The following is a 72,089-nucleotide window of genomic DNA, read 5'->3' on the forward strand; positions in this document are numbered from 1 at the left end:
GCCTTGATAGTACATTCTCCTTTTAAATTAGCTACAATAACAACATTTTACCCTATATTATTAGTATTTTCAAGGGTTTTGGTAGCCTTGATGGAGCATTTTCCTGCTAAACTAGCTACAATAGCAACATTTTACCCTATATTCTCAGTATTTACAAGGGTTTTTGGTACCCTTGATGGAGCAGTCTCCTTCTAAACTAGCTACAATTGCAACATTTAACCCTATACTATTAGTATTTTCAAGGGTTTTGCTAGCCTTCCTTCTAAACTAGCTACAATAGCAAAATTTAAACCCTATATTATTAGTATTTTTAATGGTTTTGGTAGCCCTGATGGAGCATCCTCCCTCTAAACTAGCTATAATAGCAACACTTTACTCTATATTATTAGTATTTTCAAGGTTTTTTTGTAGCCTTGATGGAGCATTCTTTTTCTAAACTAGCTGCAATAACAAAATTTTACCCCATATTATTAGTATTTTCAAGGGTTTTGGTAGCCTTGATGGAGCAGTTTCCTTCTAAACTAGCTACAATAGCAACATTTTACAATATATCAATAGTATTTTCAAGGGTTTTGGTAGCCTTGATGGAGCATTTTCCTTCTAAACTAGCTACAATAGCAACATTTTACCCTATACTATTAGAATAAAGGGTTTTGGTACCCTTCCTTCTAAACTAGCTACAATAGCAACATTTGACCCTATATTATTCGTATTTTCGAGGGTTCTGGTAGCCTTTTTGGAACATTCTTATTCTAAACTAGCTACAATAGCAACATTCTGATTAGTAATTTCAATGGTTTTGGTAGCCTTGATGGAGCATTTTCCTTCTAAACTAGCTACAATAGCAACATTTTACCCTATATCATTAGTATTTTCAAGAGTTTTCGGTAGCCTTGATGGAGCATTCTCCTTCTAAACTAGCTAATATAGCATTATGTTACCCTATACTATTATTATTTTCAAGGGTTTTGGTAGCCTTTTTTCTAAACTAGCTACAATAGTAACAGTTTACCCTGTATTATTAATATTTTCAAGGGTTTTTGGTAGCCTTGATGGAGCATTTTCCTTCTAAACTAGCTAAAATAGCAACATTTTACCCTGTTGTATTAGTATTTTCCTCGGTTTTTGTAGCCTTCCATCTAAACTAGCTACAATAGCAACATTTTACCCTATATTAATAGTATTTACAAGGGGTTTGGTATCAATGATGGGGCGTTTTCCTTCTAAACTAGCTACAATAGCAACATTTTACCCTATACCATTAACATTTTCAAGGGTTTTGGTAGTCTTGATGGAGCATTTTCCTTCTAAACTAGCTACAATAGCAACATTTTACCCTACATTATTAGTATTTTCAAGGGTTTTTGGTAGCCTTGATGGAGCATTCTCCTTCTAAACTAGCTACAATAGCATTATGTTACCCTATACTATTAGTATTTTCAAAGGTTTTGGTAGCCTTTTTTCTAAACTAGCTACAATAGTAACATTTTACCCTTTATTATTAATATTTTCAAGGGTTTTTGGTAGCCTTGATGGATCATTTTCCTTCTAAACTAGCTACAATAACTACATTTTACCCTATACTATTAGTATTTTTAACGGTTTTGGTTGCTTTGATGGAGCATTCTCCTTCTAAACTAGCTACAATAGCAGTATTTTACCCTATATTATTAGTATTTTCAAGGGTTTTTGGTAGCCTTGATAGTACATTCTCCTTCTAAATTAGCTACAATAACAACATTTTACCCTATATTATTAGTATTTTCAAGGGTTTTGGTAGCCTTGATGGAGCATTTTCCTGCTAAACTAGCTACAATAGCAACATTTTACCCTATATTCTTAGTATTTACAAGGGATTTTGGTACCCTTGATAGAGCATTCTCCTTCTAAACTAGCTACAATTGCAACATTTAACCCTATACTATTAGTATTTTCAAGAGTTTTGTTAGCCTTCCTTCTAAACTAGCTACAATAGCAAAATTTAAACCCTATATTATTAGTATTTTTAATGGTTTTGGTAGCCCTGATGGAGCATCCTCCCTCTAAACTAGCTATAATAGCAACACTTTACTGTATATTATTAGTATTTTCAAGGTTTTTTTTTGTAGCCTTGATGGAGCATTCTTTTTCTAAACTAGCTGCAATAACAAAATTTTACCCCATATTATTAGTATTTTCAAGGGTTTTGGTAGCCTTGATGGAGCAGTTTCCTTCTAAGCTATCTACAATAGCAACATTTTACAATATATTATTAGTATTTTCAAGGGTTTTGGTAGCCTTCCTTCTAAACTAGTTACAATTGTAACATTTTACTCTTTATTATTAGTACTTTCAATGGTTTTGGTAGCCCTGATGGAGCATCCTCCCTCTAAACTAGCTATAATAGCAACACTTTACTCTATATTATTAGTATTTTCAAGTTTTTTTTTTGTAGCCTTGATGGAGCATTCTTTTTCTAAACTAGCTGCAATAACAAAATTTTACCCCATATTATTAGTATTTTCAATACTAATAATTATTTTTATACTAATAATAATTATATACTAATTTTAATTTTCAATACTAATTTTGGTAGCCTTGATGGAACATTCTCATTCTAAACTAGCTACAATAGCAACATTGTACCCTATACTATTAGTAATTTCAATGGTTTCGGTAGCCTTGATGGAAGATTCTACTTATAAGCTACGTACAATAACAATATTTTAACCTATATATTTATTTGCTTTAAGGGTTTTGATAGCCCTGATGGAGCATTCTCCTTTTAAGTCGTCTACAGTAAAAACATTTTAACGTGTATTATTATTATTTTCAAGGGTTTTTGGTAGCATTGATGGAGCATTTTCCTCATAAAATATGTAAAATAGCAATACTTTACCCCATACTGTTAGTATTTTCAAGGGTTTTGGTAGCCTTTTTTCTAAACTAGCTACAATAGTAACATTTTACCCTGTATTATTAATATTTTCAAGGGTTTTTGGTAGCCTTGATGGAGCATTTTCCTTCTAAACTAGCTACAACAACGACATTTTACCCTATACTATTAGTATTTTTAACGGTTTTTGGTTGCTTTGATGGAGCATTCTCCTTCTAAACTAGCTTCAATAGCAGCATCTTACCCTATATTATTAGTATTTTCAAGGGTTTTTGGTAGCCTTGATAGTACATTCTCCTTCTAAATTAGCTACAATAACAACATTTTACCCTATATTTTTAGTATTTTCAAGGGTTTTTGTAGCCTTGATGGAGCATTTTCCTGCTAAACTAGCTACAATAGCAACATTTTACCCTATATTCTTAGTTTTTTCAAGGGTTTTTGGTAGCCTTGATGGAGCATTCTCCTTCTAAACTAGCTACAATTGCAACATTTAACCCTATATTATTAGTATTTTTAATGGTTTTGGTAGCCCTGATGGAGCATCCTCCCTCTAAACTAGCTATAATAGCAACACTTTACTCTATATTATTAGTATTTTCAAGGTTTTTTTTTGTAGCCTTGATGGAGCATTCTTTTTCTAAACTAGCTGCAATAACAAAATTTTACCCCATATTATTAGTATTTTTAAGGGTTTTGGTAGCCTTGATGGAGCAGTTTCCTTCTAAGCTATCTACAATAGCAACATTTTACAATATATTATTAGTATTTTCAAGGGTTTTGGTAGCCTTGATGGAGCATTTTCCTTCTAAGCTAGCTACAATAGCAACATTTTACCCTATATTATTAGTATTTTCAAGGGTTTTTGGTAGCCTTGATGGAGCATTCTCCTTCTAAACTAGCTACAATAGCATTATGTTACCCTATACTATTAGTATTTTCAAAGGTTTTGGTAGCCTTTTTTCTAAACTAGCTACAATAGTAACATTTTACCCTGTATTATTAATATTTTCAAGGGTTTTTGGTAGCCTTGAGGGAGCATTTTCCTTCTAAACTAGCTACAATAACGACATTTTACCCTATACTATTAGTATTTTTAACGGTTTTTGGTTGCCTTGATGGAGCATTCTCCTTCTAAACTAGCCACAATAGCAGCAATTTACCCTATATTATTAGTATTTTCAAGGGTTTTTGGTAGCCTTGATAGTACATTCTCCTTTTAAATTAGCTACAATAACAACATTTTACCCTATATTATTAGTATTTTCAAGGGTTTTGGTAGCCTTGATGGAGCATTTTCCTGCTAAACTAGCTACAATAGCAACATTTTACCCTATATTCTCAGTATTTAGAAGGGTTTTTGGTACCCTTGATGGAGCAGTCTCCTTCTAAACTAGCTACAATTGCAACATTTAACCCTATACTATTAGTATTTTCAAGGGTTTTGCTAGCCTTCCTTCTAAACTATCTACAATAGCAAAATTTAAACCCTATATTATTAGTATTTTTAATGGTTTTGGTAGCCCTGATGGAGCATCCTCCCTCTAAACTAGCTATAATAGCAACACTTTACTCTATATTATTAGTATTTTCAAGGTTTTTTTTTAAGCCTTGATGGAGCATTCTTTTTCTAAACTAGCTGCAATAACAAAATTTTACCCCATATTATTAGTATTTTCAAGGGTTTTGGTAGCCTTGATGGAGCAGTTTTCTTCTAAGCTATCTACAATAGCAACATTTTACAATATATCAATAGTATTTTCAAGTGTTTTGGTAGCCTTGATGGAGCATTTTCCTTCTAAACTAGCTACAATAGCAACATTTTACCCTATACTATTAGAATAAAGGGTTTTGGTACCCTTCCTTCTAAACTAGCTACAATAGCAACATTTTACCCTATATTATTCGTATTTTCGAGGGTTCTGGTAGCCTTTTTGGAACATTCTTATTCTAAACTAGCTACAATAGCAACATTCTGATTAGTAATTTCAATGGTTTTGGTAGCCTTGATGGAGCATTTTCCTTCTAAACTAGCTACAATAGCAACATTTTACCCTATATCATTAGTATTTTCAAGAGTTTTCGGTAGCCTTGATGGAGCATTCTCCTTCTAAACTAGCTAATATAGCATTATGTTACCCTATACTATTATTATTTTCAAGGGTTTTGGTAGCCTTTTTTCTAAACTAGCTACAATAGTAACAGTTTACCCTGTATTATTAATATTTTCAAGGGTTTTTGGTAGCCTTGATGGAGCATTTTCCTTCTAAACTAGCTACAATAGCAACATTTTACCCTGTACTATTAGTATTTTCCTGGGTTTTGGTAGCCTTCCTTCTAAACTAGCTACAATAGCAACATTTTACCCTGTATTATTATTATTTTCAAGGGGTTTTGTAGCAATGATGGGGCGTTTTCCTTCTAAACTAGCTACATTAGCAACATTTTACCCTATACTATTAGTATTTTCAAGGGTTTTGGTAGTCTTGATGGAGCATTTTCCTTCTAAACTAGCTACAATAGCAACATTTTACCCTATATTATTAGTATTTTCAAGGGTTTTTGGTAGCCTTGATGGAGCATTCTCCATCTAAACTAGCTACAATAGCATTATGTTACCCTATACTATTAGTATTTTCAAAGGTTTTGTTAGCCTTTTTTCTAAACTAGCTACAATAGTAACATTTTACCCTGTATTATTAATAATTTCAAGGGTTTATGGTAGCCTTGATGGAGCATTTTCCTTCTAAACTAGCTACAATAACGACATTTTACCCTATACTATTAGTATTTTTAACGGTTTTGGTTGCTTTGATGGAGCATTCTCCTTCTAAACTAGCTACAATAGCAGTATTTTACCCTATATTATTAGTATTTTCAAGGGTTTTTGGTAGCCTTGATAGTACATTCTCCTTCTAAATTAGCTACAATAACAACATTTTACCCTATATTATTAGTATTTTCAAGGGTTTTGGTAGCCTTGATGGAGCATTTTCCTGCTAAACTAGCTACAATAGCAACATTTTACCCTATATTCTTAGTATTTACAAGGGATTTTGGTACCCTTGATAGAGCATTCTCCTTCTAAACTAGCTACAATTGCAACATTTAACCCTATACTATTAGTATTTTCAAGGGTTTTGTTAGCCTTCCTTCTAAACTAGCTACAATAGCAAAATTTAAACCCTATATTATTAGTATTTTTAATGGTTTTGGTAGCCCTGATGGAGCATCCTCCCTCTAAACTAGCTATAATAGCAACACTTTACTCTATATTATTAGTATTTTCAAGGTTTTTTTTGTAGCCTTGATGGAGCATTCTTTTTCTAAACTAGCTGCAATAACAAAATTTTACCCCATATTATTAGTATTTTCAAGGGTTTTGGTAGCCTTGATGGAGCAGTTTCCTTCTAAGCTATCTACAATAGCAACATTTTACAATATATTATTAGTATTTTCAAGGGTTTTGTTAGCCTTCCTTCTAAACTAGTTACAATAGCAACATTTTACCCTATATTATTAGTATTTTCAATGGTTTTGGTAGCCCTGATGGAGCATCCTCCCTCTAAACTAGCTATAATAGCAACACTTTACTCTATATTATTAGTATTTTCAAGTTTTTTTTTTGTAGCCTTGATGGAGCATTCTTTTTCTAAACTAGCTGCAATAACAATATTTTACCCCATATTATTAGTATTTTCAATACTAATAATTATTTTTATACTAATAATAATTATATACTAATTTTAATTTTCAATACTAATTTTGGTAGCCTTGATGGAACATTCTCATTCTAAACTAGCTACAATAGCAACATTGTACCCTATACTATTAGTAATTTCAATGGTTTCGGTAGCCTTGATGGAGCATTTTCCTTCTAAACTAGCTACAATAGCAACATTTTACCCTATATTATTAGTATTTTCAAGGGTTTTTGGTAGCCTTGATGGAGCATTCTCCTTCTAAACTAGCTACAATAGCATTATGTTACCCTATACTATTAGTATTTTCAAAGGTTTTGGTAGCCTTTTTTCTAAACTAGCTACAATAGTAACATTTTACCCTGTATTATTAATAATTTCAAGGGTTTTTGGTAGCCTTGATGGAGCATTTTCCTTCTAAACTAGCTACAATAACGACATTTTACCCTATACTATTAGTATTTTTAACGGTTTTTGGTAGCCTTGATGGAGCATTCTCCTTCTAAACTAGCTACAATAGCAACATTTTACCCTATATTATTAGTATTTTCAAGGGTTTTTGGTAGCCTTGATGGAGCATTTTCCTGCTAAACTAGCTACAATAGCAACATTTTACCCTATATTATCAGTATTTTCAAGGGTTTTTGATAGCCTTGGTGGAGCATTCTCCTTCTAAACTAGCTACAATTGCAACATTTAACCCTATACTATTAGTATTTTCAAGGGTGTTGTTAGCCTTCCTTCTAAACTAGCTACAATAGCAAAATTTAAACCCTATATTATTAGTATTTTTAATGGTTTTGGTAGCCCTGATGGAGCATCCTCCCTCTAAACTAGCTATAATAGCAACACTTTACTCTATATTATTAGTATTTTCAAGGTTTTTTTTGTAGCCTTGATGGAGCATTCTTTTTCTAAACTAGCTGCAATAACAAAATTTTACCCCATATTATTAGTATTTTCAAGGGTATTGGTAGCCTTGATGGAGCAGTTTCCTTCTAAGCTATCTACAATAGCAACATTTTACAATATATTATTAGTATTTTCAAGGGTTTTGGTAGCCTTCCTTCTAAACTAGTTACAATAGCAACATTTTACCCTATATTATTAGTACTTTCAATGGTTTTGGTAGCCCTGATGGAGCATCCTCCCTCTAAACTAGCTATAATAGCAACACTTTACTCTATATTATTAGTATTTTCAAGGGTTTTTTTTTAGCCTTGATGGAGCATTCTTTTTCTAAACTAGCTGCAATAACAAAATTTTACCCCATATTATTAGTATTTTCAATAGTAATAATTATTTTTATACTAATAATAATTATATACTAATAATAATTTTCAATACTAATTTTGGTAGCCTTGATGGAATATTCTCATTCTAAACTAGCTACAATAGCAACATTGTACCCTATACTATTAGTAATTTCAATGGTTTCGGTAGCCTTGATGGAGCATTTTCCTTCTAAACTAGTTACAATAGCAACATTTTGCCCTATAGTATTAGTATTTTCAAGGGTTTTTGGTAGCCTTGATGGAGCATTCTCCTTCTAAACTAGCTACAATAGCATTATGTTACCCTATACTATTAGTATTTTCAAAGGTTTCGGTAGCCTTTTTTCTAAACTAGCTATAATCGTAACATTTTACCCTGTATTATTAATATTTTCAAGGGTTTTTGGTAGCCTTGATGGAGCATTTTCCTTCTAAACTAGCTACAATAACGACATTTTACCATATACTATTAGTATTTTTAACGGTTTTTGGTTGCCTTGATGGAGCATTCTCCTTCTAAACTAGCTACAATAGCAGCATTTTACCCTATATTATTAGTATTTTCAAGGGTTTTTGGTAGCCTTGATAGTACATTCTCCTTCTAAATTAGCTACAATAACAACATTTTACCTTATATTCTTAGTATTTACAAAGGTTTTTGGTACCCTTGATGGAGCATTCTCCTTCTAAACTAGCTACAATTGCAAAATTTTAGCCTATACTATTAGTATTTTCAAGAGTTTTGTTAGCCTTCCTTCTAAACTAGTTACAATAGCAACATTTTACCCTATATTATTAGTAGTTTCAATGGTTTTGGTAGCCCTGATGGAGCATCCTCCCTCTAAACTAGCTATAATAGCAACACTTTACTGTATATTATTAGTATTTTCAAGGTTTTTTTTGAAGCCTTGATGGAGCATTCTTTTTCTAAACTAGCTGCAATAACAAAATTTTACCCCATATTATTAGTATTTTCAAGGGTTTTGGTAGCCTTGATGGAGCAGTTTCCTTCTAAGCTATCTACAATAGCAACATTTTACAATATATTATTAGTATTTTCAAGGGTTTTGGTAGCCTTGATGGAGTTTTTTCCTTCTAAACTAGCTACAATAGCAACGTTTTACCCTATACTATTAGTTTCAAGGGCTTTGGTAGCCTTCCTTCTAAACTAGTTACAGTATCAACATTTTACCCTATATTAATCGTATTTACAATGGTTTTGGTAGCCTTGATGGAACATTCTTATTCTAAACTAGCTACAATAGCAACATTCTGATTAGTAATTTCAATGGTTTTGGTAGCCTTGATGGAGCATTTTCCTTCTAAACTAGCTACAATAGCAACATTTTACCCTATATAATTAGTATTTTCAAGAGTTTTCGGTAGCCTTGATGGAGCATTCTCCTTATAAACTAGCTACAATAACATTATGTTACCCTACACTATTAGTATTTTCAAGGGTTTTGGTAGCCTTTTTTCTAAACTAGCTACAATAGTAACAGTTTACCCTTTATTATTAGTACTTTCAAGGGTTTTTGGTAGCCTTGATAGAGCATTTTCCTTCTAAACTAGCTACAATAGCAACATTTTACCCTATACTATTAGTATTTTCCTGGGTTTTGGTAGCCTTCCTTCTAAACTAGCTACAGTACCAGCATTTTACCCTGTATTATTATTATTTTCAAGGGTTTTAGTAGCAATGATGGGGCGTTTTCCTTCTAAACTAGCTACATTAGCAACATTTTACCCTATACTATTAGTATTTTCAAGGGTTTTGGTAGTCTTGATGGAGCATTCTCCTTCTAAACTAGGTGCAATAGCACCTAAATTTACCCTAAATTATTATTCCTTTCAAGGGTTTTTGGTAGCCTTGATGGAGCATTTTCCTTCTAAACTAGTTACATTTGTAACATTTTCCTATATTATTAGTATTTTCAAGGGTTTTTGGCAGCCTTGATGGAGCATTCTCCTTCTAAACTAGCTACAATAGCATAATGTTACCCTATACTATTAGTATTTTCAAAGGTTTTGGTAGCCTTTTTTCTAAACTAGCTACAATAGTAACATTTTACCCTGTATTATTAATATTTTCAAGGGTTTATGGTAGCCTTGATGGAGCATTTTCCTTCTAAACTAGCTACAATAACGACATTTTACCCTATACTATTAGTATTTTTAACGGTTTTTGGTTGCCTCGATGGAGCATTCTCCTTCTAAACTAGCTACAAAAGCAGCATTTTACCCTATATTATTAGTATTTTCAAGGGTTTTTGGTAGCCTTGATGGTACATTCTCCTTCTAAACTAGCTACAATTACAACATTTTACCCTATATTATTAGTATTTTCAAGGGTTTTGGTAGCCTTGATGGAGCATTTTCCGGCTAAACTAGCTACAATAGCAACATTTTACCCTATACTATTAGTATTTTCAAGGGCTTTTGGTAGCCTTGATGGAGTATTTTCCTTCTAAACTAGCTACAATTGCATTATGTTACCCTATACTATTAGTATTTTTAAAGATTTTGGTAGCCTTTTTTCTAAACTAGCTACAATAGTAACATTTTACCCTTTATTATTAATATTTTCAAGGGGTTTTGGTAGCCTTGATGGAGCATTTTCCTTCTAAACTAGCTACAATAACGACATTTTACCCTATACTATTAGTATTTTTAACGGTTTTTGGTTGCCTCGATGGAGCATTCTCCTTCTAAACTAGCTACAATAGCAGCATTTTACCCTATATTATTAGTATTTTCAAGGGTTTTTGGTAGCCTTTATAGTACATTCTCTTTCTAAATTAGCTACCATAACAACATTTTACCCTATATTATTAGTATTTTCAAGGGTTTTGGTAGCCTTGATGGAGCATTTTCCTGCTAAACTAGCTACAATAGCAACATTTTACCCTATATTCTTAGTATTTTCAAGGGTTTTTGGTAGCCTTGATGGAGCATTCTCCTTCTAAACTAGCTACAATTGCAACATTTAACCCTATACTATTAGTATTTTCAAGGGTTTCGTTAGCCTTCCTTCTAAACTAGCTACAATAGCAAAATTTAAACCCTATATTATTAGTATTTTTAATGGTTTTGGTAGCCCTGACGGAGCATCCTCCCTCTAAACTAGCTATAATAGCAACACTTTACTCTATATTATTAGTATTTTCAAGGTTTTTTTGTAGCCTTGATGGAGCATTCTTTTTCTAAACTAGCTGCAATAACAAAATTTTACCCCATATTATTAGTATTTTCAAGGGTTTTTGTAGCCTTGATGGAGCATTTTCCTTCTAAACTAGCTACAATAGCAACATTTTACCCTATATTATTAGTATTTTCAAGGGTTTTTGGTAGCCTTGATGGAGCATTCTCCTTCTAAACTAGCTACAATAGCATTATGTTACCCTATACTATTAGTATTTTCAAAGGTTTTGGTAGCCTTTTTTCTAAACTAGCTACAATAGTAACATTTTACCCTGTATTATTAATATTTTCAAGGGCTTTTGGTAGCCTTGATAGTGCATTCTCCTTCTAAATTAGCTACCATAACAACATTTTACCCTATATTATTATTATTTTCAAGGGTTTTGGTAGCCTTGATGGAGCATTTTCCTTCTAAACAAGCTACAATAGCAACATTTTACCCTATATTATTAGTTTTTTCAAGGGTTTTTGGCAGCCTTGATGGAGCATTCTCCATCTAAACTAGCTATAATAACATCATTTTACCCTATACTATTAGTATTTTCAAGGATTTTGGTAGCCTTTTTTCTAAACTAGCTACAATAGTAACATTTTACCCTGTATTATTAATATTTTCAAGGGTTTTTGGTAGCCTTGATGGAATATTTTCCTTCTAAACTAGCTACAATAACGACATTTTACCCTATACTATTAGTATTTTAACGGTTTTTGGTTGCCTTGATGGAGCATTCTCCTTCTAAACTAGCTACAATAGCAGTATTTTCCCTATATTATTAGTATTTTCAAGGGTTTTTGGTAGCCTTGATAGTACATTCTCCTTCTAAATTAGCTACAATAACAACATTTTACCCTATATTATTAGTATTTACAAGGGATTTTGGTACCCTTGATAGAGCATTCTCCTTCTAAACTAGCTAGAATTGCAACATTTAACCCTATAATATTAGTATTTTCAAGGGTTTTGTTAGCCTTCCTTCTAAACTAGCTACAATAGAAAAATTTAAACCCTATATTATTAGTATTTTTAATGGTTTTGGTAGCCCTGACGGAGCATCCTCCCTCTAAACTAGCTATAATAGCAACATTTTACTCTATATTATTAGTATTTTCAAGGTTTTTTTTGTAGCCTTGATGGATCATTCTTTTTCTAAACTAGCTGCAATAACAAAATTTTACCCCATATTATTAGTATTTTCAAGGGTTTTGGTAGCCTTGATGGAGCAGTTTCCTTCTAAACTATCTACAATAGCAACATTTTACAATATATTATTAGTATTTTCAAGGGTTTTGGTAGCCTTGATGGAGCATTTTCCTTCTAAACTAGCTACAATAGCAACATTTTACCCTACACTATTATTTTCAAGGGTTTTGGTAGCCTTCATTCTAAACTAGCGACAATAGCAACATTTTACCCTATATTATTAGTATTTTCAAGGGTTTTTGGTAGCATTGATGGAGCATTCTCCTTCTAAACTAGCTACAATAGCATTATGTTACCCTATACTATTAGTATTTTCAAAGGTTTTGGTAGCCTTTTTTCTAAACTAGCTACAATAGTAACATTTTACCCTGTATTATTAATATTTTCAAGGGTTTTTGGTAGCCTTGATGGAGCATTTTCCTTCTAAACTAGCTACAATAACAACATTTTACCCTATACTATTAGTATTTTTAACGGTTTTTGGTTGCCTTGATGGAGCATTCTCCTTCTAAACTAGCTACAATAGCAGCATTTTACCCTATATTATTAGTATTTTCAAGGGTTTTTGGTAGCCTTGATAGTACATTCTCCTTTTAAATTAGCTACAATAACAACATTTTACCCTATATTATTAGTATTTTCAAGGGTTTTGGTAGCCTTGATGGAGCATTTTCCTGCTAAACTAGCTACAATAGCAACATTTTACCCTATATTCTCAGTATTTACAAGGGTTTTTGGTACCCTTGATGGAGCATTCTCCTTCTAAACTAGCTACAATTGCAACATTTAACCCTATACTATTAGTATTTTCAAGGGTTTTGTTAGCCTTCCTTCTAAACTAGCTACAATAGCAAAATTTAAACCCTATATTATTAGTATTTTTAATGGTATTGGTAGCCCTGATGGAGCATCCTCCCTCTAAACTAGCTATAATAGCAACACTTTACTCTATATTATTAGTATTTTCAAGGGTTTTGGTAGCCTTGATGGAACATTCTTATTCTAAACTAGCTACAATAGCAACATTCTGATTAGTAATTTCAATGGTTTTGGTAGCCTTGATGGAGCATTTTCCTTCTAAACTAGCTACAATAGCAACATTTTACGCTATATCATTAGTATTTTCAAGAGTTTTCGGTAGCCTTGATGGAGCATTCTCCTTCTAAACTAGCTACAATAGCATTAAGTTACCCTATACTATTAGTATTTTCAAAGGTTTTGGTAGCCTTTTTTCTAAACTAGCTACAATAGTAACATTTTACCCTGTATTATTAATATTTTCAAGGGTTTTTGGTAGCCTTGATGGAGCATTTTCCTTCTAAACTAGCTACAATAACGACATTTTACCCTATACTATTAGTATTTTTAACGGTTTTTGGTTGCCTTGATGGAGCATTCTCCTTCTAAACTAGCTACAATAGCAGCATTTTACCCTATATTATTAGTATTTTCAAGGGTTTTCGGTAGCCTTGATAGTACATTCTCCTTTTAAATTAGCTACAATAACAACATTTTACCCTATATTATTAGTATTTTCAAGGGTTTTGGTAGCCTTGATGGAGCATTTTCCTGCTAAACTAGCTACAATAGCAACATTTTACCCTATATTCTCAGTATTTACAAGGGTTTTTGGTACCCTTGATGGAGCATTCTCCTTCTAAACTAGCTACAATTGCAACATTTTACCCTATACTATTAGTATTTTCAAGGGTTTTGTTAGCCTTCCTTCTAAACTAGCTACAATAGCAAAATTTAAACCCTATATTATTAGTATTTTTAATGGTTTTGGTAGCCCTGATGGAGCATCCTCCCTCTAAACTAGCTATAATAGCAACATTTTACTCTATATTATTAGTATTTTCAAGGTTTTTTTTGAAGCCTTGATGGAGCATTCTTTTTCTAAACTAGCTGCAATAACAAAATTTTACCCCATATTATTAGTATTTTCAAGGGTTTTGGTAGCCTTGATGGAGCAGTTTTCTTCTAAGCTATCTACAATAGCAACATTTTACAATATATTATTAGTATTTTCAAGGGTTTTGGTAGCCTTGATGGAGCATTTTCCTTCTAAACTAGCTACAATAGCAACATTTTACCCTATACTATTAGTATAAAGGGTTTTGGTAGCCTTCCTTCTATACTAGCTACAATAGCAACATTTTACCCTATATTATTAGTATTTTCAAGGGTTTTGGTAGCCTTGATGGAACATTCTTATTCTAAACTAGCTACAATAGCAACATTCTGATTAGTAATTTCAATGGTTTTGGTAGCCTTGATGGAGCATTTTCCTTCTAAACTAGCTACAATAGCAACATTTTACCCTATATCATTAGTATTTTCAAGCGTTTTCGGTAGCCTCGATGGAGCATTCTCCTTCTAAACTAGCTACAATAGCATTAAGTTACCCTATACTATTAGAATTTTCAAGGGTTTTGGTTGCCTTTTTTCTAAACTAGCTACGATAGTAACAGTTTACCCTGTATTATTAATATTTTCAAGGGTTTTTGGTAGCCTTGATAGAGCATTTTCCTTTTAAACTAGCTAAAATAGCAAAATTTTACCCTATACTATTAGTATTTTCCTGGGTTTTGGTAGCCTTCCTTCTAAACTAGCTACAATAGCACCATTTTACCCTGTACTATTAGTATTTTCAAGGGTTTTGGTAGCAATGATGGGGCGTTTTCCTTCTAAACTAGCTACATTAGCAACATTTTACCCTATACTATTAGTATTTTCAAGGGTTTTGGTAGTCTTGATGGAGCATTCTCCTTCTAAACTAGGTGCAATAGCACCTAAATTTACCCTAAATTATTATTCCTTTCAAGGGTTTTTGGTAGCCTTGATGGAGCATTTTCCTTCTAAACTAGTTACATTTGTAACATTTTACCCTATATTATTAGTATTTTCAAGGGTTTTTGGTAATCTTTTTTCACTCCCAACATTACTTTACGACTTTTTACATACCCCAACACCAAGCAATACTTTACAATGGCTTTATTATATTATTTCAGAACATGTCCTTTTCTTAATATTCCTCCTAAAGCTGTTTTACAAGTTGTAGTACTCATCTTTTTTTTACCTCAACAATACTTTTCGACTTTTTGCATACCCCAACACCAAGAAATACTTCTCAAAAGGCTTTATTATATTATTTCAGATCAAGTTCTTTTCTTAATATTCCTTCTAAACCTTTTTTACAAGTTAAATTACTCATTTTTTTTCACTCCCAACATTATTTTACAACTGTTTTTTTTAATAAAGTTGAGTTTTAATTTTCAGAAATAAGAACGTCCACGTTTAAAATACATCTGGTTTTATTAATAATTTTTTATTTTCTAATAAAGCTGGGTTTTAGTTTTCAGAAATAAGAACAATCATGTTAAAAATAAATCTGATTTTATTAATAATATTTGATTTTTTAATATAAAGTTGAGTTTTAATTTTCAGACATACGAATATCCCTGTTTAAAATAAATCTAATTTTATTAAAAATATTTGATTTTGTATAATAAATTGGGGTTTTAGTTTTCAGAAATATGAACAACCACGTTTAAAATACATGTTATTTTATTAATCTCTTCTGAATTTTCGCAATGAAAAGAAATAAGAACAGATCAATTCTTAATTTTCTCAAAGACATAAAAAATTAAAGTTCTGTTCTAAATGTTTCCATATAAGATAGAACAAAAATTATGCTTTGATTGTGAATATTCGCCATAAAGATGAAAAGTTCCACTTTAATTCTAAGTTTTCTCAACGAAGTGAAGAAAAGTTCAAGTTCTCTTCTGATTTTTTTTTCAATGAAAAGAAATAAGTTACAGATCAATTCAATTTTTTCCAGAGAAAATAAAACCATTCCACTTCAGTTCTGATTTTTCTCAAAGAGATGAAAAAAAATTTTAAGTTCTGTTCTAAATTTCTTATTAAAGTTAGAAAAAAGTTATACTATGATTGTGAATATTCACCATGTAGATAAAGAGTTCCCCTTTAATTCTGAGTTTTTTTTAAAGAAGTGAAGAAAATTTCAAGTTCTTTTCTTAAGATAAAAAGTTCCACTTTAGTTCTGAGTTTTCTCAGTAAAGTGAAGAAAAGTTCAAGTTCTCTTCTGTATTTTCTCAAAGAAAAAAAAGAAAAAAAGTTATACTAGGATTGTGAATAATCACCATGAAGATAAAGAGTTCCACTTTAATTCTGAGTTTTCTCAATGAAGAGAAGAAAAGTTCAAGTTTTCTTCTGAAGATAATATGATCAAGTTTAATTCTGAGGTTCATCAATAAAGGGAAAGTAACTTTAAACTAACTTTTAATATCTTTCCATGAAAAAAATAAGTGAATGACTGAGGCTATTTTTTTCCAGAGAAAACCAGAAGGTTCCGATCCTGTTTTCTTTGTCCTAAAATCAGTGACGCAATTTTAAAGTTCTGCTCTAAATTTATTGCAACAATAGAGAAAAGTTATACTATGATTGTAAACAATGACCAGGAAGATAAAAAGTTCCACTTAAATTCAGAGTTTTTCTCAAAGAAGTTAATAAATGTTCAACTTCTCTTCTGAATATTTCTCAATAAAAAGAAATAAGTTACAGATCAATTCTAATTTTCTCCGAAGAAAATAAAAAAGCTTCTAATTCAGTTCTGATTTCTCTCAGAGGTGAAAAAAATTTCAAGTTATGTTCTAAATTTTTCTTTTGAAGATAGAAAAAAGTCATATTTTGATTGTGAATATTCTCCATCAAGATAAAAAGTTCCACTTTAAATCTGAGTTTTCTCAATGAAGGAAAGAAAATTTCAAGTTCTTATCTGAAAATTTCTCAATGAAAACAGTTACCGATCAATTCTAAATTTTTCCAATAAAAATAAAAATGTTCCACTTCAGTTGTGATTTATCTCAAAGAGGAGAAAAAAATTTAAAGGTCTGTTCTAAATTTCTCGTAAAAGATAGAAAAAAGTTAAAAAAAAGTTACAGTTCAATTCTAATTTTTTCCAAAGAAAATAAACAAGGTTCTACTTCAGTTCTTAATTTTTTCAAGAACATAAAAAATTTTAAGTTCTGTTCTAAATTTTTCCAAGAAAATAGAAAAAAGTTATACTTTGATTGTGAATATTCTCCTTGAAGATAAAAAGTTCCACTTTAATTCTAAGTTTTCTCAAAGAAGTGAAGAAAAGTTCAAGTTTTCTTCTGAATTTTCTAAAGGAAAAGAAATAAGTTACAGATCAATTCTATTTTTCCAAAGAAAATAAAAAGATTTTACTTCAGTTCTGTTTTTTCTCAAAGAGGTGAAAAAAAATGTAAAGTTCTTTTCTAAATTTATTACTAAAATTAGAAAAAGTAATACTATGATTGAGAATATTCGCCATGAAGATAACGAGTTCCAGTTTAACTCTGAGTTTTCTCAAAAAAGTGAAGAAAAATTCAACTTCTCTTCCAAAGATAAAATGTTTCACTTTAATTATGAGTTTTTTCGATAAAGTGAAGAAAAGTTCAAGTTCTATTCTGTATTTTATCAAATAAAAGAAAAAGTTACAGTTCGATTCTAAATTTTTATAAAGAAAATTAAAAGATTCCACTTTAGTTCTTAATTTTCTCGAAGACATAAAAAATTTAAAGTTCTGTTCTAAGTTTTTCCATAGAAGATAGAAAAAAGTTATACTTTAATTGTGAATATTTGCCATGAAGATAAAAAGTTCCATTTTAATTCTAAGTTTTCTCAACAAAGTGAAGAAAAGTTCAAGTTCTTTTCTGAATTTTCTCAATGAAAAGAAATAAGTTACAGATCCATCCTATTTTTCTCCAGAGAAAATAAAAAGATTCCACTTCAATTACGATTGTTTCTCACAGAGGTGAAAAAAAATTTCAAGTTCTATTCCAAATTTCTTATTAAAGACAGAAAGCAGTTATACTATGATTGTGAATATTCGCAATGAAGATAAAGAGTTCCACTTTAAAACTGAGTTTTCTCAAAGAAATGAAGAAAAGTTCAAGTTCTCTTCTGAAGATAAAAAATTCCACTTTAATTCTGGGTTTTCTCAATAAAGTGAAGAAAAGTTCAAGTTCTCTTCTTAATTTTCTCAAAGAAAAAAAAAGTATTTTCAAGGATTTTTGGTAGCCTTGATGGAGCATTAGAAAATAAAAAGTGTGAGAGAGATATGCAAAAAGTTAGGTTAATTTAAGTTTACTTAGAGTAGGGCGCCACTCTAAGTGAACCTAAATTAATCTAACTTTTTGCATGTCTCTCTCACACTTTTTATTTTCTATTACTCTTTCAAGGATATCAAAAACCCTTGAAAATAATAATAATAATGTAGGGTAAAATGTTGGTATTGTTGCTAGTTTAGAAGGAGAATGTTCCATCAAGGCTACCAAAAACCCGTGAAAATACTAATAATATAGGGTAAAATGTTGCTATTGTAGCTAGTTCACTTATAGTGGCGCACCACTATAAGTAAACCTAAATCAACCTAACTTTTTGCATGTCTCTCTCAACCTTTTTATTTTCTTTGTAAAAAATAGAATTGATTTTTAACTTATTTCTTTTCATTGAGAAAATTCAGAAGAGAACTTGAACTTTTCTTCGCTTTGTTGAGAAAACTTATAATTAAAGTGGAACTTCTTATCTACAAGGAAAAATATTCACAATCAAAACTTAGATCAAACTTTTATCAATCAAAACTTAGAAGGCTTAGAATTAAAGTGGGACTTTTTATCTTCAAGGAGAATATTCACATTCAAAGTATAACCTTTTCCCATCTTCTATCGAAAATTTTAGAATAGAACTTGGAATTTTTTATCTCTTTGTGAAAAATCAGAACTTAATTGGATAATCTTTATTTCCATTGGAACGAATTATAATTGAACAGAAACTTCTTTTTTGAGAAAATTTAGGAATTAAAAAAGGAACCCTTTTATTTTTCAAAAAATTAAAACTGATACTTAACTTTTTTCGTTGGGAAATTTTCAGAAAAGAACTTCAAATTTTCCCCCCTTCATTGAGAAAACTAAGATTTCAAGTGGAACGTTTTATGCTGAGGGAGAATATTCACAATCATAGTATGACTTTTTTCTATCTTCAATAGAAAAAATTAGAACAAAACTTGAAATTTTTTTTACCTCTGAAAAAAAAACAGAACTGAAGTGGAAGTTTTTTTTCTTTTTTTTCTTTGGAGGAAATTAGAATTGAACTGTAACTTTTTTCTTTTCATTGAGAAATTTCCAGAAGAGAACTTGAACTTTTATTCTCTTCTTTGAGAATACTCTGAATTAAAGGGGAACTCTTTATCCTCATGGCGAATATTTGCAATCAAAGTATAACTTTCTTCTTTCTTTTACGAGAAATTTAGAACAGAACTTTAAATTTTTTCACCTCTTTGAGAAAAATCAGACTGAATTGGAACCTTTTTATTTCACCTCTTTTTCACATTTTTTCACCTCTTTGAGAATAATCATACTGAATTGGAACCTTTTTATTTTCTCTAGAAAATAATAGAAATGATCTGTAACTTGTTTTTTTCTTTGAGAAAATTCAGAAGAGAACTTGAACTTTTCTTCACTTAATTGAGAAATCTCAGAATTAAAGTGGAACTTTTTATCTTCAGGAGAGAACTTGAACTTTTCTTCACTTTCTTTAGAAAACTCAGAATTAAAGTGGAACTCCATATCTTCATGGCGAATATTCACAATCATAGTAAAACTTTTTTATATCTTTAATAAGAAATTCAGAACAGAACTTAAAATTCTTTTTTCACCTCTTTGAAAAAAAATCAGAACTGAAGTGGAATCTCTTATTTTCTCTGGAAAAAATATAATTTATCGGTAAATTCTTTCTTTTCATTGAGAAAATTCAGAAGAGAACTTGAAATTTTCTACACTTTGTTGAGAAAACTTAGAATCATAGTGGAACTTTTTATCTTCATGGCTAATATTAACAATCAAAGTAAAACTTTTTCTATCTTCTATGAAAAAATTTAGAACATAACTTTAAATTTTTTATGTCTTCGAGGAAATTAAGACCTGAAGCTGAATCTTTTTTATTTTTTTTGGAAAAATTTAGGATTGAAATTTAACTTTTTTCTTTTCTTTGGGAAAATTCAGAAGAGAACTAGCTTTTCTTTATTTCTTTGAGAAAACACAGAATTAAAGTGGAACTCTTTGTTTTCATGGTGAATATTACAATCGTAGTATAAGTTTTTTTATCTTCAATAAGAAATTTAGAACAGAACTTTAAATTTGTTCACTTCTTTGAGAAAAAACAGAACTGAAGTTGAATCTTTTTATTTTCTTTGTAAAAATAAAATTGATCTGTAACTTATTTTTTTCATTGAGAAAATTCAGAAGAGAACTTGAACTTTATTTCAATTCCTTGAGAAAACTTAGAATTAAAGTGGAACTTTTTATCTTCAATGAGAATATTCACAATAAAAGTATAACTTTTTTCTATCTTCTAAGGAAAAAGTTAGAACAGAACTTTAAATTTCTTATGTCTTTGAGAATATTAAGAACTGAAGTGGAACCTTTTTATTTTCTTTAGAAAAATTGGAATTGAACTGTAACTTTGTTATTTTCTTTGAGAAATCTTAGAATTAAAGTGGAACTCTTTATCTTCATGGCGAATATTCACAATCAAAGTATAACTTTTTTCTATCTTTTACGAGAAACTTAGAACACAATTTTGTATTTTTCCTCCTGTTTGAGAAAAATCAGAACTGAAGTGGAACTTTTTTATTTTCATTGGAAAATATTAGAATTGATCTGTAACATTTTTTTAGAAAATTCAGAAATGAAAAGAGGAATCCCTTTATTTTTGAAAAAATTAGAATTGATCCGTAACTTTTTTTATTGAGAGATTTTCAGAAGAGAACTTGAGCTTTTCTTTCCTTCATTGAGAAAATCAGATTTAAAGAAGAAGTGGAACTTTTTATCTTGATGGAGAATATTCACAATCAAAGTATGACTTAGAATTGAATTGAAAGTATGACTTAGAATTAGAATTGAAATTGAAAAAATAGAATTGATCCGTAACTTTTTTTCATTGAGAAATTTTCAGAAGAGAACTTGAACTTTTCCTCCCCTTATTGAGAAAACTAAGATTTCAAGTGGAATGTTTTATGCTGAGGGAGAATATTCACAATCATAGTATGACTTTTTTCTATCTTCAACAGCAAAATTTATAACAAAACTTAAAATTCTTTTCACCTCTGAAAAAAAAATCAGAACTGAAGTGGAAGTTTTTTTTTATTTTCTTTGGAGAAAATTAGAATTGAACTGTAAATTTTTTATTTTCATTGAGAAATTTTAGAGGAGAACTTGAGCTCTTCTTCACTTCTTTGAGGATACTCTGAATTAAAGTGGAACTCTTTATCTTCATGGCAATTATTCGCAATCAAAGAATTACTTTTTTCTATCTTTTACGAGAAATTTAGAACGAAACTTTAAATTTTTTCACCTCTTTGAGAAAAATCAGATTGAATTGGAACCTTTTTTATTTCTCTAGAAAAAAATTAGAATTGATCTGTAACTTATGTTTTTTCTTTTAGAAAATTCAGAAGAGAACTTGAACTTTTCTTCACTTTATTGAGAAAACTCAGAATTAAAGTGAAACTTCTTATAAACTTCTTATGTCTTTGAGAATATTAAGAACTGAAGTGGAACCTTTTTATTTTCTTTGGAAAAATTGAAATTGAAATGTGACTTTTTTTCTTTTCTTTGAGACATCTTAGAATTAAAGTGGAATTCTTTATCTTCATGGCGAATATTCGCAATCAAAGTATAACTTTTTTCTATCTTTTACGAGAAACTTAGAACACAATTTTGTATTTTTCCTCCTGTTTGAGAAAAATCAGAACTGAAGTGGAACATTTTTATTTTCATTGGAAAATATTAGAATTGATCTGTAACATTTTTTTAGAAAATTCAGAAATGAAAAGAGGAATCCCTTTATTTTTGAAAAAATTAGAATTGATCCGTAACTTTTTTCATTGAGAAATTTTCAGAAGAGAACTTGAGCTTTTCTTTCCTTCATTGAGAAAATCAGATTTAAAGAAGAAGTGGAACTTTTTATCTTGATGGAGAATATTCACAATCAAAGTATGACTTTCTTCTATCTTCAACAGAAAAATTTAGAATAGAGCTTCTAATTTTTTTCACCTCTGAGAAATATCAGAACAGAAGTGGAAGCTTTTTTTTTATTTTCTTTGGAGAAAATTAGAATTGAATTTTCCTTACTTCTTTTCATAGAGAAAATTCAGAAGAGAACTTGAACTTTTCTTCGCTTTGTTGAGAAAACTTAGAATTAAAGTGGGACTTTTTACCTTCAAGGAGAATATTCACAATCAAAACTTAGATCAAACTTAGATCAATCAAAACTTAGAAAACTTAGAATTAAAGTGGGACTTTTTATCTTCAAGGAGAATATTCACATTCAAAGTATAACCTTTTTCCATCTAATATGGAAAATTTTAGAATAGAACTTTGAATTTTTTATGTCTTTGAGAAAATTAAGAACTGAAGTGGAACATTTTTATTTTCATTGAAAAAATTAGAATTGATCTGTAACTTTTTTTTTGAGAAAATTCAGAAATTAAAAGAGGAACCCTTTTATTTTTGAAAAAATTAGAATTGGTCCGTAACTTTTTTCGTTGAGAAATTTTTCAGAAGAGAACTTGAACTTTTCTTTCCCTCATTGAGAAAACTGGGATTTAAAGTGGAACTTTTTATCCTGAGGGAGAATATTCACAATCATAATATGATTTTTTTCTATCTTCAATAGAAAAATTTAGAACAAAACTTGAAATTTTTTTTACCTCTGAAAAAAAATCAGAACTGAAGTGGAAGCTTTTTTTTATTTTCTTTCGAGGAAATTAGAATTGAACTGTAAAAATTTTCTTTTCATTGAGAAATTTCAGAAGAGAACTTGAACTTTTTTTTACTTCTTTGAGGATAATCTGAATTAAAATGAAAGTCTTTATCTTTATAGCGTATATTCGCCACGAAAGTATGATTTCTTTTATTTGTCATAAGACATTTAGAACATAACTTTAAATTTTTTCCCTTCTTTGAGAAAACTCAGAACTGAATTGGAACCTTTTTATTTCACCTCTTTTTCACATTTTTTCACCTCTTTGAGAAAAATCAGACTGAATGGGAACCTTGTTATCTTCTCTAGAAAAAATTAGAATTGATCTGTAACTTATTTTTTTTCTTTGAGAAAATTCAGAACAGAACTTGAACTTTTCTTCACTTTTTTGAGAAAACCCAGAATTAAAGTGGAACTTTTTATCTTCAGAAGAGAACTTGAACTTTTTTTCACTTTTTTGAGAAAACTCAGAATTAAAGTGGAACTCCATATCTTCATGGCGAATATTCACAATCATAGTAAAACTTTTTTATATCTTTAATAAGAAATTCAGAACAGAACTTAAAATTCTTTTTTCACCTCTTTGAAAAAAAATCAGAACTGAAGTGGAATCTCTTATTTTCTCTGGAAAATATAGAATTTATCGGTAAATTCTTTCTTTTCATTGGGAAAATTCAGAAGAGAACTTGAAATTTTCTTCACTTTGTTGAGAAAACTTAGAATCAAAGTGGAACTTTTTATCTTCATGGCTAATATTAACAATCAAAGTAACCCTTTTTTCTATCTTCTATGAAAAAATTTAGAACAGAACTTTAAATTTTTTATGTCTTTGAGGAAATTAAGACCTGAAGCTGAAGCTTTTTTATTTTCTTTGGAAAAAATTAGAATTGAACTGTTACTTTTTTCTCTTCTTTAAGAAAATTCAAAAGAGAATTTGAACTTTTCTTTACTTTATTGAGAAAACTCAGAATTAAAGTGGGAGTTTTTATCTTCAGAAGAGAAATTGAACTTTTCTTCACTTCTTTGAGAAAACACAGAATTAAAGTGGAACTCTTTGTCTTCATGGTGATTATTACAATCATAGTATAATTTTTTTTATCTTCAATAAAAAATTTAGAACAGAACTTTAAATTTTTTTCACCTCTTTGAGAAAAAACAGAACTGAGGTGGAATCTCTTTATTTTCTTTGGAAAAATAAAATTGATCTGTAACTTATTTTTTTTCATTGAGAAAATTCAGAAGAGAACTTGAACTTTTTTTCAATTCCTTGAGAAAACTTAGAATTAAAGTGGAACTTTTTATCTTCAATGAGAATATTCACAATAAAAGTATAACTTATTTCTATCTTTTAAGGAAAAAGTTAGAACAGAACTTTAAATTTTTTATGTCTTTGAGAATATTAAGAACTGAAGTGGAACCTTTTTATTTTCTTTAGAAAAATTGGAATTGAACTGTGACTTTGTTATTTTCTTTGAGACATCTTAGAATTAAAGTGGAACTCTTTATCTTCATGGCAAATATTCACAATCAAATTATAACTTTTTTCTATCTTTTACGATAAACTTAGCACACAATTTTTTTATTTTTCCACCTCTTTGAGAAAAAACAGAACTGAAGTGCAACCTTTTCATTTTCATTGGAAAAAATTAGAATTGATCAGTAACTTTTTTTAGAAAATTCAAAAATGAAAACAGAAACCCTTTATTTTTGAAAAAATTAGAATTGATCCTTAACTTTTTTCATTGAGAAATTTTCAGAAGAGAACTTGAGCTTTTCTTTCCTTCATTGAGAAAACTCAGATTTAAAGAAGAATTGGAACTTTTTATCTTGATGGAGAATATTCACAATCAAAGTATGACTTTTTTCTATCTCCAACAGAAAAATTTAGAATAGAGCTTCAAATTTTTTTCACCTCTGAGAAATATCAGAACTGAAGTGGAAGCTTTTTTTTATTTTCTTTGCAGAAAATTAGAACTGAATTTTCCTTACTTCTTTTCATTGAGAAAATTCAGAAGAGAACTTGAACTTTTCTTCGCTTTGTTGGGAAAACTTAGAATTAAAGTGGGACTTTTTATCTTCAAGGAGAATATTCACAATCAAAACTTAGATCAAACTTAGATCAATCAAAACTTAGAAAACTTAGAATTAAAGTGGGACTTTTTATCTTCAAGGAGAATATTCACAATCAAAGTATAACCTTTTTCCATCTTCTATCGAAAATTTTAGAATAGAACTTGGAATTTTTTATGTCTTTGAGAAAATTAAGAACTGAAGTGGAACATTTTTATTTTCATTGGAAAAAATTATAATTGATCTGTAGCTTTTTTTTGTGAAAATTCAGAAATGAAAAGAGGAACCCTTTTATTTTTGAACAAATTAGAATCGATCCGTAACTTTTTCATTGAGAAATTTTCAGAAGAGAAGAGACTTGAACTTTTCTTCCCCTTATTGAGAAAACTCGGATTTAAAGTGGAATTTTTTATGCTGATGGAGAATATTCACAATCAAAGTATGACTTTTTTCTATCTTCAACAGAAAAATTTAGAACAGAACTTTAAATTTTTTTAACCTCTGAAAAAAATTAGAGCTGAAGTGGAGGTTTTTTTTCTTTTTTTTTCTTTGAAAAAAATTAGAATTTTACTGTAACTTTTTTATTATAATTGAGAAATTTTCAGACGAGAACTTGAGCTCTTCTTCACTTCTTTGAGGATACTCTGAATTAAAGTGGAACTCTTTATCTTCATGGCGAATATTCGCAATCAAAGTATAACTTTTTTCTGTCTTTTACGAGAAATTTAGAACATAACTTTCAATTTTTTCACCTCTTTGAGAAAAATCAGATTGAATTGGAACCTTTTTTATTTCTCTACAAAAAAATTAGAATTGATCAGTAACTTATGTTTTTTCTTTGAGAAAATTCAGAAGAGAACTTGAACTTTTCTTCACTTTTTTGAGAAAACTCAGAATTAAAGTGAAACTTTTTATCTTTAGAAGAGAACTTGAACTTTTCTTCACTTATTTGAGAAAACTCAGAATTAAAGTGGAACTCCATATCTTCATGGCGAATATTCACAATCATAGTAAAACTTTTTTATATCTTTAATAAGAAATTCAGAACAGAACTTAAAATTCTTTTTTCACCTCTTTGAAAAAAAATCAGAACTGAAGTGGAATCTCTTATTTTCTCTGGAAAATATAGAATTTATCGGTAAATTCTTTCTTTTCATTGGGAAAATTCAGAAGAGAACTTGAAATTTTCTTCACTTTGTTGAGAAAACTTAGAATTAAAGTGGAACTTTTTATCTTCATGGCTAATATTAACAATCAAAGTAAAACTTTTTCTATCTTCTATGAAAAAATTTAGAACAGAACTTTAAATTTTTTATGTCTTTGAGGAAATTAAGACCTGAAGCTGAAGCTTTTTTATTTTCTTTGGAAAACATTAAAATTGAACTGTAACTTTTTTCTTTTCTTTGAGAAAATTCAGAATAGAACTTGAACTTTTATTTACTTTATTGAGAAAACTCTGAATGAAAGTGGGAGTTTTTATCTTCAGAAGAGAAATTGAACTTTTCTTCACTTCTTTGAGAAAGCACAGAATTAAAGTGGAACTCTTTGTCTTCATGGTGAATATTACAATCATAGTATAAATTTTTTTTTTATCTTCAATAAGAAATTTAGAAAAGAACTTTAAATTTTTTTTCACCTCTTTGAGGAAAATCAGAACTTAAGTGGAATCTTTTTATTTTCTCTGGAAAAATAGAATTTATCTGTAGCTTTTTCCTTTTCATTGAGAAAATTCAGAAGAGAACTTGAATTTTTCTCCACTTTGTTGAAAAATCTTAGAATTAAAGTAAAACTATTTATCTTCATGGCTAATATTCACAATCAAAGCACTTTGATTCTATCTTTTTTCTATCTTCTAAGGAAAAAGTTAGAACAGAACTTTAAATTTTGTATGTCTTTGAGAATATTAAGAACTGAAGTGGAACCTTTTTATTTTCTTTGGAAAAATTGGAATTGAAATGTGACTTTTTTATTTTCTTTGAGAAATCTTAGAATTAAAGTGGAATTCTTTATCTTCATTGCAAATATTCGCAATCGAAGTATAACTAGCCCATAATTTTTTTTATTTTTCCTCCTCTTTGAGAAAAATCAGAACTGAAGTGGAACATTTTTATTTTCATTGGAAAATATTAGAATTGATCTGTAACATTTTTTTTTAGAAAATTCAGAAATTAAAAGAGGAACCACTTTATTTTTGAAAAAACTAGAATTGATCCGTAACTTTTTTCATTGGGAAATTTTCAGAAGAGAACTTGAACTTTTCTTACCTTCATTGAGAAAACTCAGATTTAAAGAAAAAGTGGAACTTTTTACCTAGATGGAGAATATTCACAATCAAAGCATGACTTTTTTTCTATCTTCAACAGAAAAATTTAGAACGGAGCTTTAAATTTTTTTCACGTCTGAGAAAAATCAGAACTGAAGTGGAAGTTTTTTTTTATTTTCTTCAGAGAAATTTAGAATTGAATTTTCCTTGCTTCTTTTCATTGAGAAAATTCAGAAGAGAACTTGCACTTTTCTTCACTTCGTTGAGAAAACTTAGAATTAAAGTGGAACTTTTCATCTTCATGGCGAATATTCACAATCAAAGTAAAATATTTTTCTATCTTCTATGGAAAAATTTAGAACAGAACTTTAATTTTTTATGTCTTTGAGAAAATTAAGAATTGATCTGTCACTTATTTCTTTTCATTGAGAAAACTCAGAATAAATTAATTAAATCACATGTATTTTAAACCTGGTTGTTCATATTTTTTGAAACCTAAAACCCAACTTTATTAAAAAAAATCATATATTATTAATAAAATCAGATGTTTTTTAAACGGGGATGTTCGTATTTATGAAGATTAAAACCCAACTTTATTAAAAAAATTAAATATTATTAAGACAATCAGATATATTTTTAACATGATTGTTTTTATTTCTGAAAACTAAAACCCAGCTTTATTAGAAAATCAAATACTATTAATTAAATACTAGAAAATCAAATACTATGTACTTTAAATGCATACGTTCTTATTTCTGAAAAATAAAACCCAACTTTATTTAAACAAATTCGTAAAGTAATGTTGGGAGTGAAAAAAGATGAATACTTTAACTTGTAAAACAGGTTTAGGAGGAATATTAAGAAAAGAACTTGATCTGAAATAATATAATAAGGCCTTTTGAAAAGTATTTCTTGGTGTTGGGGTATGCAAACAGTCGTAGAGTAATGTTGGGGTAAAAAAGATGAGTACTTCAACTTGTAAAACAGGTTTAGGAAGAATATTAAGAAAATAACTTATTCTGAAATTATATAATAAAGCCATGAAAAAGTATTCCTTGGTGTTGGGGTATGTAAAAAGTCGTAAATTAATGTTGGGAGTGAAAAAAGATTACCAAAAACCCTTGAAAATACTAATAGTATAGGGTAAAATGTTGCTATTGTAGCTAGTTTAGAAGGAATATGTTCCATCAGGGCTACCAAAACCCTTGAAAATACTAATAATATAGGGTAAAATGTTGCTATTGCAGCTAGTTTAGAAGAAAGGCTACCAAAACCCTTGAAAATACTAATAGTATAAGGTAAAATTTTGCTATTGTAGCTAGTTTAGAAGGAGAATATTCCATCAAGGCTACCAAAAACCCTTGAAAATACTAATAATATAGGGTAAATTATTGCTATTGTAGCTAATTTAGAAGGAAAATGCTCCATCAAGGCTACCAAAACCCTAGAAAATACTAATAATATAGGGTAAAATGTTGCTATTGCAGCTAGTTTAGAAGAAAGCTCCATCAAGGCTACCAAAACCCTTGAAAATAGCAATAGTATAGGGTAAAGTGTTGCTATTGTAGCTAGTTTAGAAGGAAGGCTACTAAAACCCTTGAAAATACTAATAATACAGGATAAAATGTTGGTACTGTAGCTAGTTTAGAAGGAAGGCTACCGAAACCCTTGAAAATACTAGTAACATAGGATAAAATGTTGCTATTATAGCTAGTTTAAAAGAAATATGTTCCATCAGGTCTACCAAAACCCATGAAAGCACTAATAGTAAATAGTAAAATGTTGCTATTGTAGCTAGGTTAGAAGGAAGGCTACCAAACCCCTTGAAAATAATAATAATACATTATAAAATGTTGCTATTCTCACTAGTTTAGAAGGAATATGCACCATCAAGGCTACAAAAACCCTTGAAAATACTAATAATATACGGTAAAATGTTGCTATTGTAGCTAGTTTAGAAGGAAAATGCTCAAAAAAGTATAAAAAAGGGGAGATGGAACCCAAAAATTGGAGGGAGGGTCAGACTTACCTTAACTGTTATGCGCTTTTAACTCTTTTATCCCTTTCATACAATCCAATTGAAAAATTTGAATAATATCTAGCTTTGTTTCACCCCATATGATAGTTCTACTTCAACAATTTTCGATAATCACATAAGAGGATTTTATAAGCAATAACCCTTTGACAAATTATGTCAGCAGATAATACGCAGTTTCGACACCATCCTGTTCTATTAATTCATGGTAAATTCACTCGAGATCAAGTGATGTAATCTTTTTCGTCCTGTATTCTAACCGTTGATTGACCTAGAAATAGGCACGTTATCTTGTTCGCTTCGTATTCTAGCTCATTGGAGGTCAATGATCTTGTCCCGGTTGTATTCAATGAGCGTGTTGCGTCACTCCTGTTAGTATTTCTAGCTCTTTGATTGACTGTGATCGTGTACTGGTCGTATTCTAGCTCATTGGAGGTCAATGATCTTGTATTGGTAGGGCCCCCTCCCCTACTTATACAGAAGTTTCATGGGGGATTTTTTTTGTATGGGGGAAATCTTCAAATCTTTTTTTTTGTATGGGGGAAAGTTTCATGGGGGATATTTTTTTGGGTGGGGGTGGGTCGGGTTTTAAGGGGGAAATCTTCCAGTGGATGAAGTTTTCATGGGAAAAAGGACATTGCTATGAAGGGGGTGCCGAATTTCCCAGCATTATTTAAAAAAAAATTAGAAACTAAATAATAAAAAAACAGTTTTTTCAACTGAAAGTAAGTAGCAACATCAAAATTTAAAACGAAAAGACATTAATACTTATGTGATTGGGTTCGCCCCCACTCATTATTTTGCTGTTTACGCTTAAGTTTTTTTTGTACTTTCATCAGAGCTATTTATTCTAATTAACGGCCTTTGTGATTAAGGGGTCATTCTTAAAAAATTGGAACAAAATTTGAACTTAGAGTAAAGAGTGAGGTATTGACTAGGGGTCGAACCCCCTAATATACATAATAAAAATATACGAATATAGAAGTTCGTTACGTAAGTTAATTCGTAAGTTACGTCAGAGAAAATTTTTAGAAAGTCATTTAGCCAAAAAAGTAAAATTAATATGTAAATTTTGTTTTTAATTATTCATGTACGGTGAGCCAAAATAAAAACTTCACTAACTCAAAAACGTTCAGAAATTAAATAAATTTTTTTTTTAACTGAAAGTAAGGAGCGACGTTAAAATTTAAAACCAACAGAAATTATTTCGTATATGAAAGGAGATGCCCCGTCCTCAACCCCTCGCTCTTTACGCTGAAGTTTGACTCTGTCTCACAACTTTGTTTTTATAGACCTTTAGCGTAAAGAGCGAGGTGTTGAGGAGGGGGAATCCCCTTTCATATACGGAATAATTTCCGTTAAGTCACCCAGTTAAAACTTTGAGATAGCCGTTTTGTTCAGCATAATCAAAAATCCCATAAATATCTCTTTGAGGATGACTTAATCCCCCGCAGTTCCCGCAGGGTAAGCGCTGCAAGTTATGAACTTTGCCCATTGTTTACATATAGTATTGATTATTGGGAAGTATACAGACGTTTTAAGGAAGGGTTTTTTCTGGTGGTGGGGGACGGTGGGATGGAGGAGGAGGTTACGTTAGAGATTCTTTCAGTGGAGGATGTTTACTTAGGGTAAGGGAAATTTCTATGAAGGGGGGCCAGATTTCCCAGCATTATTTAAAAAAACGATCAGAAATTAAATTAAAAAAAAAACAATTTTTTTTCAACTGAAAGTAAGAAACAACATTAAAACTTAAAACGAACAGATATTGTTACGTATATGAGGGGATTCGGCCCCAAGTCAATACCAATACCCTTGGGGGGTTCACCCCCAAGTCAATGGGTCGGGGGATATGTGGAAGGATCTTTCCATGGAGGAAGTTTTCATGGGAGAAGGGATATTGCTATGAATGTCTATGACGCCCGGTCGGATTTTCCAGCATTGTTTAAATAAACGAATAAAAATTAAATAGTTTTGTTTTAACTGAAAGTAAGGAGCGACATTAAAACTTAAAAAGAACAGAAATTATTCCGTATATGAAAGGGGCTGCCCCCTCCTCAACCCCTCGCTCTTTACGCTAAAGTTAAAATTGTTTTAAAAGACAAAGTTGTGAGACAGAGTGAAAATTTAGCGTAAAGAGATGGGACAACAGGCCCTAAAAACCTTTTACTCTATCCTGTAAAGGCCGTACCCAGAGGAGGGTTAGAGGGGTTTGAGCCCCCCCCTCCTAAATATTTGTCTGACTCGTAAAAACGTAACAAAAATGAACATAAACAAATTTTGTATGAGTTTTTGATTTTTTTTTGTGTACCCTCCCCCTCCCCAAAATTTTAGTAAAACCCTTTCCGAAAAAAAAAATCCTGGGTACGACCTTCTATCCTGTCCTCCAATATTTTTTCGCTCCAAGATTTTTGATTCTGTCTCTGATCCGGTGACGGGCGTTTCATCCCCTGGCGATTACCCTCCCCCTCCCGGAAAATACCCCCCTCGAAAAAAACTCTCCCCGCGGAAAATAGCCTCTCCGAAAATATCCCCCCGTAAAATACCCCCCCCCCCCCCCCGGAAAATCCTCCCCCCCGTGGAAAATAAGGCTTTCCAAATTTGAAAATTTTATTTGAGTTTCATTTTTTTAATTTCCATAGGAAGTAATTTTGGTACTTGTGTATTATGTGCCCCTCACTCAAGTTTACGCTCTGTAAAACTTGAGAACAAACCGGGTTCTTTGTTAGTTTTTTCAGCTTATTGCAAAGACTAAGACAAGTGACAGAATGTATGCGTAATATATATATTGGGCTATATATTTGCAAATAAGGGGGGGGGGGGCTAAAGTATTTAGAGAGTTTGAAGTCAGAAAACAATTCTATCTAGGTATATGGCCACTAAAAAATTACAAAAGAATAGCGAGGTATCTGGGAATATTTTTAACTAAAAAAAAAAAAAATCTTCTTCTAAAAAAAAAAAAAAAAAAAAAAAAAAAAAAACCTGTATAAAGTAAATGTAACTTTTTATTTAAGGGTTTGTTCCAAGTATTAAGTATTTTTTTTTTCACTGACAGTTTGTCCAAGTATTAAATATTATTATTAGGTTAATGTAGTGTTTCATTTACCTGTTTTATGGTGATCATTGATCAAATTTTATGCTATTTTTGCCTTTCATTTATGTTATTCGTGGAAATTGTTGCGTGTTGATTTATTGTTGGTTAAACTTGATGCATGTTGATTTTTTCCTCCTCGTAAAACTTGTAGCTTGATTTTTCTCCTCGTAAAACTGATTTTGGTCAAGAAACTTTTTGCGTGCTGACTTTTGTTCGTAGAGCTTGTTGTGTGTTACTCATTGATCGTGAAACTTGTTGTATGTTGATTTTTCCCTTCGGGAAACCTGAAAATTAGTAGTAATGGTACAATATAAGATAGCGGGGTGTCTCCCCATATAGCTATAATATAAGGTAGCGGGGTGTTTCCCTATATAGCTATAACGATAAGTAGCGGGGTGTCTCCCCATATAGATATAAAGATAGAGAGCGGACAGTCCCCCCATATAGCTACAATGCTTACAAGCAGACCAGGTAGCCAATGAAGCTATAATATAAGGTAGCAGAGTGTCTCCCATCATACAAGCAGACAGTGCAATGACCGGATTCAACTACCGTGAAAAATTCGTGCTGATCTCTGTTAAAAGTCGTGCGTGTTTTCATGGTAGTGATTCGTTTCCTTTGTATGAAGTTGTGAAATTCTTTCTGTAATTTAATTTGTTAGGTGTGGTTGACTTATGTTTAACCTTGAACACGAATATAAAAAACTCTGACAATTTGTTATTTTCTCAGTTCAGAATTGGCATTTGAAATATAATGATGTATTCAAATAAAAGGAATATTGACGAAAGCTACACTCAAGAAGTAAGTTATTCTTTTATATTCTTAGTGGGTAAAGAAATTAATTCTACTAAAATTTATACAGACCCTATTATAGTTAACAGATTGTTAAAGATTTTTTGAACCTGGATCTCCAGGGGTCGGTAAAGAGCAATATCAAAACATGAAAAAAAGTATGTAAACACTGCATGTAAATGGCTTGCGAGCTTAGCACATGAGGTAAATCATACCTATTTTTTATTCCGGCCCAAAGTTCCCCACCCCCCACTATGCCACAATCTTCCACCCCACAACTCCACCACCACCCCCTCCCTCCAACCCCCTACCTCCAACCCCTCCCCCTCCATCCAACCCCCCCCCCCAAATTTTTTTTAACTTTTTTTACATCTCTTAGAATGTCATGAAACACACTTAAAACACAAAAAATTCATATATAATATTTTCATACTTCAAAATGGGAATGATATAGATATGTGTGTCACAACTTTTACTATTAGAAAAATAATGTTTGTAGTGACCATTTTTTTTTACTTTTTTTTAACTTTTTTTACATCTCTTAGAGTGTCATGAAACACACTTAAAATATATAAAATTCACATTTAATATTGTCAAACTTCAAAATGGGAATGATATAGATATATGTGTTGCAACTTTCACTATTAGAAAAATAATGTTTGTAGTGACTATTTTTTTTTTCTGACAGTTTTTTTTTAACTTTTTTTTTACAGTTTTTTTTTAATTTTTCTGTTTTTTTTACATCTCTAAATCATATCAGAAAAATAGAATGACACTTTTAATTTAAATTTTAAAAAACTTATTCTTGTGCATGCTATTGATGAGGACTGATGATTCTCTTTCAAGATTTTTTTTTCATGAAAAACAAACTTTTCTTTTTAGGATTTTTCAGAGCTCCCCCTACCCATTAAGAAGATAAGAAGGGGTGAAGCGACTCCAGTGGTCATTTCAAACAGACCGACGGTTATACAACATGGTCGTAGGTCGAATCCATTAATACCATCAACTAAGAAAGTATGTTCGCATGATAGTGTTATTTTAGCATTGAATGCTGACAAGGAGAAGTAATTAAACTATGAAATAAGTAAAAGTGGTAGCACCATCGGAAATGTATGCGTGCATTGTCATGACAGTAAGGAATTATATTTCTTTGAAGTATCCAAAAAATTCAACTCTTTTGGTGGTGGATATACAAGTTTGAAATCTCTGGAGATGATTGCACTCAAAGAGAATGCCAACATAAAAATAATAGTTGATGAAGAGGGGTATCTTCTTGATAGTGCTTGTGGCAACATGTTACCCAGTGTTAAACCATATCGTCAGCTTTAGGGTATGAGCATTCAAATGAAAGCAAAGACGAAAAGAAAGGCCTACTTTTCTGCTAATACCATAAACCATATCTTGTCTACGTGCCGGAACTGTTACCTGTGTAAAAATAGTGTGATAATAGAGAGTGAAGTTGACTAGAAAAATAAAAAAGGTATTGGCAGGAAATATCACTAAGGAATATAAAGATGAATCAATGAAAAAAAAGTACCAGCAAACGTTACTGCCATTGATCAAACAGTCAATGAACCAAATACTACTAAAGACGAAAAGCATATTGAGCCTGTCGATGACACCCCTGTAAAAATTGTGCATGACTCAAAATGGAATAATGATTATTCTACTGATTACGAACTAAGAGAAGACAACAGCTATAGTATCAAGATAGAACATGGTGAACCATTTTATAGAACAGATTCAAAATGACCAAAGTTGTTCATTGATATTAATAATGTATAATAATAATATATTTTTTGTATTAATATTCTGCATGACATTATTTCATTAAAAATATGTTATGCATTACATTGTTATGTGTTCATTATTTTTAGAGTTAACCAGCATATCAAACGTTTATAATGTCTATTAAAACATCGGAGATGTAAGAAAAGGAATTTGCATACACCATATGTCGGATAGATAGGTTAACATAGAGAAAATCTAAGTATAAGAATGAATAAATTCTCTATCAACATCTATTGACAGATACTTGGGATAGCTTTGACGGAATCTAAGTATTAGAGTGAGTAAATTCTTTATCAATGTCTTTTGACAGATACGTTTGATAACACTGACATAGTTTAAGTATCAAATTGAACAAATTCTTTATTAAAATTCGTTATCGATATCATTTGTCGGTTACGTCAGATAACATTGACAAAATCTATCTATTAGAATGAATAAATTCTTTATCATCAGCCGTTGTTGGATTTGTCATTATGAAAAATTGTAAGTAAGTAACAAACTCTTTCTTGAATTCACCTCTTGCATACACAATACAGAAATTATAAAAAAAAATAATTAGGCATTGAGATAGGCAAACATCCGCCCAGACACATAAGCAGAGGACGTGAGACAGCCAAAAACACGTATAAATGTAAGGATTCAAGCATATAAACCGACAATCACAGGTACTGAGATAAGCAAACACCCGCCCAGACACATAAGCAGAGGAAGTGAAAGAGACGAAAATACATATAAATATATAGATTCTGACATACAAATCGACAAAACAGTCACTGAGATAGGCAAAAATCCGCCCAGACACATAGGCAAGGAGCGTGAGAGAGACAAAAACACATGCAAACATATTGATTCAGACATACAAACCGACAGAGACAGGCATTGAGATAGGCAAACACCCACCCAGGCACATAAAAAGAGGAAGTGAGGGAGACAAAGACACATATAAATATATGGATTCAGGCATACAAACCGAAAGAGACAGGTACTGAGATAAGCAAACACCCGCCCAGACACATAAGCAGAGGAAGTGAGACAGACAAAAACACATATAAATGTAAGGATTCTGACATACAAAGCAACAATCACAGGCATTGAGATTGACAAACATCCGCCCAGACATATTGGCAAGGAGAGTGAGAGAGACAAAAACACATATAAATATATGGATTCAGGCATACAAACCGACAGAGACAGGCACTGAGATAAGCAAACACCCGCCTAGACACATAAGCAGAGGAAGTGAGACAGACAAAAACACGTATAAATGTAAGGATTCAAGCATACAAACCAACAGAGACAGGTACAGAGATAAGCAAACACCTGCCCAGACACATAAGCCAAGAGAGTGAAAGAGACAAAAAAACATATAAATATATAGATTCTGACCTACAAATTGACAAAAGAGTCACTGAGATAGGCAAACATCCACCCCAGATACATAGGCAAGGAGAGTGCGAGAGACAAAAAAACATGCAAATATATTGATTCAGACATACAAACCGACAGAGACAGGCATTGAGATAGGCAAACACCCACCCAGGCACTTAAAAAGAGGAAGTGAGGGAGACAAAAACACATATAAATATATGGATTCAGGCATACAAACTGACAGAGACAGGTACTGAGATAAGCAAACACCCGCCCAGACACATAAGCAGAGTAAGTGAGAGAGACAAAAACACATATAAATGTAAGGATTCTGACATACAAAGCAACAATCACAGGCATTGAGATAGGCAAACATCCGCCCAGACACATTGGCAAGGAGAGTGAGAGAGAAAAAAACACATATAAATATATGGATTCAGGCATATAAAACGACAGAGACAGGCACTGTGATAAGCAAACACCCGCCCAGACACATAAGCAGAGGAAGTGAGAGAGACAAAAACACATATAAATGTAAGGATTCTGACATACAAAGCAACTATTACAGGCATTGAGATAGACAAACATCCGCCCAGACAAATAGGCAAGGAGAGCAAGAGTGACAAAAACACATATAAATATATAGATTCAGACATACAAAGGAACAATCATAGGCAATAAGATAGGCGAACACCCGTCCAGACACATAAGCAGAGGAAGTGAAAGAGAGAAAAACACATAAATATATAGATTCTGACATACAAATCAACAAAGACAGTCACTGAGATAAGCAAACATCTGCCCAGATACATAGGCAAGGAGAATAAGAGAGACAAAAACACATGCAAATATATTGATCCAGGCATACAAACCGACAGAGACAGGTATTGAGATAGGCAAACACCCGCCCAGACACATAAGCAGAGGAAGTGAGGGAGACAAAAAACACATATAAATATATGGATTCTGACACGCAAACCGACAAAAACAGGCATTGAGATAGACAAACATCCGCCCAGACACATAAGCAAAGGAAGTGAGAGAGACAAAAACACCTATTAATATATAGATTCTGACATACAAATTGACAAAGACAGGCATTGAGATAAGCAAACATCCGCCCAGACACATAAGCAGCGAGAGTAAGAGAGACAGAAACACATGCAAATATATTGATTCTGACATAGAAACCGACAAAGACAGGCATTGATATAGGCAAACATCCGCCCAGAAACATAAGCAGAGGAAGTGAGAGAGACAAAAACACATATAAATGTAAGGATTCTGACACACAAACCAACAAAGACATGCATTGAGATAGGCAAACACCTGCCCAGATACATAACCAGAGGAAGTGAGGGAGACAAAAACACATATAAATATATGGATTCAGGCATACAAACCAACAGAGTCAGGTACTGAGATAAGCAAACACCCACCCAGACACATAAGCAGAGGAAGTGAGAGAGACAAAAACACATATAAATGTAAGGATTCTGACATACAAAGCATCAATCACAGGCATTGAGATAGGCAAACATCCGCCCAGACACATAGGCAAGGAGAGTGAGAGAGACAAAAACACATATAAATATATGTATTCAGGCATACAAACCTACAGAGACAGGCAGTGAGATAAGCAAACACCCTCCCAGACACATAAGCAGAGGAAGTGAGAGAGACAAAAACACATATAAATGTAAGGATTCTGACATACAAAGCAACAATCACCATCATTGAGATAGACAAACATCCGCCTAGACACACAGGCAAGGAGAGCGAGAGTGACAAAAACACATATAAATATATAGATTCAGACATACAAAGGAACAATCACAGGCATTGAGATAAGCAAACACCCGCCCAGACACATAAGTAGAGGAAGTGAAAGAGACAAAAACACATATAAATATATAGATTCTGACATACAAACCAACAAAGACAGACACTGAGATAAGCAAACAACCGCCCAGACACATAGGCAAGGAGAGTGAGAGAGACAAAAACACATGCAAATATATTGATTCAGGCATACAAACCGACAGAGACAGGCATTGAGATAGGCAAAAACCCACCCAGACACATAAGCAGAGGAAGTGAGGGAGACGAAAAACACATATAAATATATGGATTCTGACATACAAAGCAAGAAAGACAAGCATTGAGATAGTCAAACATCCGCCCCCACCCAAATATGCAGAGGAAGTGAGAGAGACAAAAACACCTATAAATATATATAGATTGTGAAAATCAAAACGATAGAGACAGGCTTTGAGATAAGCAAACATCCGCCCAGACACATAGGCAGGGAGAATGAGAGATACAAAAACACATGCAAATATATTGATTCTGGCATACAAACCGACAGAGACAGGCATTGAGATAGGCAAACACCCGCCCAGACACATAAGCAGATGAAGTGAGGGAGACAAAAACACGTACAAATATAAAAATTCTGACATACAAACCGACATTGAGATAGGCAAACATCCGCCCAATCACATAAGCAGAGGAAATGGGAGAGACAACAACACATATAAATGTTAGGATTCCGACCCACAAACCAGCAAAGACAGGCATTGAGATAGGCAAACGCCCACCAAGACACATAAGCAGAGGAAGTGAGGGAGACAAAAACACATATAAATATATGGATTCAGGCATACAAACCGACAGAGCAAGGCACTGAGATAAGCAAACACCCACCCAGACACATAAGCAGAGGAAGTGAGAGAGACAAAACACATATAAATGTAAGGATTCTGACATACAAAACAACAATCACATGCATTGAGATAGGCAAACATCCACCCAGACAAATAAGCAGAGGAAGTGAGAGATACAAAAACACTAATAAATAAATGGATTCTCACATACAAACCAACAAACACTTACACTGAGATAAGCAAACATCCGCCCAGACGCATAGGCCCAGAGAGTGAGAGAGACGAAAACCCATGCAAGTATATAGATTCAGACACACAAAGCAACAATGACAGGCTTGTTGTCTCAATTAGAGTGGCGCGCCACTCTAAGTGAACCTAGATCAACCCAACTTTTTGGATATCTCTCTCCTTATGACTGTGTGTCTGAGCGAGAGTTTGCCTATCTCAATGCCTGTCATTGTTGGTTTGTATGTCAGAATCCATTAATTTATATGTGTTTTTTTGTCTCTCTCTCTCACTTCCTCCACTTATGTGTCTGGATGACTGTTCGCCAATGTCTAAGCCCGCCATTGCTCTGTATGTCTGACCATCTATATTTTATTTGGTTTTTGTGCCTCTTAATCTCTGGACCTATGAGTCTGGGCGGTTTTTTTCTTATCTCAGTGTCTGTCTTTCTTGGTTTGTATGTGAGAATCCATTTATTTATTAGTGTTTTTGTCTCTCTCACTTCCTCGGTTTATGTGTCTGGGTGTAATTTTGGCTATCTCAACGATTCTGATTGTTGCTTAGTATGTCAGAATCCTTACATTTATTTTTGTTTCTTTTTCTCTCACTTCCTATGCTTATATGTCTTGATGGATATTTACTTATCTCAGTGCCTGTCTCTGTCGGTTTTTATGGCTGAATCCATATATTTATATGTGTTTTTGTCTCCCTCACTTCCTCTGCTTGTTTGTCTGGGCGGATGTTTGCCTATCTCAATGCCTGTCTTTGTTGGTTTGTGTGTCAGAATCCTTACATTTATGTGTGTTTTTGTCTCTCCCAATTCCTCTGCTTATGTGATTGGGCAGATGTTTGCCTATCTCAATGTCGGTTTGTATGTCAGAATCCATATATTTATACGTGTTTTTGTCTCCCTCACTTCCTCTGCTTATGTGTCTGGGCGGATGTTTGCCTATCTCAATGCCCGTATGTGTCGGTTTGTATGCCTGAATCAATATTTGCATGTGTTTTTGTCTCTCTCACTCTCCCTGCCTATGTATCTGGGCGGATGTTTGCATATCTCAGGGCCTGTATTTGTCGATTTGTATGTCAGAATCTATAGATTTATAGGTTTTTTTGTCTCTCTCACTTCATCTACTTATGTGTCTGGGTGGGTGTTTGCCTATCTCAATGCCTGTTTTTGTCGGTTTGTATGTCAGAATCCATATATTTATATGTGTTTTTTGTCTCCCTCAATTCCTCTGCATATGTGTTTGGGTGGGCTTTTGCCTATCTCAATGCCTGTCTCTGTCGGTTTGTATGCCTGAATAAATATATTTGCATGTGTTTTTGTCTCTCTCACTCTCTTTGCCAATATGTCTGGGTGGATGTTTGCTTATCTCAGTGACTGTCTTTGTCGATTTGTATGTCAGAATCTATATATTTATATAGGTTTTTTGTCTCTTTCACTTCCTCTACTTATGTGTCTGGGCGGATGTTTGCCTATCTCAATGCCTGTGATTGATGCTTTGTATGTCAGAATCCTTACATTTATATGTGTTTTTATCTCTCTCACTTCCTCTGCTTATGCGTCTGGGTGGGTGTTTGCTTATCTCAGTACCTGTCTCTGTCGGTTTGTATGCCTGAATCCATATATTTGTATGTGTTTTTGTCTCCCTCACTTCCTCTAGTTATGTGTCTGGGCAGGTGTTTGCCTATCTCAATGCCTGTTTTTGTTGGTTTGTGTGTCAGAATCCTTACATTTATATGTTTTTTTGTCTCTCTCACTTTCTCTGCTTATGTGTCTGGGCGGATGTTTGCCTATCTCAATGCCTGTCTTTGTCGGTTTGTATGTCAGAATCAATATATTTGCATGTGTTTCTGTCTCTCTCACTCTCGGTGCTTATGTGTCTGGGCGGATGTTTGCTTATCTCAACGCCTGTCTTTGTCGATTTGTATGACAGAATCTATATATTAATAGGTGTTTTTGTCTCTCTCACTTCCTCTGCTTATGTGTCTGGGCGGATGTTTGCGTATCTCAATACTGGTTTTTGTCGGTTTGTATGTCAGAATCCATATATTTATATGTGTTTTTTGTCTCCCTCACTTCCTCTGCTTATGTGTCTGGGCGGGTTCTTGCCTATCTCAATGCCTGTTTTTGTCGGTTTGTATGCCTGAATCAATATATTTGCATGTGTTTTTGTCTCTCTTACTCTCCTTGCCTATGTGTCTGGGCAGATGTTTGCTTATCTCAGTGACTGTCTTTGTCGATTTGTATGTCAGAATCTATATATTTATGTGTTTTTGTCTCTTTCACTTTCTCTAATTATGTGTTTCTCTTATGTGTCTCACTTTCTCGACATGTGTTTTTGTCTCTCTTACTCTCCTTGCCTGTGTGTCTGGGCAGATGTTTGCTTATCTCAGTGACTGTCTTTGTCGATTTGTATGTCAGAATCTATATATTTATATGTGTTTTTGTCACTCTCGCTCTCCTTGCCTATGTGTCTGGGTGGATGTTTGTCTATTTCAATGCCTGTGATTGTTGCTTTGTATGTCAGAATCCTTACATTTATATGTGTTTTTGTCTCTCTCACTTCCTCTGCTTATGTGTCTGGGCGGGTGTTTGCTGATCTCAGTACCTGTCTCTGTCGGTTTGTATGCCTGAATCCATATATTTATATGTGTTTGTGTCTCTCTCACTCTCCTTGCCTATGTGTCTGGGCGGATATTTCCCTATCTCAATGCCTGTGATTGTTGCTTTGTATGTCAGAATCCTTACATTTATATGTGTTTTTGTCTCTCTCACTTCCTCTGCTTATGCGTCTGGGCGGGTGTTTGCTTATCTCAGTACCTGTCTCTGTCGGTTTGTATGCCTGAATCCATGTATTTATATGTGTTTGTGTCTCTCTCACTCTCCTTGCCTATGTGTCTGGGCGGATGTTTGCCTATCTCAATGCCTGTGATTGTTGCTTTGTATGTCAGAATCCTTACATTTATATGTGTTTTTATCTACCTCACTTCCTCTGCTTATGTGTCTGGGAAGGTGTTTGCCTATCTCAATGTCAGTCTTTGTTGGTTTTTGTGTCAGAATCCTTACATTTATATGTGTTTTTGTCTCACTCACTTCCTCTTTTTATGTGCCTTGGTGGGTGTTTGCCTATCTCAATGCCTGTCTCTGTCGGTTTGTGTGTCTGAATCAATATATTTGCATGTGTTTTTGTCTCTCTCACTCTCCTTGCCTATGTGTCTGGGCGGATGTTTGCCTATCTCAGTGACTGTTTTGTCGATTTGTATGTCAGAATCTATATATTTATATGTGTTTTTGTCTCTTTCACTTCCTCTGCTTATGTGTCTGGGCAGGTGTTTGCTTATCTCAGTACCTGTCTCTGTCGGTTTGCATGCTTGAATCCTTACATTTATACGTGTTTTTGTCTCTCTCACTTCCTCTGCTTATGTGTCTGGGCGGATGTTTGCCTATCTCAATGCCTAATTATTTTTTTTTTATAATTTCTGTATTGTGTATGCAAGAGGTGAATTCAAGAAAGAGTTTGTTACTTACTTACAATTTTTTCATAATGACAAATCCGACAACGGCTGATGATAAAGAATTTATTCATTCTAATAGATAGATTTTGTCAATGTTATCTGATGTAGCCGACAAATGATATCGATAACGAATTTTAATAAAGAATTTGTTCAATTTGATACTTAAATTATGTCAGTGTTATCAAACGTATCTGGCAAAAGACATTGATAAAGAATTTACTCACTCTAACCGTCGGTATAACCGTCGGTCTGTTTGAAATGACCACTGGAGTCGCTTCACCCCTTCTTATCTTCTTAATGGGTAGGGGGAGCTCTGGAAAATCCTAAGAAAAAAGTTTGTTTTTCATGAAAAAAATCTTGAAAGAGAACCATCAGTCCTCATCAATAGTATGCACAAGAATAAGTTTTTTTAAAAATAAATTAAAAGTTTCATTCTATTTTTCTTATATAATTAAGAGATGTAAAAAAAAATTGAAAAAAAAGTTTAAAAAAAAGACAGAAAAAGAATGATTCGTACAAAAATTATTTTTCCAAGAGAAAAAGGTGTGAAGTACATATATATATCACTTCCACACTGAAGTTGAAAAAAAGACAATGTAATTTTAACACTTAATGAGTATGTTTCTTTACATTACAAGAGATTTAAAAAAAAGTTAAAAAAAAGTTAAAAAAAAGTAAAAAAAAAAGTTAAAAAAAATAAAAAAAATGGGTCACTACAAACATTATATTTCTAATAGTAAAAGTTGCGACACACATATCTATATCATTCCCGTTTTGAAGTTGAAAAATATTAAATATGAATTTTTTGTGTTTTAATTGTGTTTCATGACATTCTAAGAGATGTAAAAAAAGTTAAAAAAAAAACAAAAAAAATGTTGGGGGGGTTGGAGGGAGGGGGAGGAGGGTTGGAGGGAGGGTTCGGAGGGAGGGGGTTGGAGGGAGGGGGTGGTGGTGGAGTTATGGGGGGGGATGGACGATTGTGGCATAGTGGGGGTTGGGGAACTTTGGGCCGGAATAAAAAATGTAAGAATTTAGCTTTCGTCAATATTCCTTTTTTTGAATGTATCATTATATTTCAAATGCCAATTCTGAACTGAGAAAATAACAAACTGTCAGAGTTTTTATATCCGTGTTCAAGGTTAAATATAAGTCAACCACACCTAGCAAATTAAATTACAGAAAGAATTTCACAACTTCATACAAAGGAAACGAATCACTACCATGAAAACACGCACGACTTTTAACAGAGATTAGCACGAATTTTTCATGGTAGTTGAATCCGGTCATTGCACTGTCTGCTTGTATGATGGGAGACACTCTGCTACCTTATATTATAGCTTCATTGGCTACCTGTCTGCTTGTAAGCATTGTAGCTATATGGGGGGACTGTCCGCTCTCTATCGTTATAGCTATATGGGGAGACATCCCACTACTTATCGTTATAGCTGTATGGGGAGACACCCCGCTACTTATCGTTATAGCTACATGGGGAGACACCCCGCTACCTTATATTATAGCTATATGGGGAGACACCCCGCTACCTTATATTGTACCATTACTACTAACATTGATTTTTTCTCCTCGTGAATCTGATTTTATTCATGGATCTTTTTGCTCACTGATTTCTGTTCGTGGGACTTGTTGCAGGCTGATTTTTGTTCGTGAAACATGTCGCCTGTTAACTTTTTTCTCTTCGCGAAACTTTTACATTGTTTTTTTTTTCTCCTCGTGAAACTGATTATGTTCATGGATTTTGCAGCATGTTGATTTTTTGCGTAGAACTTGTTGCCTGATGATTTATGTTAACATGTTGATTTGCTTAAAGTCTTGTGATATCTACTTTAGATTTCTAGGTTAGTTTAAGTTAGGTTACATTAAGTTAACTGCTTTAAGTTACGTTTGTTTAGGTTAGGTTAGCGTGGCCGGCCACACTAACATAACCTAAACAAACCTAAATTGAAAGAAGTGTGATAATACACACCAGAGGGTGCCACAAGCTAGCCGTTGAGTGCCATTGACTGGGAATTGCCATGGAGCATTGCTATATAACAACCAATTGACAAGTTTCCGCTGTTCAAATAAAATGGCAAGTTTCCGCTGTTCATATAAATTATGCACTAGAGGGATGCCATTTGCCAGCCATATATTACCACTAAGGCAGCCGCATACATAATCTTGGAATTGGTAGAATTTAGAGAGGAATTGTAATTGTGGAATCAAAATTGTAGAGTCGTGAGTAGAAGTGGGGAATCAGGAATTGACGCAACCAGAGCCATATTTAAAGTTGGGATTAGAGTGGAATAGTGGGAGCTGGATTTGGTTGACTCGGGTTGGAAGCCAGTAGAATCGGAGGTGAAAACTTTTTAACCAGGAGGGGGGGGGGGGTTGAGGGTGTGAAAAGCGGGTTCAGCGGAATTGGTTATCACTTTATTAGAAAAAAAAATCTAGAAATGGCTTAGGAATTATGAAGGAGTGTCAGAGGATGCCATAAGGCCAGCAATAGTTTGGCACGGTGGTGTGAACCGATGTGATGCATTATAAAGGGTTTGCTTGCTAAAAACATGAATATACGGATTTAATGCATGAGTTTTAACAATAAAATATCTCAAATAGTTTAGATACGATAAGGTGGGTCTAGAGGGTGCTAGGGGGCCAGTAATAGTCTAGGATGTTGGTGTGAATTGAAATGTTGTATTTCGGAGGGTTGGCTTGCAAAAAACATGAATCAACGGATTTAATGCATGATTTTTGAAAAAAAAGTCCGAAATGGTTTATATATGATGAGGTGGTGATAGAGGCTGCCAGAGGGGCAGTAATAGTGTAGCACGTTGGTGTGAATTGACATGGTGTATTACGGAGGGTTGGGTTGCGAAAACACCAACCAATGGATTTAAGAGGTGATTTTTCCCAGTTCTTTAAGAACGAGTCTTGAAAAACAAGGACCGTTTAATTAGGATCAGAAACTTTCTAAAAGTACTAAAACACTTCACAGTGAAAAAAGGGATCATGTTGGGTAACATGAGACATCGAGACGAAATTTTTTTCTTGAAAACTTGGCTTCTATAAATTCAAACATTTAAGTTGTTAGTGTTTTTGTGGTTGACACCTTTACATAAAGTCATACTACAATAATGACATGAATTTACTTAACTTTATACTTATTCTGAATCCCAAAGTTACAGTAATGAAGTAGCTAAGAACTTTAGGGATTCGAATTTGCATAAATCTTTACATTCCTGCACATCCCGAGCCATAACTTATGCTATAGAAGTTTAGATAGGTTGAACCATTTGAGAGAAAAAGAAAGAGAGGGAGAGAGAGAGAGAGAGAGAGAGAGAGAGAGAGAGAGAGAGAGAGAGAGAGAGAGAGAGAGAGAGAGAGAGAGAGAGAGAGAGAGAGAGAGAGAGGAGAGAGAAAAAGAGAAAGATAGAGTAACCTATCAAACAATTGGTAACCTCTCTTCCCATTGGTAACCTTACTTACCATTTAAGACGTTTAAATTTACAGATGCCGAGCCAGTATTGTCCGGCTTGCAGGTATAGTTTCCGGAATCACTCGTCTTCGCATTTTGAATGATTAAAGAGCTACTTGACTGAGTTTCTTTTTCAACATTAACGCTTTTGCCACCTTGTGGTGAGTCATAACTTATGATCTGATAAGAGAAAACATGAGAAGATTGAATATCACTAATCGTAGTTGCTAACCGAGTAGTTGCAGCAAAGTAGTTGCTTTGTAATATGCTTAAGCTAAGATATAACCGTTGTGTAGTCATTCTCTGTTATTGTTTCCAGTTGATGGAATTTTAGTGTTTACCAATAAAAATGAAAATTTTGGTATATGATTTATCAGTATTTTTCTTTTTTGGTTGATTTAGAGTCTGAGTTGGATACCCAAAGCAATCCGTCGGCAATTTCTCCGGAAACAGGTAGCAAATCTTCCTCCGTTTTTCAGAGTACCCATGCTTCAGAACCTTACTTCACTACTGTAATCACTATGGCTTCTAACATTCTAATCTTGGGTAGCTAACTCATCTTCCTATTCATCAAAACTTTTTTCAACTGTGAAAAAACACCCTGGGATTTGGCTATATTATTTTACATGAGTCTGATAACCAATGCGTTCTGTAGGCAATTTCTCTGGAGACATGGAGCGAATCTTCCTCCATTTTTCGGAGCGCCCATGCTTCAGAATCCTATTTTTCTACTGTCATCACTGTAGCTTCTGATATTCTAATCCTGGGTAGCTAATTTATCTTCCTATTCTTCCAAACTTTTTTTCAACCGTCAAAAACACCATGGGCTTTGGCTATATTACTTTTAACATCTTCACTGCATCCACCAACCTTACTAATAATTATACCTATATAAGTGAAGCTGTCCACTTGATCGATCTTCCCGTTACCCAAGATCACATCTTCAGCTTCACTTAATCCAAGCCTTAATGACTTAGTCTTCCCAACATCAATTTTCAAACCTATTCGCGCACCCTGAACTCGCTTGAAATAAAAAATTCATTCATTTAATAATACCTTCATCTAGGATACTTAAAACATCAGCAGAATCAAAGTCCATCAGAGTTTTACTTCTCTATTAGATTCAGTGTTTTCCCATTGCCTTTGATGTGTTCCTTAAAGCAAAGCCCATCCAAATGATCTATATAAACGGGGATAGAACACAATGCATAGAACATAAAAAGCCACTAAATGTATCCAGATTATCCAAATAGCGTACATGTAATTCAGGAAGGGCTAAGAGTATTAAGTTGAAAGTACAGGGTCTATTTAAATGAAACTACGTGGGCATATGAACAATGCCCCAGATTCAAGGTGTGTCATTGAAATGGAGAATCAAAGTTCCATTGCCCTTCATAAGAGTCAAAATTGTTTGGAGGGAATCCAGATACTTCTCTGCCCTCTTCTCCTACCTGCCCTTTCATAACAACAAAGATTTTAACCAATAAGGCTCAAGGGAAGATACGATCACCACTGGCCCTTGGACTAGGGTCGAAATTTATGCAATTTTCTCGTTGTGTACGCATATATTTTATAACGTAAAATGGTAGCATGTTTTATCTTGGATGTCTGATTTTCTCGAAACATTTGGGATGATTCTTTTAGCCAAGAAAATAATACGTTCTGTAGGGAGTAAAACGATGGGGTTAAAGTGGGCCAAAAACTCTTTGTTCATAATTAGTTGTATTTTGAGTCATATCTTGTGAATCTTTCTTTAGACTAAGCTTGCCAGAGTTTCCCAAACTGTGGGGACAAGACGTGCATCTCATTATTAAATTGAATGACACTATATGCATTACAATGTTCAAAATAATATGTCTGTTATTTTTTAATTTCTTTTGGAAGGGAACGACATTCAAGAACGAAGCGTTTTTCTAAGTGAAATTGAGAAAGGTTTAAAAATCAAACGATTTATACCACGATGGAGTATTAAAGTATATTTTTCATTTTTGGTGTTAGGGTGGGAGGAATGTCTGTCCTTGCATACTAAACACCATGGAAGATCATAAAATTTTCATACTTTATGAGTCTTTTTGTGAGCAATTCAGGAAGTAAGTCAACGACTCGACTAAGATGATGATCAGACATTCACGTAATTACGCTTTCAAAATGAGACCTTGACCAAGTGTAAATAACATAAAATCTGGATGATCCCAACAAATAGCATAGTCGGTATTTCTTGAGTTTGTGCTGAGTCCTTTGACAAAATACCAGGCCCTTAGACAGCATAATCCTTGCCAAATCAGCCTATCCCATTGTTACTTTCTCAAGCAATTTCTTTTATAAACTCAAAGGAAAGACAGATTAATTTTACCCCAGTAGTGTATACCATGTATACAATAACATTGCAATGACAGCAATCAAAAATAGAAAGATGCGTTTGAAGAAAGTTTCTAGTGAATATCTTCATTGATACTTATTTAGAAACATTAACCCTTGCACAAATTAATTTTTCTTTTATTTTAAGAGAGGTTTTAAATCATTTGGAAACTGGAAAAACGAAAACTCTAAAATTGGTGACAAAATGAAAAGAAAAGGAAAAATGGAAATCACAATCGTAGAGTCACAATGATTGAAAACCTAAGACCAGGATCTTACAACTTCTTATCTCGAAATCTCAAAAAATCTTATTTGAACGTGAAAGTATTATTTTTTTTTTTATCAATGGAGACAAATATTTCCTAAAACAAAGTCTTAGAAAGAAAAATAAAAAGCAATATTAAACCTTTAAACTCTTTAACAAGCAGAAATATAGTAATATAACATTGGTAAAGCTATAGTTAGTTCTTCGGTGGGCAAGTCAGGCCCCTATGGACCTTAAGCTTGGGCAGCAGCTTGCTGTTGGTACCAAAGAAATTTAAAGGTATCTAATAACGGGACGTCAATCGTTAATTTTTTAGCTAAAAAAAATCAATAAAATAATTTCCATCGTAAAGATACCCTAAGATTGGTGACCTTTGTGGCAATTCTCTTCAAGGAATGAACTAAGAGTTGAGAGTGCTGAGATTTTGTTGAAGTTTGTTAGATAGGTGCCTTCATCCAAAAGACTTTGCCCTTAAAAATTGTCAGACCATTAACTTTTTCCATCCAGATGCTAGCAGACTTCAAACTTTATAGTACGAGGAGTGACTATATTTTGGGAGTTTGAAGGGAAACGTTTTAGCAACCAGACAGAAAAAGTCCGTGGTTTAAAATATAAACATCATTATAATATATCTAGTGGATACTGCTGGGATAATTACTTAAATTAATTTATTTTGCTGAAAACATAAATCAATAACAACTTTAAGAAAATTTGGAACAATTTTTTGCTGATGTAGTACGCTTCGTAAGGCCCTGCTAACCAACCATACCAATGCTAGGAGCATACAGTCATGAAAGCAAGATTGTTACGCTTGCTACAAAATATAAATGGTTGTTGTAACCAGGAAAAAACACCAGGCAAAATTTCCCTGAGGACCCACCCATCGCAACCAAATTTATAGAATTGTCAGAAATTAAAAATTATTTAAGTAGTATAGTGTCCAAAGAGCAAAGGGAGCCCCTTATATAAAGGGAAACCTCGTGTATTTAGTATAATAGATTTTATGTGGCAAAGGCCTGTTACACCGTGGTCTAAATACTGTGGTATATACTGGTCGTAGCTGTGGCCCCACCGAAGCACAAATAGTGGTATATGCCGTTCTCATAGAATCAGTGGCCCGTCACAGATGGACCGCAAGGGACCAGAGCTTTGTGGAACTCATACTGGTGCCAGGGTTGGTCCTGTACTACTTACAACCCTACATTAGGCAAATATGCCTTCTCTTTTCTCAAGTTTTTTCCCTGTTTTTATAAAATTCAGTACTGACTTGGCTGAATAACAGTCAATTTGAGTGTTCGATTTTTTTTAACGCCCCCAAAAAGCAAACTTGTAATATCAAAATAGTGGAAACGCTCATAGAGAAAGGGATTCGTAAGCTCAGGCTATCCTAATTTCTTATACTCTACCAATATGGGTAATACATAAACTATTTGTTGATCAGCAGACTGTAGACTGTAGCAGAGTAGGCTACCACGTTCTATTATACTTCTTTTTATATTACAGCATTTCCTAGTTTATTTTTTGAACATTCATATAATTGAAGTAATCTGGAAGTATTGAAAATGAATAGTTTGTATTGGAACATCATCTGCATACAAATATTAAAATCACCTTAAATTATCTTGAAAAAATCTTGTTTTCAAATAGCAGAAAAGAAAATATCTAAATCTTAAACGAGAAGAAACTAGTTATTTTCATTAAAATACAATTAATATTTTCTTCTACAAATGGGGTGCTGGTGGGGGGGGGTTTGCAGTTTATTTACAAAAACTGTAAATAAAAAAAAGTATGAAAGTCAATGTCTGACTAATTATTTGAGAAAAAATGCTTATTGACATTGTCTGGAACGTCATAGCCAGGCTCGTTACTTGCCAAAATGTTTGGGGGGGGGGGTACCGACTGGCTGGTCATTTTTACTGACTGTTTTTGTAAGAAATTATCATAATGTCTGTTTCGACTACAATACGTAAAATCACTGCACGAGTCGGTAAAACCGATGCATTTACCACCCGAGATTCAGATTTCGGTACATACCATGTCACTATTTTAATACTGTTTATTTAAACAAATGGAAAATTGTGGCTCCATCCGTAGAATTACGGCAGAAGTCGGTAAAACTGCTGCATTTACCGTCCAATTTCGAAATTTCTGTTGATGACATGTCAGTATTTTCCCGGTTTTTATTGAACCGAGCAAAGAATTTTAGCGGCGTTGGAAAAACCGTGCCACGAAGTGCCACGATTTTACCAACCTTTTTTTTCCGAGTGACCAAAAAGTGGGGGAGGGTCTCCACCACCATATGTGATGGCCCTAGTCATAGCTATCATGGCAATAATTCGTAAAAGATTAGCTTTCACTATTCTGTCCGAAACATTGGCTAAATCAATTTTTTTTTATCAGCCGGACTTAGTTTAGCCTTAACTCACTTGTCCGAAATCACAACACATCCCCCTAAAAATTCTTAATTTATCTATTACAGCTTGAATTTGAAATATGGTTTTCCTGGAAAATTATAATCATAGGCAGTGCAATCGCGCTGCCTAAGTAAAGAACGATGTTGACACAAGGTATTATGACATATATCTTCTTCTTCTTCCATACCAGGGCACTTCGTATCGCAGGAATTGTCGTAAAAACTTCAAAAAGGGCTCATTCGATTGGAAATTAGAGTGGCTTGTGCCCTTTTTAATAGTCGAAAGTGATTGAAGGGCAACTAACACCCCTTCCACGCCCACCATTTCCCAAACACATCCAATAGAATTTTGAGATAGCAATTTTCTTCAATGTAGTTGAAAGTTCCAGAATTAGAACTTTGAGGATGACACCCCCCAGCCCACAGGGCAAGGGTTGTAAGTTACGCCCTGGGTTCATATAAGGTTTTTATTGAAAGCATTGTCGTAGAAACTTCAGAAGGGCTCATTCGATTGGAAATTGAAAGGGCTATGAAAATATTTCTGATAAAAAACATATTATTGAGGAGGACACTCCCCCACAACCCTCAGGGCAAGGGTTTTAAGTTATGCCCTGGGGGCATATAAGAACGATGTTGGCACAATGTATTATTTATTATTTTTTTCCTTTAGACCAGGGCACTTCGTACCGCAGTAGTTGTCGTAGAAACTTCGAAAAGGGCTCATTCAATTGGAAATTGGAGTGGCTTGTGCCCTTTTTAATAGTCGAAAGTGATTGTAAGGCAACTAACACCCCTTCGACGCCCACCGTTTCACGAAACACATCCAATCAAAGGTTTAATATAGCCATTTTGTTCAGTGTAATTGATTTCCAGATATTAATTATGTTTTTAAGGAGGACACTCCCCCAAAGCCCTCAGGGCAAGGGTTGTAAGTTATGCCCTGGGGACATATAAGGTTTTTTTTATAGAAAGTGTTGTCGTGGAAACTTCAAAAAAGGCTCATTCGATTGAAAATTCAAAGAGCTAGTGCTCTTTTTAATAGTCGAAAGCGATTGGAGGGCAACTAACCCCTCCTCTCACGCCCACCTTTTCCCCAAACACATCCAATCAAAATTTTGAAATAACAATTTTGTTCAACATAGTTTTAAGTTATAGAAATTAGGTCTTTAAGGATGACATCCCACCCACAGCCCTCTGGGCAAGGGTTGTAAGTTATGCCCTTGGGGAATGTAAGGTTTTTATAGAACACGTTGTCGTAAAAACTTCAAAGAAGGGCTTATTTGATCGGAAATTGAATTTTGAATAGTCAAAAGTGATTGGACGGCAACTAACACCTCTTCCACGCCCACCATTTCCCAAACACAACCAATCAAAATTTGAAGATAGTCTTTTTTGTTGCACGCAGTTTAAAGTTCAGGAAATTAGACCTTGAGCAGGACACTCCCCCCACTGTCTTCAGGGCAAGGGTTGTAAATTATGCCCTGGGGGCATATAAGGTTTTTATTGAAATCTGTCGTAGAAATTTAAAAAAAGGCTCATTCGATTGGAAATTCAAAGGGCTAGTACCACTTTTATTAGTCAAAAGTGATTTGAGGGCAATTAACCCCCCCCTCTCACGCCCACCTTTTCAAAAACACATCCGATCAAAATTTTTAGATAGCCATTTTGTTCAACGGAGTTGAAAGTTTTGGAAATTAGATCTTTAAGGATGACAACCCCCCCCTCCCACAGCCCTCAGGGCAAGGGTTGTAAGTTATGCCCTGGGGGCGTATAAGGTTTTCTTATAGAAAGCGATTTTGTAGAAACTTCAAAAAGGGTTCATTCAATTGGAAATTGAAAGGGCTAATGCCCTTTTTAATAGTCGAAAGTGATTGGAGGGCAACTAACCCCCCTCTCACGCCCACCATTTCCCCAAACACATCCAATCAAAATTCCGAGATATCCATTTTGTTCAACGTAGTTGAAAGTTCTGGAAATTAGGTCTTTTAGGATGATAACCCCCTCTGAGCCCTCAGTGAAGGGTTGTAAGTTATGCCCTAATATAAGGTTTGTATAGAAATTTGTTGTAGAAATTTCAAAAAGGGCTCATTTGATTGGAAATTGAAGTTCCCCTTTTAATAGTCGAAAGTGAGTTGAGAGTAATTAACCCACCTTTCACGCCCACCATTCCCCAAACACATTCAATCAAATTATAGAGATAGCCATTTTGTTCAACGTAGTTGAAAGATCTGGAAATTATGTATTTAAGGATGACAAACCCCCCAGAGCCCCCAGGGCAAGGGTTGTATGTTATGCATTGGGGGGCATATAAGGTTTTTCATAGAAAGTGTTTTCGTAGAAACTTCAAAATAGGCTCATTCGATTGGAAATTCAAAGGGCTAGTGGCCTTTTTAATAGTCAAAATGAATGTGCATTGTCAGTTTAATATACATACAGCCCTGCTGATATTTAGTAACCAAAATGTTAATATTATTTGATTTATTAAAATTATAAAAGTAAAAACATTTATATTTTTCTCATTAAAGTTCAAATTATGATCTGGCCTTGGGAAGGCATAGGGGTTTTGAGCCCAACTTATGTTAATTTCTGCTTGTTTCGAGTTTGACTCGCTTATTTATTGTAATTTCTGTTCGTTTTGGGTTTCATTTATTTATCGATTCTGATTTGTGGTAGTTTCGTGCTTGGTAGATTATTTGATTTTATTTCTGCTCATTTTTTTTTTAGTGGAGTTCTTTACTTTTCTTTGAAAAACTTATTTTGTGGAAAAAGTTTTTTAAATTAATCCTCTTGATAGAACAAAACATACCGCTTTATTTTCTTTTGAAAAGAATGGAAAATTAACTATTTTTTTTTAATAATCTTAGTCTTTGCTCAAATTTCGGCGAATGAACACTATTCATTTCTGCGACAACCGAATTTATGGACATACGAATAAGAGATAAACATGCAGCAATAAATATGTGGTAAATTTATGCATCGTGAACAATTTACAGCAAGTCCAGTAAATTTGCCCTTTTTGCAGTTAGTATAATTCCTAATTGTTTTTATTGGTATTTGACTAACGGGAATAAATTTGTACAATATTTTCTGGGGGATACATCAACTGAGCAAGTAATTCTACCAGTAGTAGAATCATTTTTTTTAATGTTCTCTTTCTGAAGCCAGTCGTAAATAATTGTGCGCGTTACGAATTAAGGAGAGGACCATTTTAGATTTGATACAAATTTTAAGCTCTGGAAAACTACGAACATCTTATAAAGATAGAATTATCTGAAGTCGCTAGAAGAAAACCATATTAATGTATATTTCTAGTTTTGTGGCTTCAGAGACAAGTAGCAATTTTACAGTTCCAGCAAACTATATCCTTATTTAAATAATGAAAAACAAAAATGAAAGGAAACTGAAATAACATAAAAGAGGTCAATTACTGAGAAAATACAATAAAATAAAATAAAGGATTGCTCTTTATTTAGAATGACTAAGGTATACTTCAAATGAACAATCAGTACCTTATCTTTCAGGCTCTAACGAATACAATTTGGAGGTTGGGCTGCCTGTTCAACTATGCATGTCAGATTTATGGTACGCCCTTTGTCAACAAAAACCTTAGGGGATCCCAATATTCTTGTTACTGGATGTGAAAAAAAAAGAACTAAACTTGTCCTGAATTTGTCAGTAAAATAAAAATTAGACCTAAGGACTGGACAAAAGTAGCCTTACAAAAAAAGGACTAAGTATTGGAGTATGAGCACGGTTATCTAGTTGTTTCTTAGTTTAAAGGCTACTGTGTGTTTATTTGGAGCATTTCTAATTTGGAGAGTTCAACCTAGTGAAGTCGTTTGTTTTTTATGGTAAATATGCTGAATTTGGAGTGGGAAAATCTCATTAAAACTCTCTTCAAACCTTTTCGCTGTTAAGCAATAAGACTTTATTTTCTGTGGGTCCATGCTTCACAAATTTTAAAATATTCTCATAAAAACTGGTTGTTATTTAATAAAAAACTATGTTGTCTTTCTGAGGTTGTTCAAAGAGATTCCAGATTTTACTCCAGATGGTTCATGATTTATTGCATAAGCAATATTTAAAAGGAAAAAAAAGATTAAAATTTCCGAGGGATGTCTAAAATCAAAAGACAGTGAATAAACTGTTGGATTAATTTCCGAGCACTCAATTGACTTTTCTTTGTCTTTTTTTAATGACAATTTGAGTTAACAAAACAGCAAACACTTGTGAAGATTTGCTTAAGATGTATGTTTCTTAGGAGTGTTAAGATCATGTATTCTTAATATTTAAGAAACAGTCATGCAAATTAGACCATTGAACATTGATGTTGTTCCCGTTTGATAGCATATTGTGCTTAGGTTAAAGCTGTTCCACTACATAGATACTTTTTTTTAAGGTGTTTCGAACTAAGGTTTTTTGATTTGGAATCGTTGAAACGAAACCTAAACTAAGAAACCAGGAGTCTTTATTTTATGAAGCACCTATACCCTTAACTCAACCTAATAGCCAGATGAAATGGAGATAAGAGACGATAAAGCACAAAAAACAGAAAGATCTTGCTAGTGCAGTCACAAAATTGTATTGTGCATAAAATGAATAGGATCTCTGGCTAGCTGCGAGTTTTTAAGAGAATCGGAACTATGTAATGAAGAAGGAAGCTGTATTGGTCAGACAGGACGGACTACCACCTAATATCTGAAGTAGGGGCTAGTTTACTTTCTAAAAATTTTGAAAGTCCTATCTGCAGTTATTGTTCAACTTGCTAAGTGGCGTAGCCAGTGGAATTTGTCAAAAGGTATATCACTATTTAAAAAAGAAGCGGATGAATCAGATAATCGTAATTATATGATAACATGCTTAAAAGACTAACATGGTACAATTTTCTGTAAAGTCATAGAGTTAAAGAGAAAAATCTTATTTTAACTAAGTATAAAGCAGATTTCAAAGAAGGTGAATTGCGAAAGACAACTCATATACCTTAATTGCTTTAGCAAGAAAATACTCCCAATATAAGGAAAGCAAGTTTTTGTCAAGCTCCAGTCGTTATGAATTCTAGGTGGGACCAAGATTTAGCTCAAATCCAAAGACATTTCTACTAAGACTTAATTAAATTACAAAGCTAGTTATAGAGCCAGCATCAAAGTTCAGTTTGTTTGAACCTTTGTAGTATTTAGCCGAGAACAACCCATCAGAAAGTATATAGTGTATTACAGGTAATTACTTGGTATATATATATATATATCTAATGTGTTCCTAATTTAGTAACTAAGATAAATGAGCACTTGAACAAGGTGCTCATTATACATCCATCCAATCACCTAGGACAAAACAGTACATCCAACCAAATAATCTGAAAATCAAGTCCAAAATTGAGCAAAATCAGCATTAATAAATGGAAATCATTGTCCCAAAAGCAAAAAAAGCCATAGTACCTTAAGTCTACAAAATTTAATATTACCCAAGTAATCAACACATATCAGGGCTCCTCAGAGGAAAACTCATTGCCTATACAGGCTTCGGCGTTTAAATTTCCTTACTCAGGCAAAATGAGCGCGCCAGGCCATTAAACAATATGGCATACCCCTACATAGTGACACCTGTGGAATATCTATGAACAATACAATACCCAAAAACATAAAAATATACCCAAAAAGTTTTTAAAGCTTCCTTCACCATCACTCACCTAGAACTAACTCAAAGTAAAAACATCCCAACACTGTCAGAATAACCCTTCAGCAAGTTTATCTCCCATAATTATATAACCCCCAATGTCAAAAGCTTTTTCACTTTCAAGCTCAATTTCTACGAACTAATTTCAAACTGTCCTCCGTAACTCAGCACCTGCTTGTGTTGAAACAAACACTAAATTCCAAAATTATAAAGGGGAGAGAAAAAATGTTTCATCCAACAAGCTACCTCAAAATATATTTCAAAATTTCTTGATAATTTTTATTATACTTATTTAAAAGTTGGTTATACTGAAAACTAAGCTTTTTAAATTACAAATCAAATTTATTGGCGGAAAAACCTCTTACGATTAACTTATGGCTAAGTGTATGACTTCTACTTTTAAAATCAATGTATCTAGTAAAAATTCTCGCATATCTAAATAGCTGGGAAAAATACCATGAATATGTTATATTCGAATCTATATTACTTTTAGGAATTATTAGGATATATATATATATATATATATATATATATATATATATATATATATATATATATATATATATATATATATATATATATATATATATATATATATATATATATATATATATATATATATATATATATATATATATATATATATATATACTATATAGAAACAAACTGCAGTGTCAACAATGCGTTTCTACAGAAGAATCTCGTTCTTTTTTTAGTTTTAGTGCTGCCCTTGGCTTCCGTTGAAAAATATGATTTTTTTTATATCTGCTCTTTTTTAATGTTAAATTTGGTATAATATAAATATAACAAGAGGTTCCACCCAAACAGCCCCTGGTCTTTACGCTGAATTTTAAGTTTTATGAAAATACTATTGGTATTTTCCAAGACTATACTGCCTTTCTATAACGAACAAATAAAAGTTCAATAGGTATAAAACCTTTTACTAGACACTGAAAACAGATACAAAATATCCGGATATTTCGATCACATATACAGTGATTGTCATCAGCAGATAAATCGGAAGCTACTTATGATCCGGAAGTTATTTTTTTGTTCCGCATAAATATCGCTGTTTTAATAGGCCTATCATATTATATAGGTCTATCAAGGTATCAAGCTATCAAGTATTTGAATATGTCTTGCCTTCTGAAGTTCGTCTAAATGTAGATTATGCCGGATCAACTCGAGTTGAAACCATTTATAGGATGTCAACATGAGTATAGTCCTAGGTACTATTTTGCCAAGGCCCCCGTACCAAACAGGTTTTTCTGATAGATATTTAGCCAAGTTTAAAAAAAAACCTACTAATCAACTTACAGATGAATGACCACGGATTTAACCTAAAAAAAAAACTTGTATATCAGGAACTAGAAATCTACATGCATTCCATTTTTGGAACTAGGAGCGAGATTGTGTGACGCTATAAGACTGGTTTCGTTTCATGGGTTCATTAATAAAAGGACTAAGGTTTTTTTGAAAAGGATAATTACTTCTTTAGTTTTTAAGATTTGCGAATTTTTTGCGAAAAGATATTTGCGTAAAGGTATTGCGATGGTTAAGAATGCCTCACGGGTAATTAAAAAATGGGATGCTTGCATCAACAATACAAAGAATAAGCTCAGATACTTAATAGATTTGACGCTTACAAGAGACATTGCTAGAAAGTATTCAATAGCTTAATTGAAAAGTAACGATTGAATGACATTGTGACTTGACCTAGCTTTACCTCGCCGATGTGGTCTGTATAATACATAAGTAACGTTTGAAAAGTATTGTCAATTTAAAAAGAAATGGCTGAAAAGTGTTTTGAGGGAGATGGGTTGCATGGAAGGTTGAGTTGCATGAGAGTTCAGTTAAAGGGGGTACAGTTACACGGGGGTTTCGGGTATACAGGGGGTCAGTTACAAGAGGGTTAAGTTGCACGGGGAAGGAGTTAAATGGGGATTGAGTTCCACGAGAGTACTGCTTTGTCATGGTTTAGCTTGTCACAGTTTTAAAAGAGCTTTACGGGGATTGAGAGACTCAGTTGCCTAATTCCGTGTGATTTTTCTTTACTTGTTGGTCATTAAAAACTAAATTTTTGTGTTAAATAAGTAGTTTTTGTATCTTTTAAAAGAGCTTTAAGGGGTTTGAGAGACTCAGTTGCCTGATTCCGTGTGGTTTTTCTTTACTTGGTGGTCATTAAAAACGAAATTTTTTTGTTAAATCATTAGTTTTTGTATCTTTTAAAAGAGCTTTACAGGGTTTGAGAGACTCAGTTGCCTAATTCCGTGTGGTTTTCCTTTACTTGGTGGTCGTTAAAAACCAAATTTTTGTGTTAAATCAGTAGTTTCTGTATCTTTTAAAAGAGCTTTACGGGGATTGAGAGACTCAGTTGCCTATTTCCGTGTGGTTTTTCTTAACTTAGTGGTCATTAAAAACGAAATTTTTGTGTTAAATAAGTATTTTTTGTATCTTTTAAAAGAGCTTTACGGGGTTTGAGAGACTCTGTTGCCTGATTCCGTGTGATGGTTATACAGGGGTTCAGTTACAAGGGGGTTCAGTTGCACGGGGTTGAGTTAAATGGGAATTGAGTTCCACGAGAGTACGAGAAAATGACTGAAAAGTGTTTTGAGGGAGATGGGTTGCATGGAGGGTTGAGTTGCATGAGAGTTCAGTTAAAGGGGGTACAGTTACACGGGGGTTTCGGTTCTACAGTGGTTCAGTTACAAGGGGGTTCAGTTGCACGGGGTTTGAGTTAAATGGGGATTGAGTTCCACGAGAGTAGTGCTTTGTCGTGGTTTAGCTTGTCACAGTTTTAAAAAAGCTTTACGGGGTTTGAGAGACTCAGTTGCCTAATTCCGTGTGATTTTCCTTTACTTGGTGGACATTAAAAATGAAATTTTTGTGTTAAATAAGTTGTTTTTTTATCTTTTAAAAGAGCTTTAAGGGGTTAGAGAGACTCAGTTGCCTGATTCCATGTGGTTTTTATTCACTTGGTGGTCATTAAAAACGAAATTTTTGTGTTAAATAAGTAATTTTTGTATCTTTTAAAAGAGCTTTACAGGGTTTGAGAGACTCAGTTGCTTAATTCCGTCTGGTTTTACTTTACTTGGTGGTCTTTATAAACGAAATTTTTGTGTTAAATAAGTAGTTTTTGTATCTTTCAAAAGAGCTTTAAGGGGTTTGAGAGACTCGGTTGCCTGGTTCCGTGTGGTTTTTATTTACTTAGTGGTCATTAAAAACGAAATTTTGTGTTAAATAAGTAGTTTTTGTATCTTTTAAAAGAGCTTTAAGGGGTTTGAGAGACTCAGTTGCCTGATTCTATGGGGTTTTTCTTCACTTGGTGGTCATTAAAAACGAAATTTTTGTGTTAAATAAGTAGTTTTTGTATCTTTTAAAAGAGCTTTACGGGGATAGAGAGACTCAGTTGCCTAATTCCGTGTGATTTTTCTTTACTTGATGGTCATAAAAAATGAAATTTTTGTGTTAAATCAGTAGTTTTTGTATCTTTTAAAAGAGCTTTAAAGGGTTTGAGAGACTCAGTTGCCTGATTCCGTGTAGTTTTTTCTTTACTTGTTGGTCATTTGTTGTATCTATTAAAAGAGCTTTACAGGGTTTGAGAGACTCAGTTGCCGGATTCCCTGTGGTTTTTCTTTACTTAGTGGTCATTAAAAACGACATTTGTGTGTTCAATGAGTAGTTTTTGTATCTTTTAAAAGAGCTTTACAGGGATTGAGAGACTCAGTTGCCTAATTCCGTGTAGTTTTTCCTTACTTGATAGTCATTAAAAACTAAATTTTTTTGTTAAATAAGTAGTTTTTGTATCTTTTAAAAGAGCTTTACCGGGTTTGAGAGACTCAGTTGCCTTATTCCTTGTGGTATTTCTTTACTTGGTGGTCATTAAAAACGAAATTTTTGTGTTATCTCAGTAGTTTTTGTATCTTTTAAAAGAGCTTTAAGGGGTTTGAGAGACTCAGTTGCCTGATTCCGTGTGGTTTTTCTTTACTTGGTGTTCATTTTTTGTATCTTTTAAAAGAGCTTTACAGAGTTTGAGAGACTCAGTTGCCTAATTCCGTGTGGTTTTTCTTTACTTGGTGGTCATTAAAAACGAAATTTTTGTGTTAAATCAGTAGTTTTTGTATCTTTTAAAAGAGCTTTAAGGGGTTTTACCTTCTCACAGTTACATTTTCTTGATTTTTCAAAGTTCATTTTGAATTTCTTTCGTTGAAATGCAAGAGTTGGAATATTTCAGTAGTGTTTGGTTGTGGTTTACCTTGTCACAGTTACATTTTCTTGATTTTTCAAAGTTCATTTTGAATTTCTTTCGTTGAAATGCAAGAGTTGGAATATTTCAGTAGTGTTTGGTTGTGGTTTACCTTGTCACAGTTACATTTTCTTGATTTTTCAAAGTTCATTTTGAATTTCTTTCGTTGAAATGCAAGAGTTGGAATATTTCAGTAGTGTTTGGTTGTGGTTTACCTTGTCACAGTTACATTTTCTTGATTTTTCAAAGTTCATTTTGAATTTCTTTCGTTGAAATGCAAGAGTTGGAATATTTCAGTAGTGTTTGGTTGTGGTTTACCTTGTCACAGTTACATTTTCTTGATTTTTCAAAGTTCATTTTGAATTTCTTTCGTTGAAATGCAAGAGTTGGAATATTTCAGTAGTGTTTGGTTGTGGTTTACCTTGTCACAGTTACATTTTCTTGATTTTTCAAAGTTCATTTTGAATTTCTTTCGTTGAAATGCAAGAGTTGGAATATTTCAGTAGTGTTTGGTTGTGGTTTACCTTGTCACAGTTACATTTTCTTGATTTTTCAAAGTTCATTTTGAATTTCTTTCGTTGAAATGCAAGAGTTGGAATATTTCAGTAGTGTTTGGTTGTGGTTTACCTTGTCACAGTTACATTTTCTTGATTTTTCAAAGTTCATTTTGAATTTCTTTCGTTGAAATGCAAGAGTTGGAATATTTCAGTAGTGTTTGGTTGTGGTTTACCTTGTCACAGTTACATTTTCTTGATTTTTCAAAGTTCATTTTGAATTTCTTTCGTTGAAATGCAAGAGTTGGAATATTTCAGTAGTGTTTGGTTGTGGTTTACCTTGTCACAGTTTCTTTTTCTTGATTTTTCAAAGTTCATTTTGAATTTCTTTCGTTGAAATGCAAGAGTTGGAATATTTCAGTAGTGTTTGGTTGTGGTTTAACTTGTCACACTTAAAATTTCATGATTATTCATATTTAATTTTGAATGGATTTCGATTAAATTCAAGAGATTGAATATTTCAGTAGTGTTTGATTGTGATTTACCTTGTCGAAGTTAAATTTTCGTGTTTTATCAAAGTTCTTTTTTAATTTCATTTTTTGAAATGCTAGAGTTGGAATATTTCAGTAGTGTTTGATTGTGGTTTACCTTGTCACAGTTACATTTTCTTGATTTTTCAAAGTTCATTTTGAATTTCTTTCGTTGAAATGCAAGAGTTGGAATATTTCAGTAGTGTTTGGTTGTGGTTTACCTTGTCACAGTTACATTTTCTTGATTTTTCAAAGTTCATTTTGAATTTCTTTCGTTGAAATGCAAGAGTTGGAATATTTCAGTAGTGTTTGGTTGTGGTTTACCTTGTCACAGTTACATTTTCTTGATTTTTCAAAGTTCATTTTGAATTTCTTTCGTTGAAATGCAAGAGTTGGAATATTTCAGTAGTGTTTGCTTGTGGTTTACCTTGTCACAGTTACATTTTCTTGATTTTTCAAAGTTCATTTTGAATTTCTTTCGTTGAAATGCAAGAGTTGGAATATTTCAGTAGTGTTTGGTTGTGGTTTACCTTGTCACAATTACATTTTCTTGATTTATCGAAGTTCAGTTTGAATTTCTTTCGTTGAAATGCAAGAGTTGGAATATTTCAGTAGTGTTTGGTTGTGGTTTACCTTGTCACAGTTACATTTTATTGATTTTTCAAAGTTCATTTTGAATTTCTTTCGTTGAAATGCAAGAGTTGGAATATTTCAGTAGTGTTTGGTTGTGGTTTACCTTGTCACAGTTACATTTTCTTGATTTTTCAAAGTTCATTTTGAATTTCTTTCGTTGAAATGCAAGAGTTGGAATATTTCAGTAGTGTTTGGTTGTGGTTTACCTTGTCACAGTTACATTTTCTTGATTTTTCAAAGTTCATTTTGAATTTCTTTCGTTGAAATGCAAGAGTTGGAATATTTCAGTAGTGTTTGGTTGTGGTTTACCTTGTCACAGTTACATTTTCTTGATTTTTCAAAGTTCATTTTGAATTTCTTTCGTTGAAATGCAAGAGTTGGAATATTTCAGTAGTGTTTGGTTGTGGTTTACCTTGTCACAGTTACATTTTCTTGATTTTTCAAAGTTCATTTTGAATTTCTTTCGTTGAAATGCAAGAGTTGGAATATTTCAGTAGTGTATGTTTGTGGTTTACCTTGTCACAGTTACATTTTCTTGATTTTTCAAAGTTCATTTTGAATTTCTTTCGATGAAATGCAAGAGTTGGAATATTTCAGTAGTGTTTGGTTGTGGTTTACCTTGTCACAGTTACATTTTCTTGATTTTTCAAAGTTCATTTTGAATTTCTTTCGTTGAAATGCAAGAGTTGGAATATTTCAGTAGTGTTTGGTTGTGGTTTACCTTGTCACAGTTACATTTTCTTGATTTTTCAAAGTTCATTTTGAATTTCTTTCGTTGAAATGCAAGAGTTGGAATATTTCAGTAGTGTTTGGTTGTGGTTTACCTTGTCACAGTTACATTTTCTTGATTTTTCAAAGTTCATTTTGAATTTCTTTCGTTGAAATGCAAGAGTTGGAATATTTCAGTAGTGTTTGGTTGTGGTTTACCTTGTCACAGTTACATTTTCTTGATTTTTCAAAGTTCATTTTGAATTTCTTTCGTTGAAATGCAAGAGTTGGAATATTTCAGTAGTGTTTGGTTGTGGTTTACCTTGTCACAAATAAAATATCTTGATTGTTCAAAGTTCATTTTGAATTTCTTTCGTTGAAATGCAAGAGTTGGAATATTTCAGTAGTGTTTGGTTGTGGTTTACCTTGTCACAGTTACATTTTCTTGATTTTTCAAAGTTCATTTTGAATTTCTTTCGTTGAAATGCAAGAGTTGGAATATTTCAGTAGTGTTTGGTTGTGGTTTACCTTGTCACAGTTACATTTTCTTGATTTTTCAAAGTTCATTTTGAATTTCTTTCGTTGAGATGCAAGAGTTGGAATATTTCAGTAGTGTTTGGTTATGGTTTACCATGCCACAGTTACATTTTCTTGATTTTTCAAAGTTCATTTTAATTTCTTTCGATTTAATTCAAGAGTTTTAAAAATTAATTAGTTTTTTTGTTTTTTTTTAAATTTCTAATTTAAATTTTACTTTTTTTTCAAAGTTAATTTTGAATTTCATTCTTTGAAATTCAAGAGTTGGAATATTTAAGTAGTGTTTGGTTGTTGTCTAACTTGTCAAAGTTACATTTTCTTGATTTTTCAAATTTGATTTTGAATTTCTTTCATTGAAATGCAAGAGTTGGAATATTTCAGTAGAGTATGGTTGTGGTTTACCTTGTCACAATTACATTTTCTTGATTTTTCAATGTTCATTTTGAATTTCTTTCGTTGAAATGGAAGAGTTGGAATATTTAAGTAGTGTTTGGTTGTGGTTTACCTTGTCACAGTTACATTTTCTTGATTTTTCAAAGTTCATTTTGAATTTCTTTCGTTGAAATGCAAGAGTTGGAATATTTCAGTAGTGTTTGGTTGTGGTTTACCTTGTCACAGTTACATTTTCTTGATTTTTCAAAGTTCATTTTGAATTTCTTTCTTTGAAATGCAAGAGATGGAATATTTCAGTAGTGTTTGGTTGTGGTTTACCTTGTCACAATTACATTTTCTTGATTTTTCAAAGTTCATTTTGAATTTCTTTCGTTGAAATGCAAGAGTTGGAATATTTCAGTAGTGTTTGGTTGTGGTTTACCTTGTCACAGTTACATTTTCTTGATTTTTCAAAGTTCATTTTGAATTTCTTTCGTTGAAATGCAAGAGTTGGAATATTTCAGTAGTGTTTGGTTGTGGTTTACCTTGTCACAGTTACATTTTCTTGATTTTTCAAAGTTCATTTTGAATTTCTTTCGTTGAAATGCAAGAGTTGGAATATTTCAGTAGTGTTTGGTTGTGGTTTACCTTGTCACAGTTACATTTTCTTGATTTTTCAAAGTTCATTTTGAATTTCTTTCGTTGAAATGCAAGAGTTGGAATATTTCAGTAGTGTTTGGTTGTGGTTTACCTTGTCACAGTTACATTTTCTTGATTTTTCAAAGTTCATTTTGAATTTCTTTCGTTGAAATGCAAGAGTTGGAATATTTCAGTAGTGTTTGGTTGTGGTTTACCTTGTCACAGTTACATTTTCTTGATTTTTCAAAGTTCATTTTGAATTTCTTTCGTTGAAATGCAAGAGTTGGAATATTTCAGTAGTGTTTGGTTGTGGTTTACCTTGTCACAGTTACATTTTCTTGATTTTTCAAAGTTCATTTTGAATTTCTTTCGTTGAAATGCAAGAGTTGGAATATTTCAGTAGTGTTTGGTTGTGGTTTACCTTGTCACAGTTACATTTTCTTGATTTTTCAAAGTTCATTTTGAATTTCTTTCGTTGAAATGCAAGAGTTGGAATATTTCAGTAGTGTTTGGTTGTGGTTTACCTTGTCACAGTTACATTTTCTTGATTTTTCAAAGTTCATTTTGAATTTCTTTCGTTGAAATGCAAGAGTTGGAATATTTCAGTAGTGTTTGGTTGTGGTTTACCTTGTCACAGTTACATTTTCTTGATTTTTCAAAGTTCATTTTGAATTTCTTTCATTGAAATGCAAGAGTTGGAATATTTCAGTAGTGTTTGGTTGTGGTTTACCTTGTCACAGTTACATTTTCTTGATTTTTCAAAGTTCATTTTGAATTTCTTTCGTTGAAATGCAAGAGTTGGAATATTTCAGTAGTGTTTGGTTGTGGTTTACCTTGTCACAGTTACATTTTCTTGATTTTTCAAAGTTCATTTTGAATTTCTTTCGTTGAAATGCAAGAGTTGGAATATTTCAGTAGTGTTTGGTTGTGGTTTACCTTGTCACAGTTACATTTTCTTGATTTTTCAAAGTTCATTTTGAATTTCTTTCGTTGAAATGCAAGAGTTGGAATATTTCAGTAGTGTTTGGTTGTGGTTTACCTTGTCACAGTTACATTTTCTTGATTTTTCATAGTTCATTTTGAATTTCTTTTGTTGAAATGCAATAGTTGGAATATTTCAGTAGTGTTAGGCTTTTGTTTAACTTGTCACATTAACACTTTATAGATTTATCTATGTTCATTTGTTTTTCATTTTTTGAAATTATATTGTTTGAATATTAAATTATTGTTTTGTTGTGGTTTACCTTGTCACAGGTTCTGTTTCTTGATATTTCAAAGTTAATTCTGAATTTCTTTCGTTGAAATGCAAGAATTGGAATATTTCAGTAGTGTTTGCTTGTGGTTTACCCTGTCACAGTTACATTTTCTTGATTTTTCAAAGTTCATTTTGAATCATTCAAGAAACGTGATTAAAAACGTTTTTAAACTACATGCTATTTGCATGCCTTTCCTTGGCACCTTTCCAAACGAACCGGAATTCCCCGCTGGTTCCTACACATTGCAAAAAAGTGAGCAGTACGAAAACTCCAAAAGTTGGGTTAATCTAGGTTCACTTAGAGTGGCGCGCCACTTTGAAAAATCAAGAAAATGTAACTGTGACACTGAAATATTCCAACTCTTGCATTTCAGCGAAAGAAATTCAAAATGAACTTTGAAAAATCAAGAAAATGTAATTGTGACAAGGTAAACCACAACCAAACACTACTGAAATATTCCAACTCTTGCATTTCAACGAAAGAAATTCAAAATGAACTTTGAAAAATCAAGAAAATGTAACTGTGACAAGGTAAACCACAACCAAACACTACTGAAATATTCCAACTCTTGCATTTCAACGAAAGAAATTCAAAATGAACTTTGAAAAATCAAGAAAATGTAACTGTGACAAGGTAAACCACAACCAAACACTACTGAAATATTCCAACTCTTTCATTTCAATGAAAGAAATTCAAAATGAACTTTGAAAAATCAAGAAAATGTAACTCTTACAAGTTAAACCACAACCAAACTATAATTAAATATTACAACTCTTGCTATTCAATGAAAGAAATTAAAAATGAAATTTAAAAAATAAAGAAAATGTAACTTTGACATGTTAAACCACAACCAAACACTACCGAAATATTCAAACTCTTGAATTTAAACGAAAGAAATTCAAATGAACTTTGAAAAATCAAGAAAATGTAACTGTGACAAGGTAAACCACAACCAAACACTACTGAAATATTCCAACTCTTGCATTTCAACGAAAGAAATTCAAAATGAACTTTGAAAAATCAAGAAAATGTAACTGTGACAAGGTAAACCACAACCAAACACTACTGAAATATTCCAACACTTGCATTTCAACAAAAGAAATACAAAATAAACTTTGACAAATAACTAAAATAACACTGAGACGAGTTAAATCACAACCAAAAACTCCAGAAATATTCCGATTCTTTCATTTAACGTAAGAATTTCAAATTGAACATTGAAAAATGAAGAAAATGTAAGTTTTACGCGATAAACCAAAATAAAACACTAATGAAATATTCTAACTCTTGCATTTCAAAAAAAGAAATTCAAAATGAACTTTGAAAAATCAAGAAAATGTAACTGTGACAAGGTAAACCACAACCAAACACTACTGAAATATTCCAACTCTTGCATTTCAATGAAAGAAATTCAAAATGAACTTTGAAAAATCAAGAAAATGTAACTGTGACAAGGTAAACCACAACCAAACACTACTGAAATATTCCAACTCTTGCATTTCAACGAAAGAAATTCAAAATGAACTTTGAAAAATCAAGAAAATGTAACTGTGACAAGGTAAACCACAACCAAACACTACTGAAATATTCCAACTCTTGCATTTCAACGAAAGAAATTCAAAATGAACTTTGAAAAATCAAGAAAATGTAACTGTGACAAGGTAAACCACAACCAAACACTACTGAAATATTCCAACTCTTGCATTTCAACGAAAGAAATTCAAAATGAACTTTGAAAAATCAAGAAAATGTAACTGTGACAAGGTAAACCACAACCAAACACTACTGAAATATTCCAACTCTTGCATTTCAACGAAAGAAATTCAAAATGAACTTTGAAAAATCAAGAAAATGTAACTGTGACAAGGTAAACCACAACCAAACACTACTGAAATATTCCAACTCTTGCATTTCAACGAAAGAAATTCAAAATGAACTTTGAAAAATCAAGAAAATGTAACTGTGACAAGGTAAACCACAACCAAACACTACTGAAATATTCCAACTCTTGCATTTCAACGAAAGAAATTCAAAATGAACTTTGAAAAATCAAGAAAATGTAACTGTGACAAGGTAAACCACAACCAAACACTACTGAAATATTCCAACTCTTGCATTTCAACGAAAGAAATTCAAAATGAACTTTGAAAAATCAAGAAAATGTAACTGTGACAAGGTAAACCACAACCAAACACTACTGAAATATTCCAACTCTTGCATTTCAACGAAAGAAATTCAAAATGAACTTTGAAAAATCAAGAAAATGTAACTGTGACAAGGTAAACCACAACCAAACACTACTGAAATATTCCAACTCTTGCATTTCAACGAAAGAAATTCAAAATGAACTTTGAAAAATCAAGAAAATGTAACTGTGACAAGGTAAACCACAACCAAACACTACTGAAATATTCCAACTCTTGCATTTCAACGAAAGAAATTCAAAATGAACTTTGAAAAATCAAGAAAATGTAACTGTGACAAGGTAAACCACAACCAAACACTACTGAAATATTCCAACTCTTGCATTTCAACGAAAGAAATTCAAAATGAACTTTGAAAAATCAAGAAAATGTAACTGTGACAAGGTAAACCACAACCAAACACTACTGAAATATTCCAACTCTTGCATTTCAATGAAAGAAATTCAAAATGAACTTTGAAAAATCAAGAAAATGTAACTGTGACAAGGTAAACCACAACCAAACACTACTGAAATATTCCAACTCTTGCATTTCAACGAAAGAAATTCAAAATGAACTTTGAAAAATCAAGAAAATGTAACTGTGACAAGGTAAACCACAACCAAACACTACTGAAATATTCCAACTCTTGCATTTCAACGAAAGAAATTCAAAATGAACTTTGAAAAATCAAGAAAATGTAACTGTGACAAGGTAAACCACAACCAAACACTACTGAAATATTCCAACTCTTGCATTTCAACGAAAGAAATTCAAAATGAACTTTGAAAAATCAAGAAAATGTAACTGTGACAAGGTAAACCACAACCAAACACTACTGAAATATTCCAACTCTTGCATTTCAACGAAAGAAATTCAAAATGAACTTTGAAAAATCAAGAAAATGTAACTGTGACAAGGTAAACCACAACCAAACACTACTGAAATATTCCAACTCTTGCATTTCAACGAAAGAAATTCAAAATGAACTTTGAAAAATCAAGAAAATGTAACTGTGACAAGGTAAACCACAACCAAACACTACTGAAATATTCCAACTCTTGCATTTCAACGAAAGAAATTCAAAATGAACTTTGAAAAATCAAGAAAATGTAACTGTGACAAGGTAAACCACAACCAAACACTACTGAAATATTCCAACTCTTGCATTTCAACGAAAGAAATTCAAAATGAACTTTGAAAAATCAAGAAAATGTAACTGTGACAAGGTAAACCACAACCAAACACTACTGAAATATTCCAACTCTTGCATTTCAATGAAAGAAATTCAAAATGAACTTTGAAAAATCAAGAAAATGTAACTGTGACAAGGTAAACCACAACCAAACACTACTGAAATATTCCAACTCTTGCATTTCAACGAAAGAAATTCAAAATGAACTTTGAAAAATCAAGAAAATGTAACTGTGACAAGGTAAACCACAACCAAACACTACTGAAATATTCCAACTCTTGCATTTCAACGAAAGAAATTCAAAATGAACTTTGAAAAATCAAGAAAATGTAACTGTGACAAGGTAAACCACAACCAAACACTACTGAAATATTCCAACTCTTGCATTTCAACGAAAGAAATTCAAAATGAACTTTGAAAAATCAAGAAAATGTAACTGTGACAAGGTAAACCACAACCAAACACTACTGAAATATTCCAACTCTTGCATTTCAACGAAAGAAATTCAAAATGAACTTTGAAAAATCAAGAAAATGTAACTGTGACAAGGTAAACCACAACCAAACACTACTGAAATATTCCAACTCTTGCATTTCAACGAAAGAAATTCAAAATGAACTTTGAAAAATCAAGAAAATGTAACTGTGACAAGGTAAACCACAACCAAACACTACTGAAATATTCCAACTCTTGCATTTCAACGAAAGAAATTCAAAATGAACTTTGAAAAATCAAGAAAATGTAACTGTGACAAGGTAAACCACAACCAAACACTACTGAAATATTCCAACTCTTGCATTTCAACGAAAGAAATTCAAAATGAACTTTGAAAAATCAAGAAAATGTAACTGTGACAAGGTAAACCACAACCAAACACTACTGAAATATTCCAACTCTTGCATTTCAACGAAAGAAATTCAAAATGAACTTTGAAAAATCAAGAAAATGTAACTGTGACAAGGTAAACCACAACCAAACACTACTGAAATATTCCAACTCTTGCATTTCAACGAAAGAAATTCAAAATGAACTTTGAAAAATCAAGAAAATGTAACTGTGACAAGGTAAACCACAACCAAACACTACTGAAATATTCCAACTCTTGCATTTCAACGAAAGAAATTCAAAATGAACTTTGAAAAATCAAGAAAATGTAACTGTGACAAGGTAAACCACAACCAAACACTACTGAAATATTCCAACTCTTGCATTTCAACGAAAGAAATTCAAAATGAACTTTGAAAAATCAAGAAAATGTAACTGTGAGAAGGTAAAGCCCCTTAAAGCTCTCTTAAAAGATACAAAAACTACTGATTTAACACAAAAATTTCGTTTTTAATGACCACCAAGTAAAGGAAAACCTCATGGAATTAGTCAACTAAGTCTCTCAATGACTGTAAAGATCATATAAAAGATAAAAAAAATCATCACCAATTACAGAAAATCCACACGTAATCAGGCAACTGAGTCTCTCAATCCCCTTAAAGTTCTTTTAAAAGATAAAAAAACTACTGATTTAACACAAAAATTTCGTTTTTAATGACCACCAAGTAAAGAAAAACCACATGGAATCCGGCAACTGAGTCTCTCAATCCCCGTAAAGCTCTTTTAAAATATACAAAAACTACATATCTAACAAAAAAATTTTGTTTTTAATGACCAACAAGTGAAGAAAAATAACACGGAATTATGCAAATGCGTCTCTCAATCCCCGTAAATCTCTTTTAAAAGATACAAAAACTACTTATTTAACACAAAAATTTCGTTTTTAATGACCACCAAGTAAAGGAAAACCACACGGAATCCGGCAACTGAGTCTCTCAAACTCTGTAAAGCTCTTTTAAAAGATACAACAAATGACCACCAAGTAAAGAAAAAACTACACGGAATCAGGCAACTGAGTCTCTCAAACCCTGTAAAGCTCTTTTAAAAGATACAAAAACTACTGATTTAACACAAAAATTTAATTTTTTATTACCATCAAGTAAAGAAAAATCACAAGGAATTAGGCAACTGAGTCTCTCTTTCCCCGTAAAGCTCTTTTAAAGATACAAAAACTACTTATTTAACACAAAAATTACGTTTTTAATGACCACCAAGTGAAGAAAAACCACACGGAATCAGGCAACTGAGTCTCTCAAACCCCTTAAAGCTCTTTTTAAAAGATACAAAAACTACTGATTTAACAC

The sequence above is a fragment of the Artemia sp. Qi Xiang Cuo genome, chromosome 16, assembly GCF_049724085.1.
Source record: "Artemia sp. Qi Xiang Cuo chromosome 16, ASM4972408v1, whole genome shotgun sequence".
Taxonomy (NCBI): Eukaryota; Metazoa; Arthropoda; class Branchiopoda; order Anostraca; family Artemiidae; genus Artemia; species Artemia sp. Qi Xiang Cuo.